Source organism: Miscanthus floridulus, chromosome 7, assembly GCF_019320115.1.
Source record: "Miscanthus floridulus cultivar M001 chromosome 7, ASM1932011v1, whole genome shotgun sequence".
NCBI classification, from domain to species: Eukaryota; Viridiplantae; Streptophyta; class Magnoliopsida; order Poales; family Poaceae; genus Miscanthus; species Miscanthus floridulus.
The window spans coordinates 378,341-446,584 of record NC_089586.1 but is presented as its reverse complement, the minus strand read 5'-3'; the positions used below and the strand labels follow the sequence as shown (position 1 = coordinate 446,584).

General features: G+C 47.7%; 4 protein-coding genes across 7 annotated transcripts; 1 reads left to right on the top strand and 3 right to left on the bottom strand.

Moving 5' to 3' along the window:
* Nucleotides 1-6: 6 nt before the first annotated feature.
* On the bottom strand, nucleotides 7-3,650 carry LOC136462302 (uncharacterized). Its single transcript, XM_066461409.1, has 6 exons — nucleotides 3,345-3,650; nucleotides 3,172-3,246; nucleotides 2,680-2,713; nucleotides 537-2,103; nucleotides 315-408; nucleotides 7-234 (listed from the first exon to the last, which is right to left on the bottom strand). The coding sequence occupies exons 1-6, from the start codon at nucleotides 3,422-3,424 to the stop codon at nucleotides 201-203; spliced, it is 1,884 nt and encodes a 627-aa protein (XP_066317506.1). The 5' UTR covers nucleotides 3,425-3,650; the 3' UTR covers nucleotides 7-200.
* A 29,070-nt stretch (nucleotides 3,651-32,720) lies between these two features.
* Nucleotides 32,721-33,857, bottom strand: LOC136462301 (chitinase 6-like). The gene is made up of 2 exons (XM_066461408.1): nucleotides 33,408-33,857; nucleotides 32,721-33,313 (listed from the first exon to the last, which is right to left on the bottom strand). The coding sequence occupies exons 1-2, from the start codon at nucleotides 33,820-33,822 to the stop codon at nucleotides 32,901-32,903; spliced, it is 828 nt and encodes a 275-aa protein (XP_066317505.1). The 5' UTR covers nucleotides 33,823-33,857; the 3' UTR covers nucleotides 32,721-32,900.
* Nucleotides 33,858-40,050: 6,193 nt separating this feature from the next.
* LOC136466370 (uncharacterized) lies at nucleotides 40,051-44,769 on the top strand. Of its 2 annotated transcripts, none has more exons than XM_066464734.1 (4): nucleotides 40,051-40,245; nucleotides 41,552-41,819; nucleotides 43,701-43,937; nucleotides 44,269-44,769. In XM_066464734.1, the coding sequence occupies exons 2-4, from the start codon at nucleotides 41,586-41,588 to the stop codon at nucleotides 44,542-44,544; spliced, it is 747 nt and encodes a 248-aa protein (XP_066320831.1). In that variant the 5' UTR covers nucleotides 40,051-40,245; nucleotides 41,552-41,585; the 3' UTR covers nucleotides 44,545-44,769. The 2 variants fall into 2 exon arrangements, with proteins under 2 accessions (XP_066320831.1, XP_066320832.1); XM_066464735.1 differs by lacking the exon at nucleotides 40,051-40,245 and adding an exon at nucleotides 40,489-41,158.
* A 351-nt stretch (nucleotides 44,770-45,120) lies between these two features.
* LOC136466368 (uncharacterized) lies at nucleotides 45,121-49,477 on the bottom strand. 3 transcript variants are annotated; one of them, XM_066464732.1, is made up of 13 exons: nucleotides 49,296-49,477; nucleotides 48,833-49,193; nucleotides 48,056-48,242; nucleotides 47,724-47,958; nucleotides 47,586-47,654; nucleotides 47,383-47,484; nucleotides 46,937-46,977; nucleotides 46,607-46,740; nucleotides 46,465-46,528; nucleotides 46,242-46,338; nucleotides 46,049-46,161; nucleotides 45,543-45,568; nucleotides 45,121-45,459 (listed from the first exon to the last, which is right to left on the bottom strand). In XM_066464732.1, exons 1-13 carry the CDS (start codon nucleotides 49,327-49,329, stop codon nucleotides 45,357-45,359), a joined length of 1,566 nt encoding a protein of 521 aa, XP_066320829.1. In that variant the 5' UTR covers nucleotides 49,330-49,477; the 3' UTR covers nucleotides 45,121-45,356. The 3 variants fall into 3 exon arrangements, with proteins under 3 accessions (XP_066320829.1, XP_066320828.1, XP_066320830.1); XM_066464731.1 differs by having other exon boundaries at nucleotides 46,049-46,167; nucleotides 49,296-49,476; XM_066464733.1 differs by lacking the exon at nucleotides 45,121-45,459 and having other exon boundaries at nucleotides 45,547-45,638; nucleotides 46,049-46,167.
* Nucleotides 49,478-68,244: the final 18,767 nt, after the last annotated feature.

Here is a 68,244-nt window from a genome sequence, read left to right as displayed (position 1 = left end):
GCACAATTACCACTACATACCCGATAGCATTCAGTATGCAGAAAAGTCAAAAGTTTGCCACAGACGGAAGTGCTTAGTACACGAGATAGTGTTTAGTCACACTCAACACAGGTCCGATAACACTGTTTGAAGAAACAAAATGGAAAATGTATCGGGTCCATTGGGGCCATTGCAGGTCGTTCTCACCGTACTTCCTTAGCTCAGCTCATTAGCCTCTTGACTTTGTCTATGCAACTGCACAAACGCAAGGTGTCATAAAATCATATAGAGCATGATTGAGCACAAGAGGGATAAAGGAAAAAAGAAAGGACTACCTTTTTGGCAAATTAGGCAAGACACGTTCCACAGCACGAATAAAAATTTCACCTTCTATGTTCTCTGCTGAATTAGCGGGCCTATTATCATCATCTAGCAAAGGAAACAAGGAACCCATTACCCATCAGCTTACAAAGGGATTACGACCTACGAAGTATAAACTATATAAACCCATTACACATCATAAAAGGACAAAGGTTTGATGATGGTTCACAATGTACCTTGGGGACCTTGAGGCATCAATCCCCCTCCAAGATGGCCTCTAGTCAGCTTGTCCACTTCATTGTTCTCCGCAGGCAACCATTCATCTAAAATCTGCCCAATAATCGAATGGGCCAATATTGAAGTTTCATCACAGATCCCAGTAATCTCTGAACATCTTGGCTTCTTCAAATGGTTCGCATCAACAGACATCTCTGCATAGGGCTCCATGTCACTGTCAACAGCTTCGTTGTCTCTGCAATGCCTAGTGCTTCTAGAGTCTTCAGCCCTGTCACATGGTTTCCCAAGTGCTTCTGATTTGGAACCAGAATCCTCAGCTCTCGAGACATTATGTGTATCGCCAATAGTTTCACCCCAGCAACTCAATCTCGTAATATCAATGCCCAATAAACTACTAGAACGACAAGGCTCATGCATCTCCTGCTGCTCGGAGCTTAAATTGAAGTAGTTGGTCCCAGAAAGTATGAAATCGTTATCCTCATTGCAGCAATCATTCCCTAAGCTAATCAACTCTTCGCATGAACATTCTTCTATACAACAATGTGCTAAAGCTTTGAGATGACTGCTTAAGTTCAGTACAGCATCTACCTCAGCCTCCTTCCTCTCTTCTGTTAACACAACATGCTGACATCTAGAAATCCGATTTATAAAGGCTATGGCTCGGAGGGCCTCATCTGGTAGATCATCATCACATCCAAACAAACATTCTGACAAGTAGGTCCTCAAAGCTGCTCTTAAGTGCGTCCTTTCAACTTTAGAATCATGATCCAGTATGGGGCGCAGTAATTTCAGCTTCTCATGCTTGATTTTTGGAAGTGACCAAAGGGCATTCAGGATATCATTCTGCAAAGATATAGTTTCTTTTGCAAAGGGGAAGAACTCTGATTGCGAAATACTCACGCTTCTCAGCTTTTGCTTCTGATATAGGTTCACCACTGACATTGCCTTTGCTAATTTCTTTGGCAGGTAATTACCTTCCTCAAGTTTTGTTAAAATCTTGTTGCACCTTTTCCTTACCATTTTGATTATATGTGCTCTTGTGGAAGAGCGAGCAATTAATCCAAATTTGGGGGTACACGGTTTTCCTCTAATCTTCCTATTCATTGCAAGAAGACCCTGCGTGGGCATTCCTTCAAGCTCATCCAACGCATGATTGATAGCAGACAAAAGTTGTGGTGACACAGGTGTGACAAGCCTCACAGAACCAGATCGATAGCTGCATGGATTTCTAAAAATATTGAATAGCTGGCATACGATGTCTTTCTGATCCAAGCTGGCCAAGTAACTTGGAAGGTGAGATTTTACAAGATTTTCCATTACAGACCTAGTCTTATCAAAAGTAAACCTGTTATGACTGACGATACAAGCCACTGAATGAAGTGTTTCATAGGTCAATTTGCTGATTGTGTCCTGCATGACACCAAGATATTCTGGACCAAGTGGTTCATTTTCCTTCTTCTGGAAATTAAAAAGCTGGAGGCCCTCCTGAACTAAGTGATGGGTATAGCCATTGCACTCTGAACTCCAAACTTTTTTAATGCTACCTCTCACTTTCTCGCAAGATATCTGAAAAAAGTCCCCACTAAGTTCACATTTTATGTTTTGAACTGAAATAATGCAGCAGAAATTGCTGTTATGTTAACTAGAAAGTCAGGAAACTGATAAATGGTTCCAAAATGATTGTAAGCTCGTTGCAGGGTAAGGAAAATTTATATAGCAATAACAAAAACATTTTTGGAAAAATACAATTAAATTGAAACCATGTTCAAAATAACAACATACATAGCATGAGTACCACGTGCAATAGTTCCTAACTGGGCGCTGACGTGCTCTTCCATAAGTTTTAAGCATTATGTATTTAGCTATTTATTGAAATAAAGTCCTTTGAGTACACACCTGGCTTATTCTTGAGTAAAAATTATACATGGAAAAATAGAATATTGATTACTTCACATATTTGGCTAATACCTTAAGGACCTAAACATATAGGTGGAGGGACTTGAATAAGTGGGTATCCAGCTAATGTACTCGAGAGGAGAAACCATATGTGCACATAGTACATGAGCCGTGAGCTGATGTTAGTAAGAATGTAAAAGAAACTTTAAGGTATACATAGTTCTTTCTAAAGTACTAAACACTTACTTCTTCACTCCTGATATATGACTCTGGCAAGTACCTGCATAAGCAGAGAACTAACAATTAGACTTATTATAGTCACTACATACATCCTGAGCATCCTGAGTGTTATTTGTGTGTGTGTGCCGGGGGAGGAGGGGGGATGTAAATTAGGGAAACAGAGTTCGATGGGGAAACATTTCAGAGCAAGATAGATGTCATTACACATAATGGTAGCATTTAGCAAAATAATTTTCAGCTTTTCAGAATGCATCAAAGCATTGCTATGGCATCTACAGTGCGAGAAGTGCTTAAGAAACACAATAATGCATGAGAAAATTACCACCCAAAATGGATTTACCATTGAATGTGCAAAATCAAATTTCATTGTGATATGGATAAATTTCCAGCCCGGTTGGGCAATAAAACACTAAGCTTCAGAGAATTTAGTAAAGGGACCAAGCAAAAAAAACCAGAACTAGAACACTACTCTCGCCCCAGAAGTCGGCGCACACTTACACGTCATCCAAAAACTTGGGTCGCTTCGCACGCCTGATGCAGCCATCCGGTTTGAGGATCATCGAATCCAGCCACCTGCAAATTAAGAGGGCCCCGAATCTTTTGTGAAGCAGGGTGGGAAAACGAAAGTGCATTCTGATCGGAGGTGTGCCGGAAGGAGAAACCACACCGACCTCCGCTTCTCGTCGACTTGGGATTGCTGGCTCGAAACGAGCGAGCACAGTTCCTCTGCATCCTCAAAAGTGAACTCCATTACCCACCGCTCAGGACAGCGGGCGGAGGGAGGGAACTAGCTGCCACTAATAGCGGGAGCTCACGGACGACGCGGTTGGGGCTTGGGGGCGAGCCACGCGGCCGGCGTCAGGATCGGCCGGCCGGGACTCGGTCGGAGGTGAGGAGGCGAGGAGCGGAAGGGGCGGCCGTATGGGGTTCGGGAGGTGGCGGCCTCGGCCTTGCCGAGACCCGAAACCTGGGCTGCCGGTCCGTGAGACCGTGACAGCCCAGTACTCCAGTAGTCCAGTAGACTACACGTGGGTTTCTTTTCCCTTGATGAAAAAATTAAAAAAAAACACTCATATGTTAATTAAATTTTGAGGATCACCCACAAGGTAATTTGTAGTATTTCTCGACTTGCACCATATGGCGATTTGTTGTAAATGCCCATCCCTTCATTCAAAAAGCCATCCCGCCAGTTTGCATAATAAGCATGTAATCGACTCAACATGGTTCGTGTGCTTATTTATGTTTATTCATCGTGTTAGGGTGGATGAGCATATAACGAAGACGAGTGTTATTCTAAATACTAAATAAACAAAGCTATTATTCAAGCTAAACGGACCAATCAAACAGGAAAAATGGATGATTAAATAGAAACAACATACTATTGTGTACTGTTTAAATGGTGTGCAAACGGACTAAATGACAAAGACATGTGTGACCACGCCTAAGCTTTGCATTTGTGATTCTTTTGTGGAAACTCTAAACAAAAGTTAAGTTTATACCATTGGAGATATGTACCTAACTCTAATAAACACTTACATCTGTGGCTCCATGTCGGCAAAAACATATGGCATTATTATGTTGTGTAGATCAGTGATTTGTACCATGCCATTTCTGGAGTTGTTCGGGCAACTTCTTTTGATATAACAGAATAAATTTTGGATGGTCGTGGCACAACAGGGGCATGAGAGCTTTCTTATATTTAGAATGTTAGCACGGTCCCTAGAATGTCACAATATGTACCTACTAAGACAATACGATGCGGCACAAGGCACGAAATGGGTCAAACCAATGTAGTATGACACGACCCAAAGTCATACAGTTTGTATCATAGTGTTTTTTTTTTAAAAAAAAAAACTGGATATCAAAGACAATGTGAGATACATGGTTATTATTTTTAATTTGTAATTGTTCCCAAATGGGTTTTTATTTTGTAATTGTTCCTTTTGATGGTTGTCAGCTCAACATTTTTTTTTTAGGTTTCACCAAGGCCGTTCTCCTCTAGTTTCATCTCAGCAAATTTTCTGTTTTTAGGTTTGGTACCTCCTCTTAAGCAACGTGGCTGGCGTTTTGGGTGTTTTAGGCCCGGTTTGTTTGAACTTTTGGCCACTTTTAAACTATTAGCTTTTAGACTTTTCAAAAGTCAAAAGCCTAAAAGCTAATTTCTGGCTTTTAGCTTTTAGAAACCTTTTGGCTTTTGAAAGATCCAAAAGTTGAGGTTCTTTTCTACTCTCTCCGTCTCAGAAAAAGTGATGTTCTGTGATTTAAAATTTGTCCCAGAAAAAAAATGATGTTTTGAGTTTTAGACACATTGTTGGCCCACAGATCCGGGACCAAGTTATCAATTGAGACGCGCTACTGTTTGTTGCCTGTCTTAGATCTCTGCATGCTTGCATACAACGCGTCTTAATTAGGAAGTACACCACGCGACATCTTTTTTTAAGGGAATCATGTGTGATATACTAAGGCCAGTCTCAATGCTTAGTTTCACTACACGGTTTTCAAAAAGCCACATCAGCTTTAGTGGGATGAAACAATGAATGAAACTAGCCTTCACAGTGCAACGATTTCATTGCACCAATTCCAAAATTAAGCAAAGCATTTAATTGCTGTTGAATGAAGGATCATATGCACCGATTAATTGTGTAGCCATTGACACACACAGACACATAGAGATAACATTACCATTGTTCAGATAAACGGAATAGCCTCAGATAAACGGAGCACCATTGTTCAGATAACATACCATTCTTCATATAAACTAATATAGATATAGCCTTCAGCCTTGCACGCGGCCAGACAAACGGAACAACAGCATTCAACCTTGTTCAGAGATAACTAGAGCATACGACTGGAACTTAGATAGTAAACTAAGATATATAGATAAAAAAGTTCAGATAGCCATCAGCCTTGCACACGGCCTCTCACTAGTTCTTCTCTGCACCCCATACGTTCAGTACTGCAGGATCAGATTGCCTTCAGCCTTGGTTTCAGATTTGCCTTCAGCCTTGGTTTCAACCTACATAAAGAAAAAAAATGTTCAGCATGAGCTCTCAGGCTTCACAAAAAAACAGTGCAGGATCAGATCACAGATGAAGTAGTTAAATTCTTAAGCTTTATAACTAACTACAATAGATTACAATTCTTAATGCATAAGATAGTCATAAGTACCAGATATATGTGCACATCCACCAAACTTATTCCAAATATGTTCAACCAAATCATTCTTAAGTCGGCGATGAGCCGATTTATCTCGAATAGAAGTGTCTTTTTCTAAAGCTCTCTCTAACGGAACATTCTGATCTGGAGAGAATTCCGGTTCTTGAACCGTTGATGAACTAGGAGGCACATTTAGATCTAGATTTTCTTCAATAATGTCTTGTTCCTTCTCATCTTCAACTATCATATTGTGAAGTATGATGTAAGCTAGCACGACATCACGGAGTACAGCTCGGTCATATAGACGAGCTGGTCGTTTTAAGATGCAAAATCACCGCTGCAATACACCAAAGGCTCTCTCGATATCCTTTCTTGCCCCTTCTTGTTCCTGTGCATACAACTTCTCCTTGTCAGTGATAGGGAGTCGTATTGACTTAACAAACACTGCCCATTCAGGGTATATTCCATCAGCCCGAGTATCAGCGTTGGCACTTTCTGATAGGGTATATTCCATCATGTGATGCCACAACCTCAAGTATCAGCGTCGGCACTTTCTGATCACCCCGAGTAAACTAACCCTTCCATGCATTTGGGCATCTTTCCCATTGCCAATGCATGCAGTCAATGCTGCCAAACATACCAGGAAAACCTCATTTCTCACCAAGTTTGAGTAGACGTTCAATATCTTCCATAGTGGGGCGCCTCAGGTGTCTCTCACCGAATACTTCTCTAACACCTTTCACAAAATTCTTCAACGCCTCCATTGATGTAGTCTCTCCTATCTTCAAGTACTCATCTAGTTCATCTGCACCACTACCAGTAGCCAATTGTTGAATAGCTACAGTACATTTTTGTAGTGGACTGAGCCCTTGTCGATTAACAGCATCCACTCTTTGAGTAAAATCAAATGAACTAGTTGCACAGATTGAAATCAAATGGTTACCATGAATTTGGGCATTGTTGGTTTGCAGATGCCAAATTTGGGGGAATGGCACCCCATCCTGCTCCTTGCGGTGTCCACGGCGGCACAATGGATGTCGGTGCAGTAGAGGAGGAGCTAGGCACAGCAGGGCTGATAGTCGATGCAGTAGGGGTGGGGGTCGTCGCGGCTAGCGTTGTAGTCGGCGTAGCTGGGGACAAAATCAGCGGCGCCAGCGGTGGAACCAGTGGTGGTGCAGGCACGGTGACCTTCTTCATGCCAAGCCGATGTTGGTGAGCGTTCCCTCCTCTACCAGGAAGGCGTCGCCCGGATTCCTTTACCGGCAGCGGATCCGTGGCGGCTCGCTTTGCCGGCGGCGGATCCATGGTGGCTCGCTGGCGCTAAACCCTAGGGATGGCAGATGGCGGACGACGGATGCAGACAACGAACAGGGTGGGTTTGCGCGCGTGGATGGGGTGGGAGCTGGATGGTACAGGGAGGGAAGAAACTTTGGCAGCGTGGGAGGATGGGGACGATGGTGGCCGGCTCCGCGTGCGCACGGGATCAGGGATGATGAAACGATCTTCCTCAACGCTGGTTTCACGCGAATACCAAGACTTTGGAAACAGTGCGACCTCGTTTCATCGAGATGAAACTTTCTCCTTCTCTCTCCTCCCCATTTCATGCAAAAATTCCTTTACTGCTGATGTGTCACCACATAAATGTGCATGACATCCCTGTGAAACTCCCATTGAGACTGGCCTAAGGGTATTAGGGATATTTCTCTTCTCCACTAATCTATTTGAAAAAATCCAGAATATCACTTTTTCTGGGATAGAGGGAGTATTTTGTTTTCATGTTCTTTTAACTTAGTTTAATAAAGCTATGTAGGGGCTCTGGTTCCTCTAGTTTCGTTAAAAAAAGTTGAGATTCAAAAGCTCTTAGAAACCCAAACAAATAGGCGCTTAAGCTTCAAGATTGCGCCTAGTGTGGAGGACCTTCGTAGTGTAACACCCTCGGTGTTACTGCTTAAACAACTTGCTAAACTATGTCATGAGCATCATGTTTATGTGTCAATGCATGTGATAAAGTGTGTAGATCAATTTCCGTAACACAAAATGATCAACAAAAGTGCTAAATAAAAGTTGATTCAATAGTCATGTTATATCACTTAGGGTTTAAAATTAATTTTTATTAAGAAAAAATACTATAGAACATGTTGTGACACTTAAATAAAGTTGGAAGTATAAACTTGGTAGATAACAATGCAACTTTAACTTTTGGAAAATATATGTTGTTATCCGGTGTTTTGGGAGCCCAAAAATCAAACTTGACGTTAAGATAAGCTCTTTTCGTTAAGTCGACAAGCACTTGAACGATTGTTAAAATACCATTTTTGGCGAATTATATTGAGCGAATTAGTTAAATGGTGCTTAAATATTTTGCTTCTATGGGTTAGTATAAGGTATGGACTATTGCATGAAGTATTTGTTGGTTGAAGTTAACAAGGTTTAGATCTATTTAAAATTGCGACAAAAGAGTTAATGGTTACTTAACCTCAATTGAAACCCTTAGTTTTCCTAGTATGGAACAGTAGTAAGACAATGCTATTTTGAAATTTATTTTCTAACAAAAATGTTTAAACACTAGTTGCATATTTTGGTATTGTTGATTGCATCAAAGTGAGTGCTTGAGCATGGCATAGGTCGACATTGTGTTGGATGTCATGTTGTCCGCTCTAAAATTGCCCAAACTTCGTTAGAACACGTTGTAACCGCGTTGTTGGCGCTCCGTTCGCGAACCGGCACTCCAGTGACGAACCCAAGTTGGCATTCTTGAATCTCCCCCTCTGGTCGCTCTCTAGATGTGAGGTTTGCTTCATTAGCTAGGTGTTAGTATCGACTTTAGGTTAGGGGAATTAGTTGAGCCTCGATCGTGATCGTTAGTGGCTTTTGCTTTGCTTAAAAATGCGTGCAAGGCACCAGTTCATACCTCTCGACTCGAGTTCACGGACACTGCTCGTGTGGGTGCTGCTGGCGCTAGGCTCATGCCATGGCCGGCCTGCTGCTGCTGGCTCGCTCACGTGCTCTGGTCATGCCATGCAGCACCTTGGCCTCATGATGGCCAGCTACGATCGGCTGCGGCTAGGTTTCCACTATCACACGCGAGCGTGCCACCATTTGGCTACCGAGCCATGCGCGGAGTTGAGCCATGGCTGCAGCCATCGTTGCTAGGTTAGTGTGGCAATCGCTTCGCCCTCCAGTTCCTCTACCACGCCAAGCCTTGTGTCTTGGTCGCAGCCACCCTCTTGTGCACACGGGCTCACGGCCACGCACCTTACCTACCGCCGTGCCGCTGCTGTGTCCCGTGGCACGATCCCAGCCGCTCATCCCATCTACCTCTATTGCCACAACGACGCATACCGCCCCACCTACGAGATAGGGAGGAGAGGATGGGTTGTGTATATTGGTAGTGCCACGCCAGCACGTGGTCGAAGTCGCTGTCGCATTCAAGGCACCGTGCTCTCCGCTCCTTCAATTCGCCTAGCTCAAGGCTTCTCAGTCCAATTCCTCACACTAGTGAGTAGCATAGGTAGTTAGCTAGATGCCTATTTCCCCTCAAGCCTAGCCGGTCACTACCCACCGGCAAATTGGTGTTTTTGCTTGCCGTCGGTCATGTGCGCCGCCATGACCAGAAGGTTGGGGGTAAGGCATGTAGGCGTGGTAGCAGTTTAATTGCTCATAACCCTGAGCTCGCCTTGACTCCCTCTATTCGGTGCTCACACTGTTTTGGCCAAGGTGCTCGTCGTCAGTGGAGTGACACATCGATGTCCATCGCAGAGCACCGCCACACCGCTCGGTCGCCCATGGCTAGACTGTTGCAGTGCTCCCCTGCTTCAACCGCCAGTGGGGAGTGCACCACGGTGAGCTACTGATGCTTCTCTACCATCTCTACCTCATCGTGAGGGTGTAGGCTCACTGGAACAGTCATGCCACCGCCATAGATAGCTGCTCGCCGCTGCAGCTCGTGCTAGTGCGTCTTTGAGTCCCTAACCGCTGCCCATCGTAGCGCATGTAGCCGTAGAGGGCGACCGACCTGCTAGGTGGGTCCGTGTAGGCCTCTGGTGGCCGGCATGGACGCCTAGTGCTGCCACTCGCCGCGCCACGATGGATGGGGGTGCGCGGGGGTAAATTTGGTAAAATCTAGGGGTTAAGTGAATTCGCCAGAGAAAGGAAGAAATAGTATTAGGACCTAGTTGTGGTTTGGGAAAAGTGTGAGGGCTCATTTGCTAAAGTGCCAGCGTGGGCTCCCTGTCGTGGGCCGCGCTCCACGCTGGGCCGCTAGGCTGGCCTGCTGCGCGTGCCCTCCTCCCACGTTGGGCCAGGCTTGGCTATCGGGCCAAATCGTTGGCCACCGACCCTTTTTTCTCTAAATCGTTTTCTCATTTAGTTTCTAAAGGTAAATTTGTGTAGATGTCTAAAAATTATAAAACCAATTTTGTTAGGTTTCTAAAATCATGACCTATCTGTTAATGTATTTTGTTCACTTAGTTTCATAGAATTTTCAAGAGTAGACTAATTAATTTGAAGCACTTAAAATGGGTAAAACATGAACTTGTAGGAATTATTGTGATGAATTAGTAGTAGTACTGACCTTGAAATTTTACAGTAGATTCCTAAAATTATTAGGTGCTAATTATAATTTTTGTAGCTTCATAGGAATTAGTTTGTTAAGGTAACTAAATGAGCCCTAGTACAAAAATATATATTTAATCAATCAAATGTCAAAAATAATTGGGGGTTCGTAGAACGAAAATATTTTCTGAAAATAAGCCTTACTTGACGATGTGGATACATAGACTAGTACGTTAGTCATTAAGCTAGCTCGTTAGCTTACAGAGCGTAATCGTATTATAAAGTTGCAGTTACCATTGATTAATTGCGTCTCTGCATTGCATCCACGTATATCATAATAGAAACAAATAATGGATCATGGAGATGACCGAAGTAGCAGAAAAGATGGTGCCTTGATGATCATATCACCATGATGGAATGCTAACTTTTGGTTATATCTTACACAGACAAGCCCCGGTGCATAACTCCTATTATTCTGCACTTATTTTATGCTTGTACATTAAGTTTAAGGAGTTGGATGAAACCCACTTGCATATATATATATACTTATCCTATGAGGTTTACTAGTATGGCAGGATCGCGTAGATTGCTATGCTACAGGACTTCGGTAGAAGTCGAGTGATTGCCTGTCACTCACGAGAGATAGGAAAGATATTATTGTTGTCATTATATTACTATCACATGGAATATATATGAATGATAATTGGAGACCAGACGGAATGGTACTTTGGATCTAGACTTGGTTAGGCATTTGAGCGAGGCTCGGATTGTATTTGTTTTGCCTATGTCAATTGAGGACCGTCTGTTGTATTGGATTCTAGTCAGGTCACAGACTTATTATCCTGAGCATATACTTGCTTATGAGAGCGGGAATGCTCATTGCTCTCTTGTTGTGGGTTCCGGCTCTTTCCGGACCAACTGATTAGAGGCAGGGATGGTGGAGGTCAAAGCACCACACTGAGTCCGGAACTCAGGTGTGGGGGCTTGGAGTTCAAGTTTGGATGGGGACCTAGACCCCTTGATAGGAGAGTGGTGGGTTGGTCCTGCTTATGCCTAGGGTATAAGTGGGGCATGTGTTTCAGGGTACCCAGCTAGGATACATTGGTTCATGAATCACCGTGTAATATGGTACGACTTGTCTATGATCTAGCACCGTAGTAAGAACTAGAATATGAAAGATGGTAAAATAGTTCTGATTGCTTACCACCTGCTTGAAAAGTAGCAAAGGTGCTTATATAGAATGGTTAGTTAATGAACTAATGATGACTGCTAATAAAATTGAATATAAGGATGCACTCTTAGTAATGCTTCCTGCAGATGCAATAACCCATAAGCCAGATAGCCTTGCATATCCTTGGAGTCTTTTCTTTCCTGCTGACGGGTAAGCCTTGTGGAGTATAATTGAGTACTCAGGGTTTGTTCTCCCCTATTGTAGGTGATAGGAACATGTGGAGCTGACACTTGTGTGTGGAAACCTCCTGGTGGGCTCAGCGAGGATTTTCTTAACATAGCGGACATAGATTTTATTTAAAACTACCACCCAAAATGTTTTACGATGGAAAAACTTATAACCTGTTATGATGTATATAACGGATCATCATGTTAATGTTTGACTTGTCATTAAATGATTTTATTTCCACTAAAACTCTGATAACATATATTCTGCTGTTATAAACAATAAATATTATACTCTGATGTTGCATGGAAAGTGATGTAAGAAATGGCTAAAATGTTGTAAGCTTTATTCTCCCATTTATAATCCTGTTGAAAAATGTGGATTTTCGGGTTCTCCCATGGGGTGTGCTCGACAGAACTGCCTAATGTAGCTCAACTTTGGGGTGCTTAGTGTCTAGTGGAAGACAAGCGCCTTCGTAAATATGTTATTTTGGGCGGTTCTGCCACACGTAGTACCAGAGCATAAATGAGGAAATAAAGCTCCAAAATCCTTTTCTAAACTAAAATTTGATAACGTATTTTTGCAGAAAGTTAGGGCATTTGCATACGAAGTATATAAATAGCCCTATTGCTATTGTTAAGTATCCGGAATAGGTTTAACTAGGTTCTCTCCGGTGGACTGACTCTCGCATAGTATATGATCTTCAAGTCAGTCGTGCTAGTATTGCCTTAGTCATCATGACCGTATGGCTAGTAGATGCGCCCTTCAAAGATGTCACGCGTGTCGTATTATGCGTGACTGACTCGTCCCTGTTCAGGAGTTACTGCTGATGGTGGCTTCATGCTCTGCGTTCACATGTGGTTCTTGCCTGCCATGACCCATGTCTCTCTGTACTCTTTTCTACACTCTTGTTGGACCCTTTCCCTGTAGTCATACTAGTCAGTAATGGCCTCGGACATCGCTCGCCTCAAACACGTGAAAAATTTAGTCGATTCATTTGTTGTGATCCCGTGTAGGAACCTTGGTGGACTGCGCCAGGACCACTGATCGCTCTACCATTATAAGCAGGGCCTAGCCTAGCCATTGGTACCACCACCTGGTGCACTCCAACTCGCCTAGCTTTTCCTTTTAAGCAAGTTTTTTGCTCAATCCTTCCTTGCAACCACCGTCAGGGATGGCAGGAGCCTGGGTTAGTAGTTACTGCCTGAACACTGAGGGTTTTCCCAAAATCTTGTATGCCACCCTGCAAAAGCTCAGAGTCAAAGATCGTCCCGAGTATGAGGGCCATGAGTATGAAAAGCATGGCACTGAGCGGTGTGAAGTTACCATCTACATTGGGAAGAGTGAGGAGTTTCCTGACATCACTAAGGCCTAGAATGTGACCGCAACTGGGTTTTGCTTCGTCGACACCTACCAAGTTGTGGCCCGCAAAGCCTTACGGTACCTTTGCCAGGTCTATGAAGAGCCCATTGCTCGTACCCCCATAAGGTTCTTTCCACCTTTGGAAAAGAATTAATGGGCATGGAGAGCTCGTATGGAGGCTTTGTAAGGGTAGAATGTGTAAGAAGACAGTCTAACCGTGGTACACTTGATCATGTACCTGCTTGCTTTGGATGAGCAGTATGACCAGTAAGCCTCAAAGATGAGGAAGTGCCTCCGACGAGCCAAGGAAGCCAAGATCTTCTCTAGGTGTAGCTTGCTAAAGCGCATGCCAGTGCGGCAGTCGCAGAGAGTTAGGAGACTGCCATGTTGGAAGCTCTAAAGGAGGCTAAAGATCAACATGCCCATCAGTTGGGAGAGGCCTACCTTGTCACCAGGGACAAGTGGAGGACGTTGGCTGCTGAACAGCAGGATCCCTTGATCGTGGAGGGAATCCATGTCCACCCGCCAGAAAGGAGAACCGGTGTTGTAGTACCACCAACATGTCCACCCTCGGAAGTGTCAGAAGTAAAACCATTGCTTCCCCTCACTCAGCCACTGTCCATAGAGGAGGCAGATCCATAGCCAAGGCGGTAGAAGAATTCATCGAGCCCAGGAATGAAGTTGTGTGGTCCAACAAAGTAGACTAGTTGCCTTGGGAAAATGTACCCGTAGTTAGTAGTGTCTTTTGTCGCTGTCCTCCAGTATTGTAATCTTTTCATTGTATTTCATCCATAGTTGTTGAGATCGCCCGATCGTAGGAAAGGTGAACAATGTGTCGTGAATGGGAGGGTGGGTGCCTATATGTTGTACCAGTACAAGGCCATTGGAATGTGTATTTTATTTATTTCGCTATGTTTATTGCGTCCATCTACCCTTAAGTCTCATTAGACGTGCTTAGGATTTTCAAGACGACGTTAAGTGGGTTACAAGAGAAGCTACTATTCTGATGCGAGCAAGACTAGCCATGATTGGGTAACCTAGGACACTATATCAACCAATTGTGGATGTCCCAACAGAGCACTTGAGTTTCCTTGAATTAAATTCATCATGGGATTTGATTTCCTTGTTTCTTGTTATGAAAGGAACCCTTGTTGCCTGAATCTTCCCTTGCAATACTCCTCTTTTTCTGTGGTCTATGACCCCACTGTTTTTTTCACTGCGTGTAAGTTGGTAAAGTGGCCTGGTTAATAGCTTATGGTGCCATGACAAAACTGAGGGCCCCCTGTGGAATAGCTACCATAGGGTGACGCTGCTTGTCATGTGCTGGTATCGAGGTTGTTGACCAGTACCTTTGCCAGGTTACACCACTATACCACTCTTTCTATAAATTGTTCTCCTTGGAAAATGTTCTAGTGTTCGAACAAGAAATCCGTAATGAGTTGATAAAATAGTGTTCTCTCATGGTAAACAAGAGAATGTGATTTTTGAGGAAGAATGTATGTCGTGATCCTAGTTCACACAAAAGACTGGTGCTTATTGTGGTCAAAGCAGGGAAAGAAAAAGAAGAGCAGCACAGAAGAGTTAGTCTTGGGTAGTAGGGAGTGATTGAAAAAGTCTGAGTGGATGTCATGTCCCAAGCCCTATGACCAGCTCGACCACGCTACACATGCCAATCACTATTGCCATGTGTCCTGCGGACGCCATCTGTGTTGGTCCCATTATCACCCCGTTCTCGCATGGCCACGATATCGTGCCGCACTAGCCATCCTCGGGTACTGTGCGCTTCCCCTTTTTCTCGGCATCCTATCGACTCTCGATCCTTGCTCTCGTCCCCATACGAGACCCCCTTCCTATTTTCCTCTTTTGGAGGCATGGTCGCCCACACATCTACCTCGTAGAGCGAACCCCCTCTCCCCTCTTTTTCCTCCCTCCACTCAAGCTCACGTAGGGAGCACACCCTGGCCGACTTTATCCCCGCAGCATGAACTGGCAGTGTCTCCCATCCATGCCATCTCCACCTCCGGTGCACTACGCCCCACCTCTATTTGCCACTATAAGAGGCCCTTGGTCCTTGCTTTTTTTCTTCGTCCCCATCCCCTCGAATCCGAAGCAGAGTTACGAGATCTAGTCGTCATTCATGGGACTAGGTTCGTCAGTCATAGGTGATTGTGTAATCCGAGAAGAAGAAAGGATCTAGTTTATGTCAAAGAAGTTCAAGTCTACCTTTGGTTAGTTGGTCTTAGGATTCATGATGTTTGAGTTCTTAGTCTCCTATTTCTGGATCTGTTGGACATACGCCATGTTTTGGATAATCATTTTCTTATTTTCCTCCATTGTCCTCGTCTATCTCGACTTCTAGATTAAGCCTTGGTTCTACTAGGTTGCTCTTAACCATGTAGCTCTAAATCCCTGTGTGGTTTAGGGTTCGACGTCGTGTAATATTTTGTGTAATTTTAGATCTACGAAGTGTAATCGTATTTCTCCCCTTCTGATTCGTGTTTCAAATCTCAAGACGAGATTTTGTTTAACGGGGTAGAGCTATAACACCCTCGGTGTTACCGCTTAAACAACTTGCTAAACTATGTCATGAGCATCATGTTTTTGTGTCAATGCATGTGATAAAGTGTGTAGATCAATTTCCGTAACTCAAAACGATCAACAAAAGTGCTAAATAAAAGTTGATTCAATAGTCATGTTATATCACTTAGGGTTTAAAACCAATTTTTATTAAGCAAAAATATTATAGAACATGTATGTGGCACTTAAATAAAGTTGGAAGTACAAACTTGGTAGATGACAATGCAACTTTAACTTTTGGAAAATAGATGTTGTTAACCGGTGTTTTGGGAGCCCAAAAATCAAACTTGATGTTAAGATAAGCTCTTTTCGTTAAGTCGGCAAGCACTTGAACGATTGTTAAAATACCATTTTTGGCAAATTATATTGAGCGAATTAGTTAAATGGTGCTTAAATATTTTGCTTCTATGGGTTAGTATAAGGTATGGACTATTGCATGAAGTATTTGTTGGTTGAAGTTAACAAGGTTTAGATCTATTTAAAATTGCGACAAAAGAGTTAATGGTTACTTAACCTCAATTGAAACCCTTAGCTATCCTAGTATGGAACAGTAGTAAGACAATGCTATTTTGATATTTAATTTCTAACAAAATGTTTAACACTAGTTGCATGTTTTGGTATTGTTGATTGCATCAAAGTGAGTGCTTGAGCATGGCATAGGTCGACATTGTGTTGGATGTCACGTTGTCCGCTCTAAAATTGCCCAAAATTCGTTAGAACACGTTGTAACCGCGTTGTTGGCGCTCCTTTCATGAACCAGCACTCCAGCGATGAACCCAAGTTGGCATTCTTGAATCTCCCCCTCTGGTCACTCTATGGACATGAGGTTTGCTTGGTGAGCTGGGTGTTAGTATCAACTTTAGGTTAGGGGAATTAGTTGAGCCTCGATCGTGATCGTTAGCGGCTTTTGCTTTGCTTTAAAATGCGTGCATGGCACCAGTTCATACCTCTTGGCCCGAGTTCATGAACATCGTGCGTGTGGGCACTGCTGGCGCCAGGCTCATGCCGTGGCTAGCCTGCTACCATTGGCCAGCTCGCGCGCCCAGGTCATGTCGCGCAGCGCCTTGGCCTCGCAATGGTAGGCTTCGGTCGGCTATGGCTAGGTTTCCACTGTCACGCATGCGCGTGCCACTGCTGATGTTTCACCGCCGATAGCCTACCATGGGGGTACCTAGGGCAGTTTGTTCGGGCTTCAGCATATGCTAAACTCGATGGTAAACGCAATAGACAGTCGATTTATCCTGGTTCAGACCCTCGATCGTGATCGAGTAATAGCCCTACATCCAGTCGGCGTTAGCCTTTGCGTTGGATTGATTGTCAAGTGTTACCTTATCTCTCTAGGAACCACACCCTCCTTTATATAGTCAGGAGGCTAGAGTCCTAGTCGGTTTACAATGAGAGTTCCTGGTAGGATTACAGAATAATACTACTACTAAGATTACATGGAAAGAATCCTAGTTAGACTAGATCTTCTCTCTTCCTTGAAGGGTATCCCATGGGTCCCGCATCGACAAGCCCCTGAGCACTTCATGGTTGAGCTCTAGACGCCTCATCTTGTTCCTTCAGGTCTTGCCGAGTAGGAACAAGCGTCGTCCGAGTGCTTTCTTGAGCGAAACCATGTAGCGCTTCGTGAAATCTTTAGGTGGTGTGTACCTTTTTTTTGAAGGAAAAAGTACTCCCATCTGGGTGTAGCCCCCGAGCCTCTTGCTATTTGGAACAAGGAGCTGGCGGGTCTTGTCTTGAAATTGCTCTGATTCTTCATCGGGTTCTTTATCAAAAAGAACTTGGATATAGCTCGGTCTGTGTTCTTTTTGTCTTGTGGCCTTGAGGTGGTCTGTCTTGAAGAAGTCTTCTTGGTGACGTGCGCTTTTTTAAAGAAAAAAGTGTACTCATTGAGTGTAGCCCCTGATCCTCTTACTATTTAGAACAAAAAGTTGGAGGGTCTTGAATCTTATGTTTTTTGAAAACCCCTGTCTTGAAGAATTCTTTTGAGTGATGTGCGCTTTTTTGAAGAAAAAGTGCACTCATTGAGTGTAGCCCCCGAGCCTTTTCTCTCTTTCATTATTTCTTCCGTCTGAAACCCCAACCCCGCAGTAATGACACCCATGTTCTTGGTGGCTGCGAGATTCAGTTTTGTTAGGATCATAAGAGTAAATTCTTTGATTATGACTTGGTTGATTCTGTGAGAGATTGGCATGCCGACTAGTTTTATGCCGCCAATATGATTCCTCCTCTTACTGTTCATTCTGGTTCTGGTCCCGTGGTTAATGACCGATGGGATAAAAATCTCCTAACGATGGATGAGCTCTAGGTGATCAAGCCATTTCTTGAGAGGATATGTACTCTAAAACAGCAAGGCTTGACCGGCTTCGGGATTGTTTCCAGTTTTCTTCGCCGCCGTGTTCAACCTCTAAAGGAGCGAGAGAATTATGGGTTTGAGTACTCTAGGGCGGAGGATCCTTCTCGTATGGTCCCTGCCCTTGAGTTGACTGATGAGGAGGTGCTCGAGCGTCTTCAGAAGATGTTGAAAGGAGTAAGCGTCGTCCCATATGCTATCCTTGAGTATTGTGCTAACAATTCGCCTCCTGCTGTGAGTTGTTTTTTCTTGTGTGGGTACTTTTTGTATTTCCTTTGTTGTCTCCACTTTTTTTCTTAATCTTTCTCGTTTGGTTGTTTTACTCTTTTATAGGAATTGGGGCGTAACTTCATTGATCCGATCCCCCTTGATGACCACCCTACCATGGTGGAGACTGGGGAGAATCTTGCTGGGGCATTTTTAACCAGTAAGTTTCAAACCACCACGATGTTTCCTGGTGTTTCTTCCACAGTTCTTGACGCATATGTAGAGTATGTTTCTCGTTCAGTTCCTCAAGCTCCTCATAGTGTCAGAAAAAGGGAGTGAGCGGATTGTTCTTCTTCTGGTTTGTCTACTGCCAAGAAGTCTCGCCAGTCGAGTACTCGTCCAGGTACTCAAGTTGTAGGTAGCGTGCTCCTAGGTGAGCATATTAATATGTTTTGTCTTTTTGTTGTTTGTTTTTGCCTTTAACTGAGTACTTTTCTCCTTTTTTAGATGGTGCTGTGGTTGCCTTGTTTGAGGGTGAGGAAGATGAGGATGATGATGCGGCCCTTGTCATGCATCGGTGAGTTGTTTTCTTGTTTTCTGCTGTTGAACACCTCTTTTTGTTCTGACTTTGGCCTTGTTCTCTTGTAGTAAGCGGTCGTCGAGCTTGAGTTCTTCTGGGGCTCCGGTACCGACCACGCCACTCATGTTGCGGAGTGGTGGTGATATTTTTTCCGCTATAGTTCCCCCTCTAAGGTCTTCTGTTCATCTTGAGGGTTTTATGAAGAAGAAGACAGCTAAGTGAGTGAATCCTGGTTATGTTTCTTTGCTTCTGTTTTCCTTTTTCTGATTCATATTCTTATCGTCGAGCTTCCTTATCATCTTGCAGACCCTTGCCTTCCCTTAACCCTCAGTTGACCTCTTGTTAGGCTTCTGGTATGCCCCTGTGTACTAAGTCTCAAGACCCAGAATGTACGGTGGGTGAGGTGGCTATGAGGGAGACAGGGTTCCCTAGTGATCACGCTGCTGCGGATTTGCTGACTCTGGGGGAGACTGTGGCCGTGGTGGTGGGTCCATCTGAGGAGGTAGCCGAGGCTTCCTAGGATGCGGCCCTAGTCTTGCCTTCTTTGCATCTGCCGGCTTCTCCCTCTGCTCCTCTTGCTACTAGCGTTCAGCATTTGGATGATGATGTGGTGCAACAATTCAATGCCACTCATCGGTTGTCAGAGCTGACCGCTGCCTGGGGAACCTTTGCGACTTCTTTTGGGGAAAAACTCCAGGTAAGTTTTTCTAAAGTTCTTTCTTTGGATGTTCATCTTTCTTCTGTTCTTATTCTCTCTCTCTTTTTGTTCAATCTTTTTCTCAGGATCATACCGGCTTCTTTTTCTTGTCTGAAACCGAGAAAAAGTTGTCTTCTGAGGTTAGTGCCCTAAAAATAGAGCTTGACCTCTGTCAGGTCGAGATGGAGACCGAGCGTCAAACACACCAAAGGGAGGAACAGGCTCTCCGTGCCTGGGTGGTTGAGGCTGAAAAGCGGAGGGATGCTACTGTCCAGGAGGCCTTGAAGAATGTGGAGGCCATGAAGAATGAGTGCAATGGTATTGCGGGTTGTTTTTGTTTCCTTTTGTATTCAAATTTCCCTTTCAGCTGACTTGTTTTTTGGCGCCTGGTCTAGCTCTCCGAGTTGAAAAGCAAAAGCTCTCAGAGGGTATTGAGGAAATGAAGATACTTGTTCGCAATAGTCACAACAAGGCTGAGGAGGTAATTACTCGTGCTGAAGAAGAACTCGCGCTTGCCAAGTTGATTAGGTGTGTAGCTGACAGGGATCTTGTGTAGGTCCAAAAAACTATTGAAGTCTTGACTAGTAAGTTGATGACGGCTACCGAGAACTAGAATGCTTTGTGGAAATCATTTTAGTCAGTAGCCGACCTTCTCCGGACTCCAACAGATGATGGTCAATCTTGGGCTTAGTTTATTCCCCAAGTTCTGACCCGTTTCTAGGAGTTCATGAAGAGGTGCGCCCAACTATGTACCAGAAATGTTCTTGCCTAGGTCTAGGTTCTTGCTCCGGAGGTCCCTTTGTCCAAGATTGTAGATGAAGCCGAGAGTCAAGAATATCTAGATGCCGTTGAAAAATTGGAGCCTAAGGTCGAAGATTGAGCCACGAGGATTGTGGATAATCTTAATATTGATATTTCTTCTCCTGATGATGATGCTTGATGTAATTGACCTTTGTACTCCAGCCTATGTAATAGGATATTGTACTTCTTTTTTATTGAAGATTCTTTATTTTTGTTGATGTCTTCTTTGCCTGGATGCCAGCATCTGGCTCTTTCCCTAGTTGTAAAAACATCTTAGGATCGGTTCGGGTGTTGGCTTATTAGCTACCCTCATCTACAGGCTCAAGCATCTTTTCAGCTTCTTTGTTCATGGCCGGTATGCTCAGGCGTAGTTTCAACCATTTTGCTTTTTTGGTTCGGGTGTTAGCTTATTAGCTACCCTCATCGGTGGGCTCAAGCATCTTTTCAGCTCTTTTGCTCTTGGCCGGTATGCTCAGGCATAATTTTAGTCATTTTGCTTTTTGATTTGGGTGTTAGCTTATTAGCTACCCTCATCGGCGGGCTCAAGCATCTTTTCAGCTCTTTTGCTCTCGGCCGGTATGCTCAGGCATAATTTCAGCCATTTTGCTTTTTGGTTCGGGTGTTAGCTTATTAGCTACCCTCATCGGTGGGCTCAAGCATCTTTTTAGCTCTTTTGCTCTCGACCGGTATGCTCAGGCATAATTTTAGCCATTTTGCTTTTTGGTTCAGGTGTTAGGTTATTAGCTACCCTCATCGGCGGGCTCAAGCATCTTTTCAGCTCTTTTGCTCTCGGCCGATATGTAAAGGCATAATTTCAGCCATTTTGCTTTTTGGTTCAGGTGTTAGCTTATTAGCTACCCTCATCGGCGGCTTAAGCATCTTTTTAGCTCTTTTGCTCTTGGTCGATATGCTCAGGCATAATTTCAACCATTTTGCTTTTTGGTTCGGGTGTTAGCTTATTAGCTACCCTTATCGGCGGGCTCAAGCATCTTTTTAGCTCTTTTGCTCTCGGCCGGTGTGTTTAGTGAAAACAACTCGGGAAAAGTCATAATAAGACATATGTTGTCGAGGAACACCATCTTTATTAATCATGAACGTTTACATGCTTAGTGAAAACAACTAGGGGAAAGCCATAATAAGGCATATGTTGTCGAGGAACACCATCTTTATTGATCATGAACGTTGATCTCTTGTGGCTTGTATATATATTCTTCCTTGAGTTGTTTCCATGCGTAGAATCTTCTTAGTTGGCTGATGTGCCATGTATTGTTGACTTCTTTTCTATCTTCAGTTATCAACTTGTACGCGCCTGGTCCGATGACTTTTGTGACAATAAAAGGACCTTTCCATAGACTGAGTAGTTTATGGCGTTTGTCAGTTTTTTGTATTCTTCTTAGTACTAGGTCTTCGATTTGGAGTGATCGAGGCTGGGTATTCTTGTTGTAGTGGCATCTTAAACCTTAGAGGTATCTGGCTGATTGAAGGGTAGCATTTACTCTGACTTCTTCTGTACTATCGAGTTCTAATCTTCGGGTGTGTTCTGCTTCTCCTTCGTCATATTGTTCTATCCTTGGTGACATCTAGATCAAGTCGGCAGGTAGTACGGCTTCTGATCCATAAACTAGGAAGAAATGTGAGTATCCGGTGGCTCTGCTTATTTGAGTTCATAGCCCCCATACTACTTTGGGTAATTCTTCAATCCATTTGAATCCATAGTCCACTAGTTCTTCATACAATCTTGGTTTTAATCCAGCTAGTATGAGTCCATTAGCCCTTTCTACCTGTCCGTTGGCTTCTGGATGTGCGACTGATGCGTAATCTATGCCGAAGCCACAATCCTGTGCCCAACTTTGGAATTCTGTAGCTGTAAAAGGAGAACTCAAATCTATGATGATTCGATTGGGCATGCCGAAGCGGTGCATAATGTCTTGGATGAACTCGACTGCTTTGGTTGAGCTGTATTTTGCTAGTGGTTTGTATTCAATCCACTTGGTGAACTTGTCAATTGCTACAAAGATGTACTCAAAACCGCCCTTTGCTTTCTTGAGAGGTCCTACTTGATCCAACCTCCAGCAGGAGAAAGGCCAAGCGGGTGGGATGCAGATGAGATTGTGAGCTGGTACATGAACTTGTCCTATGAACATTTGACAACCTTTGCATTTTCTGACGAGTTCTTCTACGTCTTTCAAAGCGGTTGGCCAGTAGAATCCGGTGCAGAATGCTTTGCCGACTAGTGTTCTTGAAGTGGCATGATTTCCACAACAACCTGAGTGTATTGCGTCTAAGATCTCTTTGCCTTTTTTAAACGAGACACATTTTAGGAGTACTCCTGATGATGTGGCTCTTCTGTATAGCTTGTCCCCTACTAGGACATAGCTTTTGCTTCTGCGAATAACTCGGGTAGCCTCCTCTTTTTCTACTGGCAACTCATTCTCTTTGATATAATCAATAAAAACCTGGGTCCATGAGGTGGTGATTACCAAAATCTAGGTGCCTTTAGCTAGGAGTTCAGGGGTTATCTCACTGGGTTGTTTGATAGAGGGAGCTGATAAATCCTCTATGAATATGCCAGGTGGGACCTTCGCCCTATCTGATCTGAGCTTGGCGAGGACGTCTGCTGCAATATTAGAATCACGTAGGACATGTAGAATTTCCAATCCTTGAAAATGTTTTTCGAGTTTTCATATTTCAGCACAGTAAGCGCCCATGTTTTCTTTGATGCAGTCCTAATCTTTGTTGACTTGGTCGATGACTACTGCCGAATCACCGTATACGAGTAATCGCTTGATTCTGAGGATAATTGCTACTCAGAGCCCGTGGATGAGGGCTTCATATTCTGCTTCACTATTTGTAGCTTGCCATAATATCTGAAGGACATACTTGAGTTGTTTTCTATCTGGAGAAATGAAGAGAATGCCTGCACCAGCTCTGCCTAGCTTGAGCAATCCATCAAAGTACATCTTCTAATGGTTAAGGATGGTATTTGACATAGGTTGTTGAATTTCTGTCCACTCGGCAACAAAATCGGCAAGGGCTTGAGATTTAAATGCCTTCTATAGGGTGAAATCGATATTGAGAGCACCAAGTTCAACTGCCCACTTAGATATGCGCCCTGTTGTGTCTCTATTGTGTAGGATGTCTCTGAGTGGGAAATCTGTCACCATGGTAATCTTGTGGCTTTCAAAATAGTGGCGAAGCTTGCGTGAAGTGATCAGGAGGGCGTAGAGTAGTTTTTGCACATGTGGGTATTAGATTTTTTATTCTGACAGTACTTCGCTGATGTAGTATACCGGGCGTTGTACTTTATATACGCGCCCTTCTTCTTCTCTTTCTACGACTATCGCTGTGCTGATCACAGTAGAAGTTGCCATAATGTATAGCATCATGTCTTTGTATTTCTTTGGAGGTGTGAGAACAGGCGAGGAGGTGAGGTATGCCTTAAGTCTTTTGAAAGCTTCATTGGCATCTTCTGTCCACTCGAACTTGTCTGTCTTCTTTAGTAGTTTAAAGAAAGGTAACCCTTTTTCGCCGAGTCTTGATATGAAACGATTGAGGGCCACCATGCAGCCTGTTAGTTTCTGCACATCTTTGACACTTCGAGGAGGGCCCATCTCTGTTATGGCTCAAATTTGCTTGGCGCTGGCTTCGATTCCATGATGAATGACCAAGAATCCGAGTAGTTGTCCTGAAGGAACTCCAAATACATACTTGTTTGGGTTCAATTTCCACCTCCACCTTTTTAGGTTTTCGAAGGTTTGCTTTAAGTCTTCAATTAGTGTGTTCGGGTTCTTTGTTTTTACTACTACGTCATCCACGTATGCTTCTACATTTTCGCCGATCTGATCACCAAGGCACATTTGGATAGCTCTTTGGTATGTGGCACTAACATTCTTGAGTCCAAACGACATGGTCTTGTAGCAGTAGGCATCGAACGGAGTGATGAAAGATGTCTTGCTCTGGTCTTGTTCCTTCAATACGATCTGGTGATATCCTGAATAGCAATCAAGAAAGGATAATAGGGTAGATCCTACTGTTGAATCAACTATCTGATCAATGCGTGGTAGCCCAAATGGATCTTTCGGGCAGTGTTTGTTGAGATATGTGTAGTCGACGCACATGCACCACTCGTTCGTATTCTTTTTTTGTACTAGAACTGGGTTTGCTAGCCAATCTAGATGAAGGATTTCTCTGATGAATCCAGCTTCCATTAGCTTTGTGATTTCTTTTTTAATTACTGCCTCCTTGTCGGGTAAGAATCGTCATAGTCATTGCTTCACAGGCTTGGAGCATTCATTGATATCGATTCTGTGCTCAGCCAACTCTCTTGGGACACCTAGCATGTCGGCCGGCTTCTAAGCAAAGATATCTTTGTTGTCCCGAAGAAAGTTGGTGAGCACGAGTTCCTATTTTTCTGAGAGGTGGGAGCTGATGGTTGCTGTTTTGGAGGGATCACCGATGCCCAGGTCGATTTGCTTGACGTCGGTTTCTTTTGGTGGTGCGAGGATGCTGGGCTTTTTAGCCGGTATCTCTAGTTCTTCTGGGCTCATTTCTGCGGCAATAGTGGCTATTTCTTTTCTATCATTGGCGGCTTGTGCTTTGGCTGCAATTTGAATTGCCTAAACGTTGTAGTCAAAAGCGCGCTTCAAATCACTTTGAAGGGAAAGGACACCGTTAGGCCCTAGCATCTTAAGCAATAGGTATAGATAATGCGGTATCGCCATGAATTTTGCTAGTGCTGGGCGCTCGAGGATTGCGTGATATGATGAATCGAAGTCTGCAACTTCAAATTTGATGAACTATGTTCAGTAGTTTGAGGGAGTTTCAAAAGTAACCAGTAGAGTGATTTGTCCAAGTGGCATGGCTGCCTTGCTGGGTACTATCCCATAAAAGGGGTGCTCGTTGGTGTAATCATCCTGGCGAGTTGTAGTCACATCTTCCTTAGCATTTCTGAAAAAATGATGTTGAGTCCGGCTCCCCTATCGATTAGTACTTTTGTGACAATCATATCGACGATAGTTGGATCTAGAACCAGTGGGTAATGGCCTGCGTTTCCTACGATAGTCCATTGGCCTTCTCTTGAAAACTAGATTGGATACTGTGACCAATTGAGATATCTTGGAGTAGCCGGTTCTGCTGCCATGATGGTTCATAGAGCTAGCTTTTCTTGATGTTTGCTTTTAGAATCTAGGGCCCTAGCGAAGATCACTGCTACTGTCGCTCTAGATTTTTGGAATCCCTTGTCTTCGTGGTTGTCTTCATCTTTTTTCTAATTGTCTTCTTTTGTGTTTACCTTATTATCTTTTCTTATGTATCAATCGTTGAAGGTGTAGCAATTTCTGATGGTGTGATTTCCTTTAGGGTGCCAGATGCAATGCATGTTTTCAATGTCATCATACCTTCTGGGTTTGGAAAACTTCCTTGATTTGTCAGCCACCGCTACGGTATTGTTTGGTCCACATTTTCTTTCCTGATGTCTGATGTTTCGATGATTTTGCTTGTTCGGATTGTCTTGGTTGTTTCTATCTGAGAACCTTTCTCATGTCTTCTCCTCTGTAGTAATCATATTTTCTACTGTGCATCTAAATTCTTCATTGTTTCTTGGGTTTTCTTTGTAGAAGTCCTAAAATTGTCACCTAGCCATGATTCCGTGAGAGAAAGCTTCGATTACTTCTCGTTTGGTGATGTCATGTACTTGAGCACGTAGTTTGCCAAATCATCGATAGTAATTTTTGAGACTTTTGCCTCCTTTCTGCTTGGGTCCTTTTAATTCTGTGTGGGTGATGGGGTGTGTAATGATACCCGCAAAATTTTCATAGAAAACTCTTTGCAAGTCCTCCCAATTTCTGATTGACCCTAGATTTAATTTGTCGAACCATTGGAGGGGCATAGTTTCTAGGGCCATGGGAAAGAACAAGGTCTTGATATCATCGTCTCCTCCAGCTAGTTCAATCGACTGTGAGTAAATCCTAAGCCACTGCCTTGGTTCGGTCTTGCCATCATATTTAGAGTGGTTGGATGGCTTGAACTTGTGAGGTAGTCGTATTAAAGCAAGTCTGTTTGCAAAATAGGAGAATATATCGTGCTTTCTGGCTTTTGTGTATTCTGATTCAGCACCTCCTTTTAGCCAACTGTTGTCTTGGTGAGAGTAGTTCTATGGGGCTGTCTAAACAGGTACTTTGCTTCTGATCTTTCTTGGTTGTTCGACTTGGTAGTTTTGACTATGGTCCCTTCTACTTTCTCTGTTGTGACTTCCACTTGGTCCAAGTCTCTCGAAAGCAGACTTCCTTTGATTTTGGTCTTCCTGCCCATGAGATGTTGACCTGGTAGGTAGTCTTGAGCGGGTCCTTTCGTCGTGTGTCCTTAGGGCTATTGACCAGAGAAGGTCCTAGAGCTGCTCCTATTTTTCACTGGGATATGATGTCGCTTCGAGTTCTTCTAGTGCCTCTCGGATCCTATTGTAGGGTGTATTCGCCGCGCATCTTTCTTCGACTTCTTGTTCTGACTTTTTTCTATTGTACTTGGCCAGATCTAGCTCATATTTGATCCAAGCTTCTTTGTGCTGCCTAGCACAGCGTTGGCGTCCTTGTTTCAATTTGTTTCTTCTTTCTCTGGCTTGCTTCTGATTCTTAGTCTCACCATCGTGCCCCTGGATAAAGGGTGACATGTTGAACTCAGATTCATCCAATGACCTGATGTCAGGTGTTTCTGGGGGGACCAATGGTGATCGAGGATGGTGAACCATGAATACTTCTCGTGCGTGAATTGTTCTGTTATCGGCGTTGGTTTCCACACTGTCGTAGTTGTTGATAACTTTAGTAGAGGCTTCAAGGTCGTAGATCGAGTCTCCTTGGTAGGGTAGAATTATTGTTGTCATCGTGCCGACTAGTCGGGTACCGCTATCCTCAGGAATAGAACCTGGCCAGTGGACGATGTAGTCTTGAGATGTTATAGTTAGTACAACACCTTCCTGAGCTCCTTTTAGTGATATTCTAAGCACCAGATCGAGGGATCCTTCGGGCCGTGCCTGATAAGATTTTGCCATGTTGTGGAGTCCAAACGGAAAAGGACCCGACTTCTTGAAAGGACTCTGAGTGTATTCTGAGTTGAATCCTTGATAGGTCGAGGCCACGTTCTGGAACCCTGCCGAAAAAGAACTTGGTTTCTCGAAAGAACTCGGGTAAGACTCCATCTCGAATGTAGAGCCTGAGTTTGAGTCGGATGCGCAAAGCTACGAAATCTAAGTTGGATCGGACATCACGAGCTGTGCGAATCTTCCGATGAGTTGATCTGTCGTAGTCGTCAAAATAGAAAGGTCTTCATGGTGATCCGAATCTTTGAGGAGATGGCTTTGGAGCTTGCCATCATCGCCTACCTCGCAGATCTATGAACCAAAGATGAAGGTTGATCCCATCGAGAAGATCATGTTGTTAAGGTCCGTCGAGCTCTTGGATGTAAATTCACCAAAAGCCTCTACCTGGTGCACCAGCTATCGATGTTTCACCACCGATAGCCTACCACAGGGGTACCCGGGGCAGTTTGTTCGGGCTTCAGCGTATGCTAAACTCGACGGTAAACACAATAGACAGTCGATTTATCCTAGTTCGGACCCTCGATCGTGATCGAGTAATAGCCCTACGTCCAGTCGGTGTTAGCCTTTGCGTTGGATTGATTGTCAAGTGTTGCCTTATCTCTCTAGGAACCCTGCCCTCCTTTATATAGTCAAGAGGCCAGAGTCCTAGTCAGTTTACAATGAGAGTTCCTAGTAGGATTATAGAATAATACTACTACTAGATTACATGAAAAGAATCCTAGTTAGACTAGATCTTCTCTCTTCCTTGAAGGATATCCCGTGGGTCCCGCATCAACAGCCACCATTTGGCTATAGAGCCACGCGTGGAGTCGAGACATGGTTGCAGCCATTATTGCTAGGTTAGCGTGGCAGTCGCTTTGCCCTCTAGTTCCTCTATCGCGCCGAGCTGTGTGTCTTGGTCGCAACCACCCTCTCGTGCGCATGCGCTCACGGCCACGCACCTCACCTACCGCTGCACTGCTGCTATGTCCCATGGCGCAATCCCAGCCGCTCATCCCATCTACCTCTGCTACCACAACGGCGCGTACCACCCTGCCTGTGAGATAGGGAGGAGAGGATGGGTTGTGTATATTGGTAGTGCCACGCCAGCATGTGGTTGGAGTTGCTGTCGCGTTTGAGGCACCGCGCTCTCCGCTCCTTCAATTCGCCTAGCTCAAGGCTTCTCAGTCCAATTCCTCGCACCAATGAGTAGCATAGGTAGTCAGTTAGACGCCCGTTTCCCCTCAAGCCCGGTCGGTCACTACCCACCGGCAAATTGGTGCTTTTGCTCGCCACCGGTCATGTGCGCCGCCATGACCAGAAGGTTGGGGTAAGGCATGTAGGCGTGGTATAGTTTAATTGCTCGTAACCCTAAGCTCGTCTTGACTTCCTCTATCTAGTGCTCGCACTGTTTTGGCCAGGGTGCTCATTGTCGGTGGAGTGACACATCGGTGTTCATCGCAGAGCACCGCCGCACCGCTCGGTCGCCCGTGGCTAGACCGTTGTAGTGCTCCCCTGCTTCAACCGTTAGTGGGGAGTGCACCACGGTGAGCTATTGATGCTTCTTCGCCATCTCTACCTTGCCGTGAGGGCTTAGGCTCACTGGAACAGTCGCGCTGCCACCGCGGATAGCCGCTCGCCGCTGTAGCTCACGCCAGTGCATCTTCGAGTCCCTAACCGTAGCCCATCGTAGCGCATGTAGCCGTAGAGGGCGACCGACCCGCTAGGTGGGTCCGCGTAGGCCTCTAGTGGCCGGCATGGACGCCCAGTGCCGCCGCTCGCCGCGCCGCCGTGCACGGGATGACCGGGGGTGCGCGCGGGCAAATTTGGTAAAATCCAGGGGTTAAGTGAATTCGCCAGAGAAATGAAGAAATAGTATTAGGACCTAGTATGGTTCGTGAAAAGTCCGAGGGCTCATTTGCTAAAGTACCAGCGTGGGCTCCCCGTCGTGGGCCGTGCTCCGCGCTGAACCAGCCTGCTGCGCGTGCCCGCGTCCCGCGTTGGGCCAGGCTCGGCTATGGGGACGAATCGTTGGCCACCGGCCCTTTTCTTTTTTTAAAGTGTTTTCTAATTTAGTTTCTAAAGGTAAATTTATAAATTCAAGATAAATTTGTATAGATGTCCAAAAATTATGAAACTAATTTTGTTAGGTTTCTAAAATCATGACCTATCTGTTAATGTATTTTGTTCACTTAGTTTCATAGAATTTTCAAAAGTAGACTAATTAATTTGAAGCACTTAAAACGGGTAAAATATGAACTTGTAGGAATTATTGTGATGAATTGGTAGTAGTACTGGCCCTAAAATTTTTACAGTAGATTTCTAACATTATTAGGTGCTCACTGTAATTTTTATAGCTCCATAGAAATTAGTTTGTTAAGGTAACTAAATGAGCCCTAGTACGGAAATATATATTTAATCAATCAAATGTCAAAAATAGTTGGGGGTTTGTAGAACGAAAACATTTTTCGGAAACAAGCCTTATTTGGCGATGTGGATACGTAGACTAGTACGTTAATCATTAAGCTAGCTCGTTAGCTCACAGAGCATAATTGTAGTATAGAGTTGTAGTTACCGTTGATTAATTGCGTCTCTGCGTTGCATCCACGTATATCATAATAGGAACAACGATGGATCGTGGAGATGACCGAAGTAGCCAAAAAGATGGTGCCTTGATGATCGTGTCACCATGATGGAATGCTAACTTTTGGTTATATCTTACCTAGACAAGCCCATGTGCATAACCCCTATTATTCTGTATTTTATTTTATGCTTGTGCATTAAGTTTAAGGAGTTGAATGAAACCCACTTGCATATATATATCCTTATCCTATGAGTTTTACTAGTATGGCAGGATCGCGTAGATTGCTATGTTACAGGACTCCGATAGAAGTCGAGTGATTGCCTATCACTCACGAGAGATAGGAAAGATATTATTGTTGTCATTATATTACTATCACATAGAATATATATGAATGATAATTGAAGACCGGACGAAATGATATTTTGGATCTAGACTTGGTTAGGCATTCGAGCGAGGCTCGGATTGCATTTGTTCCGTCTGTGTCGATTGAGGACCGTCCGTTGCATTGAATTCTAGTCAGGTCAGAGACTTATTATCCTGAGCATATACTTGCTTATGGGGGCAGAAAGGCTCGTTGCTCTCTTGTTGTGGGTTCCGGCTCTTTCTAGACCGACTGATTGGAGGCGGGGATGGTGAAGGTCTAAGCACCACACTGAGTCCGAGACTCTGGTGTGGGGGCTTGTGCCTAGAGTATAAGTGGGGCGTGTGTTTCGGGGTACCCAGCTGGGATACATTGGTTCGTGAATCGCCGTGTAATACGGTACGACTTGTCTACGATCTAGCACCGTAGTAATAACTGGAATATGAAAGATGGTAAAATAGTTCTCATTGCTTAACACCTGCTTGAAAGTAGCATAGGTGCTTACATAGAATGGTTAGTTAATAAACTAATGATGACAACTAATAAAATTGAATATAAGGATGCACTCTTAGTAATGCTTCCTGCAGATACAATAACCCACAAGCCAGATAGCCTTGCATATACTTAGAGTCTTTTCTTTCCTCCTGACGGGTAAGCCTTGCAGAGTACAATTGAGTACTTAGGGTTTGTTCTCCTCTGTTGCAGGTGATAGAAATATGTGGAGCTGACACTTGTGTGTAGAAACCTCCTGGTGGGCTCAGCGAGGATTTCCTTAACATAGTGGACATAGAGTTTATTTAAAACTAGCACCCAAAATATTCTACGATGGAAAAACTTATAATCTGTTACGAAGTATATAGCGGATCATCATGTTAATGTTTGACTTGTCATTAAATAATTTTATTTCCGCTGAAACTATGATAATATTGTTATATTCCGCTGTTATAAATAATAAATATTATACTCTGATGTTGCATGGAAAGTGATGTAAGAAATGGCTAAAATGTTGTAAGCTTTATTCTCCCATTTATAACCCTGTTGAAAAATATGAATTTTCGGGTTCTCCCATGGGGTGTGCTCGACAGAACTGCCTAATGTAGCTTAACTTCGGGGTGCTTAGTGTCTAGTGAAAGACAAGCGCCTCCGTAAATATGTTATTTCGGACGGTTCTGCCACACGTAGTACCAAGTGAGGACATAAGTCATCACTCAAAAATTGTTATTAAGGGTTCTAGACTATTTTTTACCATTGATGCCCCACACAAGTGGATGATAAGATCCTCACATAGCAAAAAAATGTGAGGTTAATTTGATTATCATCATTAGTATGCCTCTAGTCAATTTTTCTTCCGGATCTTCCCTGGTGGACAGAGATGCCCCACTCGTCTTAGCTTGAGAGGCTCTGTGACTCCGCCTATCCGGAACTCTAGGTAGGCAGGTAATCTCTAGGTAGCAGCTTAGCTTAGAGAGCAGCCGAGGGCACATCAAGTACATTCTAGATAATTTCTACCGCTATGCTGCTGCTATCGAATCAATTAGGTATCAATACTACAAAATCAATTTGCAACAAATCAATTTGTAACAACAGGAAGACCTTTTTACTATAGAGGCGATTGAAAAATAAGCCGTCTCTATCGTAGCCTCCAAACCGAGCCACCTCTGAAAATGCATGTGTAGAGGCGGCGGTTGTTTTCAGCCGCCTCTACGAATGCATTCTGATAATTTTTTAAAAAGCCTAATGATCAACCGGTTGACTTGCCGGTTGTTATCAACCGTTTTTTGGGCCGTGCGACGCGGAAGCGTCGGCCTCCCCCCGCCTGCGATCACACTGGCGCATGCGTGCGTACGATGCGTCCCTATGCATGCGTCCGCTCGGCTTCAGCGTCAAGCAAGCAATCATGCCGGTGTCTGTGTCCCTGCCTGACACACGAACGCGAGCACAGAACACCCTGCGACAATCTCTCCTCTCTCACCTCCTTGTGTGGATTTTGTTTTTTTAATTTCTGAAGAATTTGTGAATAATTTGATATATATTTATCTGATGTCTGAAATTCATATAAATAATTTGTAAATCTTTTTAAAAAAATTGACATATATTTGTGTTATTCTCAAATTACACCACTCTTTCCAATAAATTACATTGAAGAAATAGTTATAAATATAGTAATAATGTAGTGTAAATATAGCTATAAGACAGTGTAAGTGTATGAGAAAATTTTGATTGATGGGAGGGGCTAAAACAACCGGTCGTTGACTGACATTTCCTAACGTTTTCAACATTGATTAGGCACTCCTTTGTATCTGATGACTTAGCTCGACAAATACAAGCTGAATGCTTAAACAGAAGCTCATGCAAATCAGTTTTTATTTCCGCGTAGTCTCTGAATCACAACATCACATCCCTAGCCTAGCTTGTTGATGTCTCGCCGCTCCCCACACACATATCACAATTCACACTACCAAACCGAAACATCCACACCACGCAATAGCCATCTATCCATCATTCCATCCACGCATGAGTACTAGAGTCAGCATGTGAGGTTGCTGCCCGGGTCGACGCCGAAATCCTGGCAGAACTGCTTGTAGTAGGCGACGCGGTTGTTGACGGAGTTCGGGTTCTTGCCGTCGCACTCGAGCGCGCCGTTGATGGCCCGGATGGTGGCGCCGAAGCCCTGCCCGGAGACGACCACCCCGTGCACGTTGTTCATCCAGTACCAGAGCGCCGACCGGAACGCGACGACGGCGCTGCGCGCCACCGCGTCGGGGTCGCCCAGCCCGTCGAAGCCGATGCTCTGCCCCGCGGGCCCGTAGTTGTAGTTCCACGAGATCTGCAGGGGGCCACGCCCGTAGTACCCTTTCCCCGCCTGGCACGGCCACTGCGTGTTGTTCGGGTCGCAGTAGTTCTTGCTCGGCCCGTCGATCTCGTTGATGTAGCAGAACTCTACACGGTTGGTGGTTGATGAAACGATTGAATTTTAGAATATCTGTAGCTTGAATGAGAAATGAAAAACGAGCTTGGGTTTTGTGATACGTACTTATGGTCTCGTGGTTGGCGTTGCCGAAGAAGGCAGCGATCTCGCGCTTGGAGTCGTCGACGGTGCCGGTGCGGCCGAACGACGGGTAGTAGCCGGCGGCGGCGAGGAAGGCGTCGCGGGTGTAGAACCCGTTGGCCTCGCACGAGGCGGCGGCCTGCGCGAGGAGCGCGTCGAAGAAGGCCGGCGTCACGATGCTGGCCACGGACACGCTGTTGGTCGCCGGCACGTCGCAGGGGCCCGACTGGCACGTGTCGGCGCCGCAGTAGTCCTCGCCCGTCCCGCAGTACCCGTACTTGCTGCAGCACTGGTCCGACGCGCACCCGCAGTTCTGCGCGGCCGCCGTGGCGGCCCAGAGGACGAGCGCCAGGACGGCGGCGACGAGCGCCGTCGGTGGCGCGACGAGCTTCTGTGCCATGGCTGGTTGCGTCTGTGTGTGATACTGATGCCTGCCTCTGGGGCTATGGTGGGCTGGGGCTTGACTTTTATAGAGTAGGATTGGACTTTGGAGAGAAGCATGCATCCGATCAGGTCGTCTCACCTGTCGCGATCGTCCAAATGAAACGAGGGCCGAGTCAAACCGAGCGATACTCAGCAGGTCGGCATCTGCACGTTGTGAAATCGGTGCGAACCGCGTCGACCTCTGTGTGGGCTCATGCTGAAGCACGTCGCCGCTGCCTCACTTCTTGTTCTTGGCAGATACTTGGCCCCTTTTCTACCCGGCTACCATGGCGTAACGGCAGCGCAGAGATGATGAAACGTGAAGCAGTTTCCGAGCTCAGCTGCACGTTTGTTCTTATTAGCGGCACCTGCAGCGTTCATCTCGCGGCGTCTGCCAGCGTTGTTACTCAGGTGAAGTGAAATGTGGCCCTGTCGCGATCGTTCAAGCTGTTTCTGCGTGCAAATGACAGAACCAGTCGGTGTTTGTTGAAGCCGCCACTTCTGGAAAAAAACAGCAGTGAAGACTATTCGTGCAGCTGGCAAGAACCGGAGGTGGTAGAACGGAGGCCACACACGCGTCAACGAGTCAAAGTCAAACCATGACAAGCAGAGGCCCAACTAGTCAGCTGCCTCCGTTCCATTTCCTATCCGGCCGGCCGGCCGCTTATGTCATCCGAGTACTACTGTATTTGCCAGTTGCCACCACAGACATGTCAACGAGTTTAGTCAACGAGCATGAGATGAGACAGACATGTCTGTTTGTTTCACTGAAATTTAGCTTATACCGATGCTTATATTAATTTGTCGTGAGAGAAAAACATTATTATTCATTCGCTAAAAAGCACCGTTGAAGTAGTTCAAGTGAAATAAAAATAAAAATGCATGGATGGCCATTCTCCAATCCCCACTATGTCTAGGTCTCTTAAACTACATTTTTAGACATGGTTTAGATGCTAAAGTATTATAAGATACTATTCTCTCCTTTCTAAATTATAATATATTATTATATTTTGTTTTTAAATATATTGTTTTACTATGTATCGTGCATAACAAAAATAATATATCTAGAAAAGTCAAAAATTTAAAATGGAGCGAGTACATAATTTAGAAACCATATATTTAGAACCCATAGACATATAAAACCATGAGCAGTGCCAGCGATGTTGGTAGTCCTCATAGGCAGCATGTAAATTTCTTTGATCGTAGCTTATTTATCACACGTGTCAGGTTTGTAGTTCTTGAACTACAGATTGGACAAGCATATGAATATTGGTTCATGAGGTTATCTTACTGAGTTTTTCCTATTCTTCTCCTACGTATACTGCTAAACTTATGTTCCCCATCTCAAAATACTGCTTTACAATATACAGCCTGTTCGGCTGGTGCTGATACGATCATATACGATCGTGGATTATTACTGCTGGCTGATTTGGTGTGAGAGAAAAATACTGTTCTGGCTGAAAATTTACGATCGTTTACGACCAAGCGAACAAGCTAATAATGGCCAGGATGAACCATCAGCATGTGTAGGTAATGATCAACAACTGTTACTCAGGTAAATTACTTTTAGATGCAGTCCACAATAAGAGAAAACTGCACAACATCTGCATTTTTTCCTTCAAATAATTAAACTTAGGCCCTGTTTGGCATGTTGGTAATATTTTGGAGCGGTAATTTATTTACAAGTGTAAATTCTTGTGCATAACAAAACACCTTACATGCAGGTGTATCTTTTCTCTCCGGGGTTTGCTGTTTGGGTGAAGAGAATCTGCTAATGTACGCAGTATGGCTCAATATAGGCCCTGTTTGGTACAGCTTATCTGGGAAGCGCTTCCCCGATAAGCTGCACAAATAGAGTAAAAGCGGCGGTCAAAATAAACTGGTCTGATTCAGCTTCTGCTTTTTAGTACAAATGGAAGCTGTGGGAATAAGCGTGGTCAGAATAAGCTGTTGAAAAACATGACATTTGGCTGTTGATTTCAGCTTATTTTGGCCATAAGCAGCTTATAAACTATACCAAACATGCCCATAAACAAAGCTTGTCCCTTCAGCGAAGCTTATTTCGTATCCAAAACATATCAAGCTTGAACGTCCATTGTGTCAGAGTGAGTCAAATTGTAGCTCAAAAACAAACAAGTTTCGTATCAAGCACATAATCAAAGGCTTATTTCACTATGTTCCATACCAGACTCGAAATAGAAAAAAATAAATAAAACAGCCTTAAAAATATAAGAGCAGAATTCAAACAGGAACACAACCGAACATCATCAGCGAAGAACATTATATCAGAGCCCAAAAAAATCATGTCAGAACATCAAATTGGAACAAGAACGTTGTGCCCAACCACTGCACTACCATCTATGCAATGGAGATATGCTCAGTACACATACACACATAAGAACACAAGAGTTCCATGCAAATCATAACCTTGCAGGGCACCGCGACATCCATGAGAGTGAGCTTCTGATTGTTCTTCTAAGCTCAAATGCAAGGACATAAATAATGTTTTAAAACAGTTAACTAAATGGTTGAAGAAATTTTTAGCATCAAACAATATTGTGTGATTAAATGCTTCCATTTTGCACGGCCTTCAAATGTTGCGACCACTAACCTGCAAAATATAGTTATAAAAATATACATAGTGTATAGTTTAAATAAACAGACTTGGTGATAGTAAAATTGACAGTCCAATTTTGTTCTACTATAGATGTCCATTCACAGAGTGTATATGTAAAGCAACAGACTTGGTTCTTGAGGACAGACAAAATAATAATTTAAGGGCCCCTCTTGCAGCCATGCCATGGATTATTTCAACATCCGCATCAAAATCAAGCCAAAATTGAGCTATATATTGTAAGGAACAGTTCATGTGCCAAAGCTAAAAACCACAATCTAGGTAGCAGTACTAGCAGCAAATGACTATCTAGGTAGCTTCATCATCGCAAATTAAAGTTGCAGTAGAACTGCTATCAGACTATCCGATAGCACTACTACTCATTCACATGAAAGGAAGCTGATAAGGTACTATCAATGCTGTACAGAAGTAATCAAGGAGGCAATCACATGAAATTCCTGCTGTAATAGTGCCTTCTGTACTAGCTCTGCTATATGGAAATTCCATTACATGCATATAAGAATAAATGGATGGCCAATATATTGATGCGAATTTGAAAATAAGCAAACTTACTTGTGTTTGATTGTGTTCCAAGCTTATTCGCTTCTTTAGTTAGTGCAAATTGCAGCTCAAATAAGCAAGACAAATGACATCTAGAGGAAATAGAAAATGAAACACAAGTAAGTTTCCTGTAGATAGCCTCCCAATGTTACTTGCTAAGCATTGTCGGTGTCGGTTTGTAAGGAAAAAAGACCATCTTAGTTTTTTTGGTTGAGATGCACAAACACCGTTGGAGGTTAGTGCTTGGTGGCAAAATCAAGTGCAAATATTTCAGCGATGCGCATGCATAATGAATCTCCCTTTATTTTTAGTTTTGAGCATATATAGTATAGAGATATATAGAGTAATAATGTAACCAGAGAGGGAAAGATGATGGACAAAATAGATCTCGACATAGTGAAGATGTATAATATTACCTCCGTCCAAAAATAAATTAATTCCTAAAATGATTCTAAGTCAAATTATTTTATGTTTAACCAGCTTTATAAAAAAGGATAACAACATCGATAACACAAACAAATATATTGTGAAAATATACTTCATGATGTATGTATTGATATATACTAATTTGATGTCATAATGTTGGTGCTCTTTTTTATAAAGTTAGTTAATTTTAAAATAATTTGATTTATGACAATTTTAGAAGTTGATTTAATTTGGGATGACGGGCGGGAGTAGTGCAGATGCCACGATGAAGCGACGAAAAGGTCCAGATCGCGAACTGAGCGTATCTTAGCTGGTTGGTTTGCTTTGTGTGGAACTTGTTACCTGAGTTCAAGTCATCGATTTGACAAAGGTGCTCATATTTTCCTATATTTATTTTAGGATTTAACGACATCGTTCTTTTAGTGATAGACAACATGCTCCTCGACGTAAGGTGTTTGTGGTAATTTCATCAATATCAAGGTTTGTCAATTCCCTCTTTAGTGTATGAGTGTCCATGTATGTAATTTAAAGAAAGAAAAGGTCTTGTAATCATATTTGATTAAAAAATATAAAGATATAACGAACAGTTACGTGGAAGGAAATATATTGGCAAGAGTGTTTGGCAAATAGGGCATTTTGACTACTCCCTCGTGTAACATAGTGTATTTATTTATGCTAATCCAAACTAATTTAAGTTTGACCAAATTTATATAAAAAAAAGAACAATAATATTTTTAACATCATATAAACTCAATTAGAAATATTATGGAATATATTTTTATAACCTAATTTTTTGTTGTGGTAGAAGTTAATACATTTTTCTACAATTTTAGTCAAAATATAAGGCTGGTTGACTTAGGATAAATGCAAATACGGGACTACCTTCCTGAAAAAGGATGCAATTCTAGATGTATTTTGGTTTCCGTATCCAAAGTTTGATTAGTATATAGGTAGACATATTAATGTTTTTGACACCAAATAAGTATATTATAAAAATATAGAGCATGTTTGATACCATAAGCTAATTGTTAGTTAGCTAACTTTAGCTCAAATTAGCTCTAGTGTATCCAAACAAGAGGGCTCATAGATGAGCCTAATTTTTTAGCCAAGTTTTTAACTAGTTGCTAGCCAATTAGCTAGGCAATCATAGCTAATTTGGACTAATTTTAGCCATGTGTATCACAGTACTTTCTTATTTGATATTATAACTATTTATATTTTTAATATGTAATTAGTTAAATTCAAGATACTTTAATTTGATACTGTGCTAAATTTATATATTTTTTCTAGACAAAGGGATTATAATTATATTCTTTCGGAGTATATATTTCAGGACAAAGGGAATATTTATTTTCTAGTTAATAATAAGTGATTTGTTACGGTGCTTAGGAGAAACCACCGGTTTCTCCCGCGGAAAATATTTACCGCACCTATTAATTACGAAAATTAATTAATTGTTCTTAAGGGCAGTTTAGTCCTTCTCTCCTGTAATGAATCTCTAACTCCTGTCCCAATTCAATTCCACGAACGGGAGTGGCCGGCGTGCCTGCGACTCAGGATCTCGTTGCTTGCGTCGCCGCCTCCCAGGTCGCTGGCAAGCCGCCCGCCGGCTCGCCGTATCTCCGACCGCCTCGCAGCCAGGGGGCCGCTGCGCCGACCGCGCTAGGAGAGGGAGAGTCGTGCCCCTGCGTACCTCGCCTCATCGCGGGAGGCCGCCATGGCCGCCACCATGACCATGGCCACTACGCCGCGGGTAACATGCGCTGAGCCTTCCCTAACCGAGCCATGACCACCACCACGGTTCACATGGTCCGTCGCACTTTAGCGCAATCACACAAGCTGGATTCGCCGTCACCCCTTGCATCATCGCCGCCGCTGCTGCCGTCGCGCTGTGCGCTGCCGCGTGCACGCTGGCAGCACGCTCCGCGCTACATCCGGCCACGACGCTGCCAGAACTGGGTCCTACCGGGCCCTGTGCATCCCGCCATGACACCACCTTCCCCGCCGCTCACCGCCTTCTATACACTCCGCCCAAGCCGCCGCCTGCCGCAGCACGCCGCCGCCTCCTGTGGCCGGCTCGCACTAGCACTTCCCATGCCTTGCCGCTGCAACCTCGAGTGCGGGAAGCTCTGGCCCTGATCCCGCGCACGGTCTTAGCCGCCGGCGAGATCCCACCGGCCGGCCTTTCGTTCCTAGTTTCTGCGATTTGGGGATAAACAACATTCGGATATAAGAGATGCTGACATGAGATTACGAGAAACAGCACCTTCTTTTTTAATTCATAGAAGGAGCTCCTTTTTTATTCAGAAAAGCAGCTCCATTTTTTTAATCCCGAGAACCAGCTCACGAGACGTCAAAATAATGTTATATCCTCCAAATTTAATAGTAAGCCAGATCTACATATTTTTTTTTTTAGTTTCAGCCCACAACTTAAGTTCCTGTTCGTTTGAGCTACTTTTTAATATTAGAATCAATTCAGCATAAACATCAACATCAGTGTAAGTTAAATTTTAGTATAAGCAAACGAGACCTAATTTCCTAGTGCCGTAAAATTTCACTAATAATAAAGGAAATATATAGAGTTTAAACTTTAAACAGACAATCAGTTATGTCTTCTGCAGCACCTAACCAGCAGCCCGTTCCCCCCTTGCCTTATCTTCTCCCGTTCACCCCGCGTGCGCGCGCTCTCTCTCGCGCGCGGCGACCGACCGGCGCCGTCCTAAGCCAGGTACCCAGGCCTTCGTCTGTCCCTTCGCCAGGCCTTCGACGGTCCCTTCGCCGGCGACGAGTACCCAACAAGTATGCGGACCCTTCCCTTCCTTTCCTGCTGTGCGAAACCGAGTTCCCGAACCCTAACTTGAGCTATTTGGCTATTTCCCTATTTATTATTCCGACATGATGTAATTTCAAGTGTATAGATATATTATGCCTACTAACTTCGATTTTTTCGTAAAAAAATTACTGGGTGTATACATGTGTACACCCATGTCCTCTACTGGGCCTGCCCCTGAGAGGAAGCATTCCATAGCCTATTAGAAAGCCGTGTTGATGTCCTGTGTTTTTACATGTGAAAGATGGAGTTTAATTTGCGCTGAGCAGTCAGTAATCAGTCAGGCTGAGATAAGAGAATGAACAAGAGGTGTTTGTGTCACCAACTTCTGGCAAATTAAGAAGCAGAATAAGGCTTCCCGGCTAATGTGTTCTTTGCCGTAAATTTGCTGAAATCGTTGTGAGAAATGAACGAACCAACCAAAATGTGCTTGGGCATGCTGAAGTTTGCTAGTTGCCAATTTTTAAGGTCATGTAAAATTGATCTAAGTTGATCCCATAGGCATTGGAACCAAGGCAGGTGAAGATTGTTTTAGGCATAATGGGGGGTTCAACCGAGCCCCATGTCACATGCTATTCCCTTTGCAGGTAGTCTTATGCCACTTTTTACTCATGTCATTCCTATTTGGAATGTGAGATGTGGTATTTTTTCACCTTAAGTTAGTTGTGATGCTTCCATTTCCTCTTTTCGATTTTATTGTTTTATTTAGGTTATCATGTAGATTTCCTTGATGTATAATGTAGTGTCATCATGTCAATGGTTGTGTACACTGTCTCTATTTTTGGTTTGAGTGTCAATAGGGATCTGTCATACAGAACAGGGTTCCCTCATACCGGTAGCGCATGAACATGAAGAATTGAAGTTCATATGGTTTCTGCCAAGGTTGGCTACATTGCATTTAATCTGGTTATTGGTCAGCTTACCAACAGATTCTCCGGAAACTTTATGTTCCGATGCATGAATTGTTTTTTTTTTTTCATTTTCTTTGCATTTTGAGGGAGGTAGAAAACCAAACTGGATCATGCATATTCTTAGTTATGTAACTGAAAGAGAGAGAGTTGATTGAAATTCTATTAAGAAGGAAAGCTATCCAAATCTTGGCTACCTGGTTGGGTTTACAAAAAAAAAACACTGTCCCCACCCCCACAAACACAGAAACACCCAACCCACATCATATGCATTAGATTCTGTTGTTATCTATTTTTATACTGCCTTCGAGGCATTGGCATTTTCCTCGCAATTTCTGAAATTCTTACATTTAATGTGAATCTGCAGATTTGGTTCTAGTTAACTATTCAAGAAGTAGGAAATGATGAGCTACTTCCAAGCCACTACTTGCAAGCCTCACAGTAGGATCATTGTGAACAAACCTATAGCAGGTCTTGGGAGCACATATCAGTATCCATTATATTCACATGCTCTTGGATTCCACAAGCTGCAACAGAAGGTGTACCCAAGGCTAGTTCTCATTGCTGCTAGCCACAAAAGGCTTACTCCTGTATGTGCCTTAAGTGGAAAGGGAAACCCTGGCACTGCTGATGATGTAAGTAGCTTCTAAGGCCTTCCTTTTATGCTTGATATTTCTTATAAATTTATCATGCAAAAATGCATAGCTGTGTTGTTTTCTTGATATGATTCTAGGGGTGTGTTGAATACGTGTCAAATGATAGTGTTACCGTGGATTCACTGCCAATTACCAAAATTTTGGTCACGCATAGGTTTTGTCCAAGGCCAGTTTCGGTAGCTTAGTTGGTGGATGAAATTAAACAAAGTTGATGTTTTGTCGGTGCCAAAATTTATGAATGCCACCAGTGCACTTGATATTGTTGAATGAGTAAAGTTTGCTACCGGTCCTTAAACTTGTACAGCTGTGTCATCCCGGTCCCTAAACTTACAAAACGTTCATCTAGATACCTAAACATTGTTCGGGTCTCATTGCCCATCCAAACGGGTCTGAACCCGCTACCCGTGACTCTGTCTCCTCCCGGACTGACTAGTGCCTACTGCGCCGCTCGGCCTTTGGCCTCCTCGACGGCAACTCTTCGCACGCCGGACGTCCGCGGCAGGGAAGCGCGCTCACCCAGGGCACCCTCGCCCAGCAGCTCATGGGCCTGCTCGCACGGTGGCGCTGGGGCGGCCTCACCTGGTGTTGCTCGGGTGGTGATGCGTGCAGGGGCGGCTTGCCGGTGGCTTCAGGCTACTCTCGGCTCGCCACCTCTTGCTGCCGGCGGCTTTTGCCTAGGCCGCACCACAGTGCATGTACTACTGTCCTCGGAGTCGTGTCATGGGTGAGAGGGAGCGGCCACGGCTCGAGCATGGAGACAATTGCTTCCTTGCTCGCCTGCGTTTTGATGGTGCGTAGTCTAGTCTCTGCGGCGTCGGACTTGGCGCAGCCGCGCAGGCCACCTAGCGCAGCCGTACTGGCCGAATGACCAAGACGTCGCTTCCACCGGCGAGCTTCGAGGTCACCTCACCTAGTCGTCATGGCTGTCCAGTCCTCCTTCACAGCCTCCTCTGCGCAGCAGGACTGCTCTGACAGCCTCTCCATGGCGTCCGAGGCATCGACAGCGCCAGTGGTGTGCGACGCGCGGCCTGCGCGGGCGCCGAAGAGGAGGCGGCATTCGGTGGCGGCGTGGTTGTCGCGTTCGATTCCACAGACCCACACGCCGGCTGTGGTTGGCACGTACTACGGCAGCTCGGACCGAGGCCGAGCGTGGGTGGCCAGTGGCTGGAGCACGTTGATCCTGCTAGCTAGTTCACGACATTTGGGACCAAAATGACACACCTACGCAAATTATAGGACCGCATGGAGATCCGATAGGACTATTGTGAGACCCGAACAATGTTTAGGTACCTATAAATAATTATTTTGAGAGTTTAGGGACCGGGATGACATAGGGACACAAGTTTAAGGACCGGCAGTGGACTTTACTCTTGTTGAATTAAGTAAAACATGGTCAGAGTGATATTTTTATTTGCATGTGCCATACGCCCATACTGTGCACTTAGATATTTGTTAAATTGAACTAGTGTATGATATATTTGGTGGATCAAAGCAAACTTACTCTTGTCTCGCTTCAGAATTTTGTCATACTCCTTTAGGTGGATTACTTCTGTTGTTTTTGGAAGTCATAATAATCTGCTGGGTTATTCTCAACTATTTAAAACTATATTTTTAAATTGTTGGTCAAAGTTAGGAATGTTTGACTTAGGACAAACCTAAAATGGAGGGAGCATGTTAGGCTACCATATCGAATTTAAACACAGATCAAGGGTACATGTTAGGAATAGCTGGCTTGGTCAAGAAACCAAATATATAGGAAAAGTCTCAATCCCCAAAACATTTACATACATTTGGTTCTGCTAGCAGAGTGCATTTACATTTCTTAATAGGTTGGTGATCTTGTATATCGGTTTTTTGCAGCCTTTGATGGAATCTTTGAAGAAAGCTATGGCTGATGCAAAAAAGCCCCGGCCCATACAAGACTTGCTGAAGGAGCAGGTGGCTAAACTGAGAGAACAAGCGTCTGGTGGAGGCGGAGGGAATGGGAATCGCCGTGGGGGCAGTGGTGGTTCTGGTGGCCCAGATGATGAATCGTTCAAGGAAACATTGGATGAAGTAGTCCAAGTTATCTTGGCCACTGTTGCTTTCATACTTGTGGTAATTGTTTTGTTTTCCTTGTTTCTTCTGCATTTCCTGGTATACCTATTTGATAAGTTAGCACTGGGCATCATAGACTGCTGAAACACCATTGCTTATGAAAAAGACAGAATGGTATCAATAGACTTCATGCTCTTAGGTTTTTTTTGCTTGTACATGTGACACTTAGGTACAAAATGATTATAGTCCCTTTATGATATGAATTACCTTTACAATTTTGTTATAGCCAGATCTTACGAAATTCAAATGTATGCATCTGTGTTTATCATAGTGACAAGCATTAACCCTCCAGGATGGCTGCTAAATCACTGCATTTTTTCTAACGGTGCAGTACATCCACATAATCAGAGGGGAGGAACTTTACCGTCTTGCCAGGGACTACACCAGATATCTCGTCACTGGTAAGAGGACTGCCCGACTGAAGCGTGCCATGCAAAAGTGGCACAGCTTCTCCGAGAGCTTCATGCAGAAGGAAGGCTCAGAAGAGGACCAATATGAGAGATCAGCTGTGTCAAAACCTACATGGTGGCAACAGCCTCAGAAATTTGTGCATCTTATGCAGGAGCTTTGCAGGGGAAACTGGCGTCCCCATGCTCAGGAGTCTTAGTTGATGGGGTATCATCAGCCCCCCTCCTTTTTTTTGACCCATTGCAGAATGCATAATAGGAACGTGGGCTAGTGCAGCGGAGTAAGGTCGCCTGTCGCCTGTCGCCTGGACCATTGATTTTTTTTGTTCTTTACCGGGTATGTCTCGTGAGTGAATTCTTGGCAATTTTGTAGTTGATGGGACCGTGTTTTGAGACTGTAACCTGCCAATCAGACGTTGGTGATAGCTTGTGCATCTGATCGATCAAAACTCTCAACTGTGACACGAAATGTGTAGCGGGGGGTGAAGGATTATTTACTAACTCTTTCTATGCACGTGTTTGTTGAGGACTGCAGATCTCTTGCCACAAGCCTCAGCCCTCGGCTAATCAGCTAGCAAGTTGCCATGCCATACATTTTTTTGGGGGGTTAGGATTAGGACATTAGTACTTCAAAGTTACACAATTATTCTTGCCATGCTAATGCAACAGTGTACGATAATGTTTTGTAGGAAATTCGGCAAGAACTATCATGCCCATGAAACTATCGTCCTTTCAATAGTGGCATTGCTAGCACAATGATCACGAATCCATCGACAGAACAAGAGAGCACATGAAAATATGAAATAGCCTCACTATTCTGTTTCTTCGATATGCTTATACAAATTCAGTATAACACTGAAAAAATAACCTGACTGTCTGCACCAAACTATGAAGAGTTTCATACGGTGTAAACGTGAATTGGTGCATGGCCGTTTCACCAGATTGAAAGAAATCATTTGTCACTGTCTGTTATACTCGGTGGTTGGAAATGCTGAAACAAATCCAGCACAGATCAACTTTCATCAGCAGGAAAGCCTGACGCTTCAGCAGCTTTCTTTTCCTTCTGTTTCTCTCTGCGCTTCTTGTTTCGCAATGCATTTTTGCTCATCTCCCCCCTGTTACATTGTTAAGGTCAGTGGGTTATCTGTCGATGTAAAAAAAGGCATAAGAAAAGGTGAATGAAGAATGTGAAACTCACCCTGCAGGAGCTAATCCACCAAAGAGCTGCAATGCACCAAAACATGATAAGTCAATATTCTTATACTGCCAAACAATGAGAATTTTCTCGAACGAGCTGGAACAACAACCAAAAGAATTAGCTGAGCACAGCAAATCCCAGGTAATCGCCAGCATATGATTTATTAAGTATATGAGACACATTCCTCTTTTATTCTATTTGACACTGGCAAGATCTAGCCTGTGTTGTTTCAACTTTCACTTTCAGCATAGCCGGTCACAATCCCAGGTAAAGGAGGTGGTGATAGGCCTGACAAACCAACATAAAAAATCCAACCACTCATATGGAGATCTAGCCCAACTTGCTTGGAGGACTAACGGGCTTTGTTGTTGTTGCGGCACCATGACAAGGAGCAATTGCATGGTAATAGACCAAATCATTCAGTTTCACATTCCATTCCTACCAAAGACCAAACACCCCAGTTCTGCAATGGAACCATGGTGGTGTTATTAGATAGAAGCTTGTACCTTGTCCTGAAGTTCTGCAGAACCCTTAGCATGGGGTGGGAGGTATGCTGTAGGTTTCGGTGCTGTATTTGCAGGGGCCTTGCTTGATGTTTGTGCTGACTTGGAACCTTGTGCTGAAACTATAGAAGGACGTCAAGGGAAGATATCAATTGATCAGAACAGATTGACTTGGAATCTACGAGAATACCAGAACCTTGTTTTTTTGTTTCTTCAATCTTTAAGGTACTCAAGGATGTTGTCAGGTCAGCAATGTCACCGAATCTTTCAGGTACTTCAGGTTTCCAATCAGCCTGAATGATTCAAAAAAAATCAGAAATATAGAGTGCATATTTATCTATAAATTTCAGCATGTTACTACAGTTTAGGAACAGAATAGGATAAAAAATAAGAAGTTATGTTGAGGGTATACAGTATACCTGATACAGCCTTTCAAACATCTTCTTAAACTGCAGAGATCCGTTGTGGTCAAATATTTTTATACTGCAACAACAGTTCCATTCAGTAAGGGCATTTAACTATGTCCATTAATATGCCAATTGCCAAATACAGTAAACATACCAATTGTCTATTTGGAGCCTCGGCGCTGTCGTAGCAGTCATAAAATGACGACCATCAGGGGACCATTCACTTGTGACAGAACATTCTGCCTTTGTTTTTGCTACCAATTTCTTTTCTGAATAATCCCAGAACACCTGGGCAGAAAATACCATGTGAGCTACAATGCAACTATTTGTAGATGCTTACAGGTATTAAGGCATGTTTGCTATTGTAGTTTATCTTTGTTTTTTCTATACCAAACTTAAAGAGTTAAGCAGATGAAATAGGCAATATTTATAAATTTTCAGGGTGAAGAATAATGCTGAAAAATTGTTTGGTGTAGAAATATACCATATCACCAGGCAAATTACCAAATCCTGCTAATACAAAAACTGGTCGAGAAAATGTGGTCAAGGATATTGTAAAAGCAACAGGTTTCATAAGATGTATATACTCCCTCCGTTTCTTATTATACTGAGTATTAGGATCTGAAAAGGTCAAATTTCTTAAACTGTAACTAACAATTAGTCAAATTATATGCACACTTAGTGTGCAAAAGTTATATGAATAGATGTGTATTTGACATCTTTAAAATAATGTTATTTTTGTAGCACTAGCTTTTCATAATAAAAATTAGTAGTCAAAGAATGCTTGTAAAGAGTTATCCAGATTCTAATACGCCCTATGAAAAGAACATAGGGAGCATGGCTTAGTCCAACTTTCGCAGATAGAAACAGCTAGATATGCCCACCACATTTTCACACAAGACTGACTGATCAAATTATTCTAGAGGATACATCGTCCTTTGGGGTTCCATCTTATCGTATTGTAAGGTCCTTCACCAAGCTCAACAAGAGGGTTGCACTTCTTGTTGAATATTGTTGCCTTGGCCGGCATAACTGAGATACGGTTAAGGAGCACTTAAAAAGGACAAATGGTACATAAAAGGTAAAACTCTGAAATTCTACAGTGCATATGAAGACAGTAAATATAAGGATACATCCATAAACCACAGCAAATTCAGAGCCAGAGGAAGACCACTGCACATCATGGACTGGCCCATCCTTTTCTGCCAATACATGATAGGGTCAGATACCAGAAATTAAAGGATAAATATTGTCAAAACCTAAGAACTTACTAAGTGGAACAATTCCTTCAAAGGCCCTGTCAGTTGTCAAGTAGTTCAACTTGGTTTCACCATAGTAACTCTGGTTGGTTTTATCCACGTCAGCTTGAGCAAGAACTAGAAGCCCAGTGGACCCTTTGTTCCAGTGTAATTGAACAGTGGAACAACGAAAAAAGCTCCTGCGAGCAACAACTTGATTTTGTGCGTCCTTGTTGCAAGAAAATATCTGAACACTAGCTGGAACACCCTACTCGAAACCAGAGAGAGAAATAGATCAGTAACCTTGTGAAACTAGTTTGCAGAAACACAGTCTAATTACCTAAATAAAATGTAACAAATCAAACCTTAGCCTCTGGGACGAATCCAGCAACATGAGATCCTGGTGCAGTTGCTAGCTGCATCGTAGCTATGCCAGGCATTCTTATCCTATACAAAATCCCTTTTGCAAAATCTTTTGGATCAAAGAATTGTATCTCATTAGGCATCATCCGGCAAGCGACCGATTCATCCGCAGAAAACTGAACCATTGGCCTGCGGGTTCAATCAACATATCATGCATCAAAAGAACTCAAATGTGTCTCATGCTTACGCAAATTGATCGAATTTATAGATACTTCCTCCTATACTGTCTCAGGTTTCTTTTTTGCCTAATCTCATGTGTGCGACTAATGGAGAATCCACATAGAATGGTGGCAGAAGGTAGTGTTAGAATCTCAAATCCAGGAACCAGGATAAAAAGCTTAATCAGTAGCCAATCTAATCACTAAGGATCGGGTACTAGGAGATATCTTTAAAATCGAGTAACAGTTTTGTTTCTTTGCTAGTCTCCCAAAAGAAGCATCATCCAGCTTGATAGGAACCTCAGTGATAGATGTGTATACAACTGTGCAAGAATTCAAACATAGCTACCATATGACATATAACGAAATATTGCAATAGCAAATGTGCTGGATGTAGTTAACAAGCGAGCGTCTGCCACTATCCCCCATAAAATGTTCATCAGATAAATCAGGAGTAATAAGACGCTAACCTACATATTAACATCTCTACAAGCATAATGAAGGATAAAGAGTGCAGGCAGCATAATTTATCAGTGTCACGAGAGCCCAAGCAACACGTACCAGGTGGCCTTAGACATGCTCTTCTGGTAGTGCTGGTAGAGAGCAGCAGCTGTGTCAACGTGCCAGACCGTGACATTCTTCTCCTGCGGCGAGGAGGACTTCTGGAAGGTCTGCAGATACGCCCCCGTGGGCGACAGCGCGGCGGCGAGGAGACCCGGTAGCTCGAAGCACTTGACAACGGCGAGTGTGCGGCAATCGTAGACGGTGGCCGAGGCCGATGCCACCGTCGCGAGGAGGCGGGCACCGTCGGTGGAGAAAGAGGTGGCGCCGCACGCCGTCTTGGGGAGTCTCTGCGGCGGGCTGGTGGTGCCCGGAGGGTATGGCGGGCCGGACCACACCGTGAAGCCGTCGGGCTCGCGAACTGCGAGGTTGGCGCATTCCGTCAGAGGGGCGGTGTTCGAACGCGAGATATTAAGGGGGCAAACGCGGCGAGGAGAGAGAGAGAGGGGATGTGTGAGGATACCTAGGATCTCGAGGGCCGGCGGTGACGACGCCATGGCCGAGCACGCGACAAGTCCTCTGGGGCCGCCGGCGAGATCGCGAGCACAGTGACGGGCGGCGGCGGCGCGGGACGGAGAGGTTGGGGACGGCGTCTAGGAGATGCGGGTGATGTCAGTTTGCTTGCTACAGCAGCTGACAGGTGGGACTAGGGCGCTAAGCTTTTGTGAGGCCGCCGTTGTCAGTGTCTTAATCATGTCAAATCATATTTTTTACGGAATTAAATGAAGATAATTTTTATATAAAATCATATTTTTTGTGGAATTAAATTGTCGGTGTTTTGGACCGGGGGTCCTCAACCAACCAGTAAATATGAACTGCGTGCCCCTAATCCCGGATGGTGATGCAAAGAGACACAAGGTTTATACTGGTTCAGGCAATCGATGCCCTACGTCCAGTCTGAGAGCTCGATCTTGTATTCCTTGCACCGAAGTGTTTGTAGTAGGGGGTTACAAGCTAGGTGAGAGAGGGAGCTAGTCCCAGGTCTCGACGGGGAGTGATGTGGGCTGCTTGAGACGTTGCTCTCAGGCGGCAGGAGAGTGTGCGTAAGGGCCGACGTGGTCTCGTTTTCTAGAAACGGCCCTGGCTGCTTCCTTTTATAGCCGCAAGGAGGGAGCCAGGAGTACATGAGAGAGCTACATGTGGAGCCTTAGCGAGGAAGGAAGATCTAGTACTGTGGCCTATTCCTATAGCAGCACAGTGTCAGGAATAGCAATTGGTACTTGATCACTGGTGCGTCGTGCCGGCCATGCCCGAGGCTGTTGAAGTCGAATGGGTCCTCGTTGACGTCTAGTCAGCATGGCCTCCGCTGTAGGTGACATATTGTGCCTTGTGAATTTTTGACTTGGTGGCACGCAGAGGCCTGGCAGGTGTTTGTGGCTGACTGCGCAGAGGCCTGGGTGGTGACCTGAGTATGATGCGGGGGCCTCGGTGGTCAGCGTCGTACCCGGTTTAGGTAGAAAAGTGCAGGGCATGTGGCCGCAGGGCATGGTAACCCCTGCACTGTCAGTAAGGGATGGTAAAAAGGAGATTTGACCGTTGTCTCATCGCTCTTGTTGCTGTACCCTGCTGGTCGTGGCTGATGTAGTGGGTGCATTCAGGCGCATTAAATGGATGGGACAGACTGCTAGAGGGATGGCCTCGGCGGGGCGAATCGGGGAATCGGCCTCGGCGAGAGGGCCTCGGCGGGGCGAATCGGGGAATCGGCCTCGGCGAGAGGGCCTCGGCGGGGCGAATCAGAGAATCGGCCTCAGCGAGAGGGCCTCAGCGGGGCAAATCGGAGAATCAGCCTTGGCGAGAGGGCCTCGACGAGAGGGCCTCGGCGGGGTGAATCGGAGAATCGGCCTCGGCGAGAGGGCCTCGGCGGGGCAAATCAGAGAATCAGCCTTGACGAGAGGGCCTCGGCGGGGAAAATCGAAAAATCGGCCTCGACGAGGGTGCCTCGGCGAGACGGCCTCGGTGGGGCGAATTGGAGAATCGGCTGAGGCCTCGTGGTTGCCCTTCGGCTTTGATATTTGTAAGGTCTAAGCAATCTTTTCGGTTCTTGCTTAGGGTACCCCTTTTTATGGTATCCGACAGTAGCCCCCGAGCCTCGGGGGGAGTGCGAGCACTCTCCCTGAGGGTTTGTCGAGACTTGGCTTGCAGCTACTCCCATCAGGATTGTGTTTTGTTTTTTGAGGTTCCGGTGGGTGCGCACGAGCGCATCCGTCGGGTGTAGCCCCCGAGGCCCTAGAGGAGTGATTTACTCCTCTAGGGGCTTTTTTTCCTGTTGAGTGAGGAGTTTATTGCGTTTGTCGGGCCTCTGAGTGCGAGTTCGGGTCGCTGGACTTCGGCAAGGTTACAGGAAGAGCCCCCGAGCCTCTGCACAAAGCGAGAGGGCGATCAGGAGTTCCCCTGGCTTTTTGTGTGACCCTCGGACCTTCCTACCGGTCTCGGACATGATTTACATCATGGCAGAGGATGATGAGAAGGCCGAGGAGGAGGTGATGAAGCTTGGTGGAGGCGGCTGAGGCCCCTGGCACGTCGCTGGCCCGACTGTTCGAAGAGGAGGTGGCTCCTCCTACGCCGTCCGTCGACGCTGGCGACCCCGTATTCTGACCTGGGCCAAAGGGGTCATGTAATAGATTAGGACGTACATCATTGTACCATAACGTTTGTGGCCGTTGAGGCCTTTTCAGTACTTTTTATATATGCTTTTTAATTATTTTCTATTATGTTTCCCAGCCCTTGCCCTCTGCCCCATTTCTGAACATATCACTTGCAAAAAACTTCCTCGGAGCCCAAGCTGCCCCTCTGGCGAAAGGTGGTGAGGGAGTTGCCGTAGCCCAGAGGCGTAGGCAGTCTTGCGGCTCGGCTAGCCTTTTGGCCTCAAGGCATACTTTTGGTCCTTAGGTTTTTTATAATTGATTTGTCAGAGTACGTGAGAGAGTTTGGCGTAGGAAATTTTTGAAAAGACGACTAAAAAATGGTGTCCCCCTATCTCATTTTTAGACAAGTCCTTTGCAAAAACTTCCTTGGAGCCTAAGCTGCCCCTCGGGTGAAAGGTGGTGAGGGAGTTGCCGTAGCCCAGAGGCGTAGGCTGTCTCGCGGCTCAGCCGGCCTTTTGGCCTCGAGGCAAACTTTTGGTCCTTAGGTTTTTGCAAGCGATTTGTCAGAGTTTGTGACAGAGTTTGGGATTTGGGGGGAGGTTCCCCCCTAGCCCCCGAGGGAGGCTCGGTTCTGTAGAGGCAGAGTCGAGTCTCCCCCCTAGCGTTATCGTAACGCCGAACCCATACCGATGGGCTTGGGGGTTCCTCAAAAATTTAGAACAATTAAAGAACGCTTCTTTATTGTATTTCGAGGAAACTTGTATGACGCTTGGGAATTTAAGGGTAGAAGCAACGTATCTATCGGATACCGTGAGAAGGGGTACCCTAAGCGAGAACCAAAAAACGACTGTTTAGACATCGTAAAAGTCGAAACCAGCTAAACACCGCTGGCCTCGGCCGATTCTCCGACTCGCCCGAGGCCCCCTCACCGCTGACCTCGGCGATCCCCCACCAAAGGCCTCGGCTGACCCCCTCTCATCGCAGGCCTCGGCCGGGCCGCCGACCCTCCGTCTCGCGTGAGGCGGGCTCGACAGCACTCCGCTGCCTCTTCCTTCACCCGTCCCTCTGACAAAACATCGTATCGCATTAACTCAGCCAACTGCTACCCCTGACATCGGCTGCATGCTCGGCACAGTACAGCAGAATGGCCAACGGAACAGGAGGCAGGACTGGGCAGGGGTTACCCGCCATTGTGCTAACCACTATGCACATGGTTGACGCCCATGCCTCACTGTGCTACCAACTCCTGCTCCGAGAACAACGCAGCATGGGGAGCCACGTCTGGGATACTGTGGCCTCGGAATCAGTACCCAGGACCAATAATTCCCTCCAAGGCCTCGGCAGTTTGCTTCAGGGGCTCGGCAGCCTGAGGATCCATGTTCGCCGAGCCCCCCACGATGGCTCGGCCTCGGCATCTGCAGAGCCACAGCTCCCTACGACGTCATCGCACGATGATGGGGTTACCCGCCACTGTGCTAACCACTATGCACATGGTTGACGCCCATGCCTCACTGTGCTGCCAACTCCTGCTCCGAGAACAACGCAGCGTGGGGAGCCACGTCTGGGATACTGTGGCCTCAGAATCAGTACCCAGGACCAATAATTCCCTCCAAGACCTCGGCAGTTTGCTTCAGGGGCTCGGCAGCCTGAGGATCCATGTCCACTGAGCCCCCCACGATGGCTCAGCCTCGGCATCTGCAGAGCCACAGCTCCCTACGACGTCATCGCACGATGACCAGCACGTCACCCGCCATGTCCTGCATCAAGCTGTATTGGAGCCCCACGACGCACAAGATCAAGTATGACCGCCGCGTCACTTCTGCACGACAAGAATGGGGCCACTCCATCGACCATACCACAACAGTGGCCGGCTACAGGGCTCGGACACGCCACCCCCATTTATAGAGCGCTATGTATGGACGTCCCTGGTTCTCCCTTAGAGTATAAAAGGGAGGGACCGGGGCCATTTCTAGGGAGAGGAAAGACGAACACACTGATAGAACTATACACTTCTACGCAGCTTGAGAACAACGCCTCAAGCAGCCCGCACCACCCTCGCCGAGACCTGGGGCTAGCTCCCTCTCTCACCTAGCTTGTAACCCCCTACTACGAGCACTTCGGTGCAAGGAACAGAAGATCGATCTCTCAGACTGGACGTAGGGTCTCGATTGCCTAAACCAGTATAAACCTTGTGTCTCTTTGCATCACCATCCGAGATTAGGGGCACGCAGCACAAATTCACTCGTTGGTTGAGGGACCCCCAGTTCCAAAACACCGACAGTTGGCGCGCTAGGTAGGGGTCGCTGCGTGTTAGCTTCATCATCCTAGCAGGACCCGGATGGCAGACCCCATACGACTATTGCGTCTCAGCACTGTAGTTTGGTTCGGGAGCCTAGAGTTCATGTCTCTAGGGCATGAGTACGACATGGTGCTCCTCACCCCTCGAGCCCCACCGTCCGACGATGAAGTCATGCCCCGGTAGCCCAGGCGCAGGCGGCGCCCGGGCGGCCGCTCTCGCCGCGCTCGCCAGGCACGATGCGAGGAAGGCCACCCCGACGCTACGCGAACCCGGGGCGGCATGCCACTCCCCGCCGATATCCTACGACCAGCTGTTGGTACGGGGTCCCTGGCTGGGGACCTGTCTGGCCTGAGCATGGACAAAGGAAAATCGCCGGTGGCTCACGGCGATGCCCAGTCGTCTAGCTCCACTCCACCACTCCCTGAAGAGTCGACCCCGATAGGGCAGAATATGGAGACGGCACCGTCCCCATACCCCTTTGGGTTGAGGAATGCCGCCACCTCTTATGCCTACGCCTACACTGCCGCTCACGAGCACCCCTCGGAACGCCGCCAGCGCTTCGCTCTTGACCTGAGCACCCACTTCGACTCCTCGGACGAGGACGAGGCATGGCCTGGGGTGGATTTCTCCGAACTCCACAACCCTTGGGCTTTGCGCCAATTCTTGGCCGCAAGCGACTACTGCCTCGGCTATTCTGACTCCGACGATGAAGGGACTTACGATCCATCTCATGAGTGCTTCCACGTCGGGCTCGGGATGCCAAGGGCGGGCGAAGAAGACGAGAGGACAGGCAACCATTCCCCACCCCAGGCAAGGGCGGGCGATGCCACACCTCCGCGTCTTGTAGCCCCGGCGGCGTGGAACAAGAATCCCATCCACGGGGGGCATCGATGCCCAAACCTGGAGCAGCTCCACGAGCTTCAAGCCAAGGTCGAACAAGACCGACTCCTTCTACAACAGCTTTGGGACACTCTCGAGCAGGAGCAGCAAGGGCGCGGTGAGGGCAGAGGAGCCCGAGGGAGGGCCCGCGACGTCCATCACCGCATCAATGACAACGAGGGGGGAAAGCCACCCCCAATCTTTAATCGGGCTAGCCAGAATGTCGCAGCAGCTGCGATGCTAGTCCGAGCAATGCCCGAGCCCTCCACCACCGAGGGGCGACGGGTCCACGAAGAGCTCCGCGACCTCCTCGAGACCACTGTGGTACAGCAGGCCGAAAGTTCCGCCTCCCACCGGCGCGGAGGCACTTCGGAGCAACCCACGGCGCGACCTCGCCGGGGCTAGGCTGCCTCGGTCTGTCCCGAGCCCGCTCGCGCGCCGACGGCCAACGCGGCCCCCTCAGTGCGCGATCGACCTGGAGACCAGCACGAGGCACAAGGTGACCACGAAGTAGTTGGCAGGTGATGGCGCCGCGGTGACGGAGCTGCCCGGGGCTACCACCCACACCGAGGCGGTCGCTACGACAGTGAAGAGTGAAAGGTCCTTGTTTGGTTTTAGTAATTGAGTGACAACTTAGGTGGACTAATTGTATTTATGTGAGATACATAGGTGATTAGTCCACAGGTACATGTGTGTGAGCAACATATGCCATGGAGGTGAAAATGGCTTGGAGATGTTGCAAAGCTCACACATGTGATGATGAAGGAGCTTATTGCACATGAGACATGACATTGAGTCATGTGATCAAGGTGGAGAAGATCAAGACAAGACTTGGCTTGATGGACCGGTTGCAAGCGTGAAGGGCAAATCGAAGGCTTTGGAGTGATGGACCGCGTGGCGGTGAAGCTTGAGCAAGACTTGGCGCCAATGGACGATGGCAACGGTGAAGAGCAAGTAGAGTCAAGATCGATGAACCAATATGATCATGTGATGATATGAAGTGGATCATATCATTGTTGATCGTGTTGGTGCATGTGTTGCATCAACATTGGAGGAGATGGAATGGAATGCGCAAGGCAAAGGTATAACTTAGGGCATTTCATTTCACCGGTCATAGGTGTGTAGAGAAGTTTATGACCGGGTTTAGGATAGATGGCCGTACTATCAAGAGGGGCAAACTTGTTTGCATATCGGTCATCTAGTGCCACTCGAGTGATCTAACTTTGCATTGTCGCTAGGATCGAGTGGCATGGCAAGTTGAGTGGCTAACATCCTTTGGGAAATGATTGTGAAAAGCTAACACACATACACATTGTGGTGTACACTTGGTGGTGTTGGCACATTTATAAAGGAGGTGGTGTTTGTAGGGGTGAGATGGGTTTTGGGTCCCGGGATTCGGCGCTTTCGGGAAAATGGAATGCCTATTTTCTATTACGCCGGATGCAAGTTCTTGGTGGTTAGCACATTGGAGCGAGGGTGAAGAAGTTAGAAGTGAAAACGAGTTGGTCGCGAAGATGCCGGCGTCGGTCAACTGACCGGACGCTGGATCTGAATGCACCGGACGCTGGCACGCTGCGTCCGGTCGCGCTGACGTATGGTGACGTAGTAGCTGGAGAGTGACCGAACACTGGCTGCGTCCGATCGTGTTCGACCGGACGCGTCCGGTCATGCTCGAGAGCTTACTGGAAATGACCGGACGCTGGGGGTTCAGCGTCCGGTCAGTTGAAGCTGGAGCATCCGGTCAGGTCAAGTGACCGTTGGAACCGGGACACGTGGTCGTCTGTGAGCGACCGGACGCTGAGGTCCAGCGTCCGGTCAACACGACCGGAGCGTCCGGTCAGCCCGACCATTGCCCAGTGAAGGGGTAACGGCTAGTTTAGCCCTTGGGGCTATAAATAGAAGTGGCCCTCGGCCATGGCCGGGGTAGAGCACCTCAAGGGACTTAGTGTCCATGCTTGTGAGTGCTTAGGAGCCCTCCATCACACATATACTTGATAGTGATCATTCGATTGTGTGAGTGAGCGATTCTAGTGTGATTGCATCATGAGGTTGCATCGAGTGGCACTAGGTGATCGAGTTGCAAGCCGGTGGTGCTTGTTACTCTTGGAGGTTGCCACCTCCTAGATGGCTTGGTGGTGGTCTCCGTCGAAGCGCGCAAGAAGCTTGTGCGGTGCTCCGGAGAAGTGCTTGTGAGGGGCATTGTGCTCGCCCCGCGGGAGCCGCGAAGAGCAACTCTAGTAAAGCGTGTCATTGAGCTACCCTCACTCAAGGGGTAGGTTCTTGCGGCGCCCGACGTGCGGGCTTAGTGGGTGATGCTAATTAGCCGCCGAACCACCAAGTGAGCGGTCGACACAACGGGGACTAGCGTGTTGGCAAACACGTGAACCTCGGGAGAAAAATCATCGTGTCAACCTTGTTCTTCCCGTTGGTTTGCATCTCCATTACACAAGCTTGCAATTACTTTTATACATATTAAGCTTGTGTAGTTGCTCTTGTAATTAAATAGCTTGTGTAGCTTGCTAATTACCTTCTTGCTTGTGTAGCATAGAAGTAGCTCCCTTGCATGACTAATTTGGTTTTAGTAACCTTGTTAGTCACATTGCTTAGTTTGTGTAGCTAAGTATTTGCGCTCTCTAATTAGGCATTGGTTGCCTTGTTATTGAGCATTGCTAGTGAGCTTAGTTAGCTTTGTGCTTTTGCTTACTAGCATGTGTAGGAGCTCCCTTGTCACTTAAAGTACTAGTGGCATAGGTTTGTGTAACCTTGCTCCTAGAATTGTTTAGGAGAGCTCTAGCTAGCCCAGCACCTTTATTGCTTAATTGTTATCTTTGCAAGGTGCTAGTGAACATATATAGTGGGGTATAGTCTTGGCTAGACCGATAGTCTTAATTCCGCATTTGTATCGGTTAGCCAACGCAATTAAGTTTTAGAAAAGACTATTCACCCCCCCCTCTAGTCGCCATCTCGACCCTTCAAAGAGGACCACAGTCCTTCTCCCGAGCCACCTGGCCCTCGGGTCTTTAGTAGAGCCATTCGCAACGCTCACTTCCTAGCCCGGTTCTGGCAACCTGCCAACCTCACAAAGTATAGCGGCGAGACGAACCCCGAGCTATGGCTAGCCGATTATCGCCTGGCTTGTCAGCTAGGTGGTGCGGAAGATGACCTGCTCATCATCCGCAACCTCCCTTTGTTCTTATCAGACTCAGCGCGAGCCTGGCTCAAACACCTTCCTCCCGCACAGATCCACGACTGGCGCGACTTGGTGAGGGTCTTCGTCGGGAATTTCTAGGGCACCTATGTGTGCCCCAGGAACTCCTGGGACCTCAAAGGTTGCCGCCAGAAGCCAGACGAATCTCTTCGAGATTTCATCCGGCACTTCTCCAAGAAATGCACTGAGTTGCCCCGCGTCGGTGACTCGAAAATCGTCCAAGCATTCCTCTCTGGCACCTCCTGCCGAGACCTGGTCCGAGAATTGGACCGGAACGTACCAACCACAGTGGCCGCACTCCTCGACATCGCCACCAACTTTGCCTCGGGCGAAGAGGCGGTTGGGGCCATCTTCCCCAACAACGACGCCAAGGGGAAGTAGAAGGATGAGGCCCCCGAGGCCTCGCCCACCCGCGTCCCCAAGAGAAAGAAGAAGGGTCGCCCAGGGAAGCAGGAGGTCCTCGAGGCCGTCCATGTCGCCACGGCAGATCGCAGGAATCCCCGAGGCCCCCGGGGCCCCGGGCTATTTGACGACATGCTGAAGAAGCCCTGTCCTTACAATCAAGGTCCGGTGAAGCATGCCCTCGAGGAGTGCACCATGCTCTGGTGTTACTACGCCAGGCTTGGGCTCCCCGACGACGATGAGGCCAGGAAAAGGGGCGCCGGCGAAAGGGACGGCGATAAAGATGATGGGTTCCCCGAGGTACGCAACGCCTTCATGATCTTTGGTGGACCCTCGGCATGCCTCACGGCGCGCCAGCGAAAGAGGGAACACCGGGAGGTCTTCTCGGTCAAGGTGGCCACCCCCCGGTACCTCGATTGGTCTCGGGAGGCAATCACCTTTGATCGGGATGACCACCCCGATTATGTTCCAAACCCCGGGCAGTACCCGCTTGTCGTCGACCCGATCGTTGGCAACACCCGGCTCACCAAAGTGCTCATGGACGGAGGCAGCGGCCTCAACATCCTCTACGTCAACACTCTGGAGCTCCTAGAGCTCGACCAGTCATGGCTCCGAGGCGGTTCTGCACCCTTCCATGGCATCGTACCAAGAAAGCGCACACGACCCCTCGGGCGCATCGACTTACCCGTCTGCTTTGGCACTCCCTCCAACTACCACAAGGAGGTCCTCACCTTCGAGGTGGTTGGATTCAAGGGGGCTTACCACACCATCTTGGGGCGCCCGTGCTACGCCAAGTTCATGGCGGTCCCCAACTACACCTACCTCAAGCTCAAGATGCCAGGCCCCAACGGCATCATCACCATCGAGTCCACGTACGAACATGCATACGACTGCGACGTCGAGTGCATCGAGTACGCCGAGGCCATCATGGAGGCCGAGACCCTCATCGCCGATCTCGACCAGCTTGGTAGCGAGGTTCCCGACGCCAAGCGGCGCGCCGGGACCTTCGAGCCCGTGGAGGCCGTCAAGCTCGTCCCCGTCGATCCCGCCATCCCCGACGGTCGAGGACTGAAGATCAGCGCCACCCTCGATAGCAAATAGGAGGCCGTGCTCGTCGACTTTCTCCGTGCGAACGTCGATATGTTCGCGTGGAGTCCCTCGGACATGCCGGGCATACCAAGGGAGGTCGCCAAGCATGCCTTAGATATCCGGGCAGGCTCCAGGCCGGCAAAGCAGCGCCTGCGCCAATTTGACGAGGACAAGCGCAGGGCCATCGGCGAAGAAGTGCAGAATCTCATGGTAGCCGGGTTCATCAAGGAAGTATTCCATCCAGAGTGGTTGGCTAACCCTGTATTAGTCAGGAAGAAAAGTGGCAAGTGGAGGATGTGCGTGGACTACACTGGTCTAAATAAAGCGTGCCCGAAAGTCCCATTCCCACTACCACGAATTGACCAAATCGTCGACTCCACTGCAGGATGCGAAACCCTCTCCTTCCTTGATGCATATTCCGGTTACCACCAAATCAAGATGAAAGAGTCCGACCAGCTCGCGACTTCTTTTATCACTCCATTCGGCATGTACTGCTACGTAACCATGCCGTTCGGCCTCAGAAACGCAGGGGCTACTTACCAACGGTGCATGATCCAAGTCTTTGGCGAACACATCGGGCGAACCGTCGAGGCCTACGTGGATGACATTGTAGTCAAGTCCAGGAAGGCCGGTGATCTCGTCGGCGACTTAGAGGTTGCCTTCACATGTCTCAAAGAGAAGGGCATCAAGCTCAACCCCGAGAAGTGTGTCTTCGGGGTTCCCCGAGGCATGCTCTTGGGATTCATAGTCTCGGAACGTGGAATCGAGGCCAACCCGGAGAAGGTCTCGGCCGTGACCAACATGGGCCTGATCCGAGACCTCAAAGGGGTGCAGAGGGTCATGGGATGCCTTGCGGCCCTAAGCCGCTTCATCTCGCGCCTCGGCGAAAAAGGCCTGCCCCTGTACCGCCTCTTGAGAAAGTCCGAGCGCTTTTCTTGGACCACCGAGGCCGAGGAAGCCCTCGCCAGGCTCAAAGCACTGCTCACCAACCCCCCCATCCTGGTTTCGCCCACCGAGGGTGAGCACCTCTTACTCTACGTCACCGCGACGACCCAAGTGGTCAGCGCGGCCGTAGTAGTCGAGAGGCAGGAGAAGGGACATGCTCTACCCGTCCAACGACCTGTTTACTTCATCAGCGAAGTGCTCTCCGAGACTAAGACGCGTTACCCCCACATCCAGAAGCTGGTTTACACCGTAGTCTTGGCTCGACGCAAGCTGCGTCACTACTTCGAGTCCCACCCGGTGACTGTGGTGTCGTCTTTTCCTCTGGGAGAGATAATCCAAAACCGAGAGGCCTCGGGTAGAATAGCCAAGTGGGCTGTCAAACTCATGGGGGAAACCTTGTCTTTCGCGCCTCGAAAAGTGATCAAATCACAGGTCCTGTCCGACTTTGTAGCCGAATGGACCGACACATAGCTGCCACCCACTCAGATCTAATCAGAATGCTGGACCATGTACTTCGACGGATCTCTGATGAAGACTGGGGCTGGCGTGGGCCTGCTCCTGGTCTCGCCCCTCGGGGTACACATGTGCTACATGATCCGGCTTCACTTCGCTACCTCCAACAATGTCACCGAATACGAGGCCCTCATCAACGGCCTGCAAATCGCCATCGAACTTGGAGTACGATGTCTCGACGTACGGGGTGATTCCTAGCTCGTCGTCGATCAGGTGATGAAAGAGTCAAGCTACCATGACCCCAAAATGAAGGCATACTGTGCAATAGTACGTCGCCTGGAGAACAAGTTCGACGGTCTCGAACTCAACCACGTTGCGCGAAAGTTCAACGAGGCCGTGGATGAACTGGCAAAGATGGCGTCGGCACGGGCCCCGGTCCCCCCGAACGTCTTCACCAAAGACCTCCATAAGCCATCCATCGACTACGCCTCGGCGATGGAAGAGGGCATATCGGCCGAGCCCAACGCAGGGCCCGAGGCCCCCTCTGCCACCGAGACCCCGCTAGCCGAGCCCGAGGCCATAGCGATTGACGCAGAGCCTCCCAAGGTCGACCAAGGAACGGACTAGCGAGTCCCTTTCGTTGATCGCCTCGTTCGAGGAGAGCTTCCTGCAGACAGAACCAAGGCCCGGCGGCTTGCGCGATGAGCCAAGACTTACGTCCTCTGCAACGGCGAGTTGTATAGGCGTAGCCCATCGGGTATTCTCCAACGATGCATCACCACTGAGGCTGGCCACTCCCTACTTTGGGACTTGCACACGGGAGTCTGCGGGCACCACGTGGTGCCTCGAGCGCTCATGGGTAACGCCTTCCAACAAGGTTTCTATTGGCCAACGGCGGTGGCCGACGCCACGAAGCTAGTACGCTCCTACGAGGGATGCCAGTACTACGCTCGACAGACACACCTCCTGGCCCAAGCCCTCCAAACCATCCCCATCACATGGCCATTCGCTGTGTGGGGGCTGGACATGGTTGGGCCTCTGTAGAAGGCACCCAGGGGCTATACCCATCTACTGGTAGCCATCGACAAATTCTCCAAATGGATCGAGGCTCGTCCGATCACTCAGATCAAATCCGAGCAAGCGGTGCTGTTCTTTATGGACATCATCCATAGGTTCAGGGTTCCTAACACCATCATCACTGACAATGGGACACAATTCACTGGTCGCAAGTTCCTAACATTCTGCGATGACCACCACATCCGGGTGGCCTGGTCGGCCGTAAGACACCCAAGGACGAACGGCCAAGTAGAACATGCCAACGGCATGATCCTACAAGGCCTTAAGCCAAGAATATTCAACCGGTTGAAGAAGTTTGGCAAGAAATGGCTTGACGAACTCCCGTCAGTCATCTGGAGCCTATGAAACACCCCGAGCCGAGCCACAGGATTCACACTGTTCTTCCTGGTCTATGGAGCCGAGGCCATCCTCCCCACTGACTTAGAATACGGTTCCCCAAGGCTATAGGCGTACAACGAGCAAAGCAACCGCACCGCCCGCAAAGACGCCCTCGACCAACTAGAGGAAGCCCGAGACGTCGCGCTGCTACACTCAGCTAGGTACCAGCAAGCCCTACGACGCTACCAAGCCTGGCGCGTCCAAAGCCGAGACCTAAAGGTGGGCGACCTGGTGCTGAGACTGAGGCAGAGCAACAAGGGCCGCCACAAGCTGACCCCACCCTGGGAAGGGCCATACATCGTCGCTCAAGTGCTGAAGCCTGGGACCTACAAGTTAGCCAACGAGAAGAGCGAAATCTTCACCAACGCTTGGAACATAGAACAGCTACGTCGTTTCTACCCTTAAATTTCCAAACGTCATTTACATTGTTTCTCGAAATGCAATAAAGAAGCGTTCTTAGTTGTTATAATCTTTCGAGGAACCCCCTTATAGACAAGTCGATTGTATAGAACCTAAGGATAGTACGATCATCTCAAAGGCGAAAAGGTCAGCCGAGCCGTGAGAACGGCCTACGCCTCCGGGCTACGGCAGCTCCCTCACCACCTTTTCACCCAAAGGACAACGTAGGCTCTGAGGAAGTTCTGTACAGAGAGCTTGTCTATTAGTAGGGGCTCGACGTCACAATAGCGCTATAAGGGAGACTCGGCTCTGCCTCTGCAAAGCTGAGCCTCCCTCGGGGGCTAAAAAGGGGGAACCCCCTAAGTCCCGAACACCGTTTGTTAATGGTCTTTCAAAAAATTTCTACGCCAAACTCTCTCGCGCTCCGACGGGACCTGAACAAGAAACCCAAAGACCAAAAGCTTGTCTCGAGGCCAAAGGGCCGGTCGAGTCGTGAGAACGGCCTACGCCTCAGGGCTATGGCAGCTCCCTCACCACCCTTCGCCGAAGGACGGCTTAGGTTCCGAGGGATTTCTTTGCGGGTTCCCAAGATCGAGACAGAGGGCACAGGCTCGGAAGTAGAACAGAAAACAGTTAAAAGACCCACGTACGCAAATACTTTAAAGGCCTCGATGGCCACAAAAACATCACAATACGGCAACTAACTCAATCCGGTTACATGGCCCCTTTTGGCCCAGGTCAAAGCTCAAGGATCGGCGGCCGGCGTGGGAGGGACCACCTCTTCTTTAAATAGACCAGCCAGCGCTGTGCCAGGTGCCTCGGCCGCCTCCAACAGCTTCACAACCTCTGCATCAGCTTCCTCGTCATCTTCTGGCAACACGTAGCCGTCGCTGACAGCCTCGAGGTTGATAGCATAGTGCGAGGAGACGATGGCTAGGGCGCGCTTGACGCCCGTGTGCAACGCCCCCCGGAGCCTCTCGTGGACGCGGCCGCTCAACGCAATCAGGCGGCTCCCAAGGGAGTTGGCCGATTGGACCCCCTCGACATCCAGGGCCTCACAGGCGGTACGGACTGCGCTGCGCAGCGCCTCGTGCTCCTGGACCTCAACATCCAGCGCCGCTTGCGCTGCGACGGAGGCCTCAGCCGCCTAGGAGGCCTCTTTCTCCAGATCTACGTCGCAACGAGGGGTCAGGAGTCAAACGCGAACCAGAACAAAAAGAACAAGGAGCACGGTTCGGTGGAACTTACCCTCGGCCTTGCTCTTCCAGTCTAAGGCCTCGACCCGAGAGGCCTCGGCCGCCTTGGTAGCCTCGGCCAAGGCGACTTTCGTCAGCTGATGCTCGCTCTGCTCCGCACCCAGCTGCCCGGCTATGGCCTTGGCAGAGGCCGTCGCTTCTTGGGCCCGAGACCTGGAGGCGTCTCGCTCCTCCTCCAGTTCCTTGATCTTCGCTACTAGAGGGGCAGACTGCTCTTTAGCCATGGCCAACTCGGCCTGAATGTCAGCACAATGAAGGTGGAGGTCCTCCACTTCCGCACTCTGCACCGACAAAAGCCCCTGAGCATCGGCGAGCAGGCCCTTCTACCGCTGGAGCTGGTCCTAGATATCCCTCTCCCTTCGTAGGAATACCGATTTCCCAAGGGATCGGGTCTCGAGCTCCTAAAGAGGCAAAGCAAAAAACGCACGTCAAACATTGCGAGGGGGCTCGGAGAGAAAACAACGTGGCACGGGAGAGGAAAGTACTTACCTGGGTGACACCGGGCAAGTCCCCTCCCATAATAGTCATCGCTGTCTGCAGCGACCACACTGCCAGTTGGCGGTACTGCTCGAGGGTATCCCACCACCCCCCCTCTGCGATATCTTCAAGGGCGAACATAGGCTCCCCCTCGGGATCAGCCCAGTTCCGCCAGAAAACACGCGGGAAGTTCCACCCACGGGGCTCAGGCCGTAGCCGGGCAAGGGCCGAACTCCCCTCGGCGGGATCTAGGACTGGCTGCTCCGCGGTACTGGCCGCCTCGATGTCCGCCGCCTCCTTCCCTTGGGAGGAATCATTAGATGAGATTGTCTGAACCAGGGGCGGCGCCAAAACTTGCTCCGTCTCTACCTCCATTGCCTCGGCCTCGACGGATCCAGGGGCTCTGGCCTCCGCCATCTCTACCTCGGTGGCCCCGGCATCCACCGCCCTAACTTCGGAGGTCTTGGGGGCTCTGGCCTCACCCTCAATGGCCTCGGCAATGGTGGACGCCCTAGCCTCCTTCGCCCCAAGATTCACGACATCGTGAGGCGTGGGCTCCTCCTCGTCCACTCGCTCCGCGGCCGCCTCGGCACCCTTTTCCTGGGCAGCCGCCTCCTCTGAAATGGCCCCGCCCAACGCCGCGCCACGCTGCACGCCAGCCTGCGCCTCCGCTGCCTGATGGGCGGAGGAGCTAACATTCACCTTGAGCGCCTTACGGGGCGCCAAGGTAGGATCTTCCACCAGATGCTTCTGGCTGGAAGCAAAGACACTCCCAGGGTCAGCATGCGACCAAGGGGCAAACAAGAAGTACTATGGACTCCACCAGAAAAGACGCTTACCGCGAACAGGGATGTAGCCACTTCGACACCGCCAGCCTCCTCTACAACGGTGGCGGTGGTGGCAGCAGCGCGGCCTCGGTGTCCACCGGTGCCAGCTGGCCTCCGCCGGACCCCGGCACCTCCTCGACCCTTTGCGGAGACAATGGGGTCACCCCCACCGTCGCTCGCTCCACCTCCACCGTCGAACCCATCGGGCTGACGGCACGCTCCTCCGACACCCGCGCCTCGGGCGTGTCGGCCTCAGCCCCGGGACGGGCCGCCACCGGCCCCGGGACACCTCCTCCTCCTAGGAGCGTCAGGCTCCTTGCCGGCGCCCCGGGCACCATCTCCCTAATGTCGGGGAGGTGTTCCAGGCAGGCTGTCCCCACCTCGCGCCCGCCGCCATCGCCTGAAGAATCCGACACTGACGACGAGGGAGACGGCTCCAACGGGAGACCGTCGAGCTTCTGACGCCGGCGACGGGCGTCCAGCTTTTCGCGTGCGAGGAGCTTCTTCGTGCGCTTCGCCTCCTTGGCATCTTTCTTCTTCTTCTCCTCCTCGGCGCGCGCCCTGTTCACGGCTCGTAGCCAGGCGTCCTCGGGAACGGGCGGCGGGGAGTCTCGCATGTCTCTTATCCCCTACGGGAACGACGAAGTAAGACAACAGACAAAAAAGGCGGAAAACAAGAAGGCCACGAAAGCGTCGGCAACATCCAACTCACCAGTGAAATGTACCCCCGCGACGGGCGCATCGGGAACGGCATCAAATCGTCGATCTTCGGCTTCCTGTCTACCGCCTCTCTCACCCGACGTAGGGTCTTGTCGTCGGTAAGGGCGAAGGCAGACATCTTGATACCGGCAATCGGGTCGCTCGGGGTCATCTTGAACAGCCGCCGCTGCAGGGCCATCAGCGGCAACACCCTCTGGCGGTGAAAGGCCGCCATGACCACGGCCGCCGAAAGGCCACGGTCACGCAGCTTCCCCGAGGCCCGCAAGAGTGGCTCCAGCCTAGGCTGATCAACCTTGATAACGTCGTATCCCCATTTCTCTGGTTGACTCTCTACAACCCGCCCGGTATAAGGAGGAAGTCCTCCATCGTCATTACGGAGGTAGAACCAGTCGTCGTACCAACGACGGTTGGACGATGACAGCTGGGCCAGGATGTAGAGGGACTGCCGGTCTTGGCGCACATGAAGGGTGCAGCCGCCGGCCCTCTACACCTTCCGAGCCCCCCTCGTTCTCCCCGGCTTGGTGGTGAACGTCGCTCGGAACAAGTGGAGCCACAACTCCCAGTGGGGAGCGATCCCCAAGTACCCCTCACAGACGGCAACGAAGATGGCCGCCTGCGCGATGGAGTTGGGGCTGAAATTGTGAAGCTCCACGCCATAGTAGTGCGGGAGCGCCCGCATGAACTTATCCACCGGCGACCCAAGGCCTCGCTCGTGGAAGACGACGAAGCTCACCACGTAGCCATCGCGCGGCCTTGGCTCCGACTCGTTCCCCGGAGCAATCCACTCCGGCTCGTCAGGGTCGGTGATCGGGCGAAGAAGACCGGCCTCCATGAGCGACTGCAGCTTCTCCTCGATGACATCAGACCGCTCCCAGGGATCCGTCAGGAGGATGACGGGACCACCAGCCATTGCGCGGTGGAGGTCGCTGCTACGGCGGTAATCTCTCTCTCTCTTTCTTTCAGTCTCTCGCTCTCGCCCTTCTCCTCCCCGGCGCTCTATGCTCTCAGCAACGGCACAGAGGCAGCGAAAGCAAATGCGGAAAAGGTAAGAAGGGGGAGGGCGAGGCTCTTTGCGTATTTATGCAGGGACGAGACGAAACCACTGGGCGACAAAATCGGGGAAGTTTCCCCAAAAAATCTAGCGCGGTTATCCAGATCCGGTCTTATCGCCCACGCGCCCACTCCCTCCTCATTAATCGCACGTGCAGGTACGTCCCGTCGGCTGACGCCACGTCGCGTCCAACCACAGCAGCAGCAGGTGCCGTTTCGCCTCCCCGAAAAAGCTACCTCAAAAGGCGTGCCTACCGTTATTAGCCGTAGGGAGAGAAATAACCCCCCCGATTCCTTTCAGGCAAAGGAACTGGGCACCGAGCCCGCTATGGTCCAGGGGTTCGAAGGCTGGGCCCTTAGGGGTTTCGACAGCCACCCCAGGGCAACAGAGTCAGGGGCGACTACGGGCGAGCCTATACGAGGCCGAGGCCCAAGCAAGCGAAATGCTTAGGACGCCCTGTGTCGTGTCCGAGACTGGTAGGGAGGTCTCCGAATGGGATCCCACCGTAGGGAGGCACCGAGCCACCGAGGCCCAGCGAACGGCCTCGGCACCCACTAGAGAAACCCTCCGGTACTCTTGGAGCGCGTCTACGGACCACTAGCCGACCCCTAGCGAACGGGGTACGGGCCTCCACTCGGACTTACCCGATAACAGCTCACCGAAAATGCCATCGCTCGCACCCACTGAGGGTAGCGCGGCATGTTCCACCCCTCCTTCTGAGTGAAAAGGAAGCGCGAGGGTCGAATAAAAAGTCAGGAGAATCCTCGACGGCCCTCTTGCTCCACGCAGAGGCTAAGGGACTCTTCCTGCAAACCATTACCGAGGCCCAGCGACTTGGGCTCGCACACGAGGGGGCTCGGCAAAACAAACCCTCCTTCCGAGCGAAAAGGAAGCGCGAGGGTCATTCAAAAAGCCAGAAGATCTCCTGACGGCCCTCTTGCTCCATGCAGAGGCTAGGGAGCTCCTTCTACAAAAGACGCCGAGACCTCACGACCTAGGCTCGCACCCGAGGGGGGCTCGGCAGACAGACCCTCATGCGCGAGGGGCGAACCAAAAGCCAGGGGGACCTCTGACCGCTGTCTCACTCCGTGCGAGAGACTCGGGGGCTCCTCCTGCAACTTTGCCGAGACCCAGTGGCTCAGGCTCGCACACGAGTGGGCTCGGCAAACAGCCCCCCTGTCCGAGCGAAAAGGACATGAGGGGGACGGACAAAAAAGTCGGGAGGACCCCTGACCACCCTCTCGCTCCATGCGGAGGCTCGGGGGCTCTTCCTGCACCCAAGATAAAGACAAGTGACCCGAGCCCGTTATGGTCCAGGGGTTCGAAGGCTGGGCCCCTAGGGGTTTCGACAGCTGCCCTAGGGCAAA

Coding starts and splice junctions, on each gene's coding strand:
- LOC136462302 (XM_066461409.1), bottom strand. CDS start 3,424: ATGGAGTTCACTTTTGAGGATGCAGAGGAACTGTGCTCGCTCGTTTCG. Junction 3,247..3,344: donor CAAGTCGACGAGAAGCGGAG/GTCGGTGTGGTT, acceptor CTTAATTTGCAG/GTGGCTGGATTCGATGATCC. Junction 2,104..2,679: donor CATATATCAGGAGTGAAGAA/GTAAGTGTTTAG, acceptor GACTTTTTTCAG/ATATCTTGCGAGAAAGTGAG.
- LOC136466370 (XM_066464734.1), top strand. CDS start 41,586: ATGATGAGCTACTTCCAAGCCACTACTTGCAAGCCTCACAGTAGGATC. Junction 41,820..43,700: donor ACCCTGGCACTGCTGATGAT/GTAAGTAGCTTC, acceptor GGTTTTTTGCAG/CCTTTGATGGAATCTTTGAA. Junction 43,938..44,268: donor CTGTTGCTTTCATACTTGTG/GTAATTGTTTTG, acceptor CTAACGGTGCAG/TACATCCACATAATCAGAGG.
- LOC136462301 (XM_066461408.1), bottom strand. CDS start 33,822: ATGGCACAGAAGCTCGTCGCGCCACCGACGGCGCTCGTCGCCGCCGTC. Junction 33,314..33,407: donor CGCCAACCACGAGACCATAA/GTACGTATCACA, acceptor CCAACCGTGTAG/AGTTCTGCTACATCAACGAG.
- LOC136466368 (XM_066464731.1), bottom strand. CDS start 49,329: ATGGCGTCGTCACCGCCGGCCCTCGAGATCCTAG. Junction 47,655..47,723: donor TGAAGGAATTGTTCCACTTA/GTAAGTTCTTAG, acceptor ATGTATTGGCAG/AAAAGGATGGGCCAGTCCAT. Junction 47,485..47,585: donor ATTTGCTGTGGTTTATGGAT/GTATCCTTATAT, acceptor ACCGTATCTCAG/TTATGCCGGCCAAGGCAACA.